Source organism: Diabrotica virgifera, chromosome 7, assembly GCF_917563875.1.
Source record: "Diabrotica virgifera virgifera chromosome 7, PGI_DIABVI_V3a".
Classification (NCBI taxonomy): Eukaryota; Metazoa; Arthropoda; class Insecta; order Coleoptera; family Chrysomelidae; genus Diabrotica; species Diabrotica virgifera.
Window position 1 is genome coordinate 159,540,985 of NC_065449.1, and position 72,089 is coordinate 159,613,073.

At 32.0% G+C, this 72,089-nt stretch overlaps 1 protein-coding gene across 1 annotated transcript; it reads right to left on the bottom strand.

Moving 5' to 3' along the window:
- Positions 1-3,927: 3,927 nt before the first annotated feature.
- Positions 3,928-59,343, bottom strand: LOC114336808 (phenoloxidase-activating enzyme-like). Its single transcript, XM_050656272.1, has 7 exons — positions 59,196-59,343; positions 34,550-34,579; positions 34,383-34,492; positions 18,275-18,384; positions 11,607-11,809; positions 9,788-9,972; positions 3,928-4,246 (listed from the first exon to the last, which is right to left on the bottom strand). The coding sequence occupies exons 1-7, from the start codon at positions 59,263-59,265 to the stop codon at positions 4,025-4,027; spliced, it is 930 nt and encodes a 309-aa protein (XP_050512229.1). The 5' UTR covers positions 59,266-59,343; the 3' UTR covers positions 3,928-4,024.
- Positions 59,344-72,089: the final 12,746 nt, after the last annotated feature.

Sequence of the window (72,089 nt, forward strand, 5' to 3'; positions counted from 1 at the left end):
TGTCAGGGTTTAGCTTTAAATTATGATCCAAAGAAAGTTTATAAATCGTCTGAAGATCCTGATTAAGGCACTCCTGAAATTCTTTATAGTGCTCTAATTCAAAACATACATAAATCTGGGTATCGTCAGCAAACGCTTGCAGTTTGCAATATTTTATAGATTTCAATATATCAGACGTGTAAATAAGAAATAGCAAAGGACCCAATATCGAACCCTGAGGAACGCCAGCAAGTATTTCTGCTCTATTAGAATACTTATTATTAGAGAAAATTGACTGAAATCTATTACTTAAATAAGATGCAATGAGCAAAAATGATTCTTCGCAAAATCCATAGTATTTAAGTTTAGCTACCAGCAACTCATGGTTAATAGTATCAAACGCTTTAGAAAAATCCAAAAGTACCAAAGCAGAACACATTTTATTGTCATATGCTCTAAAGATATCATCCAAAACATTCGTTAGTGCTACTGATGTTCCAAAACCTTTACGAAAACCACATTGTGAGTTTGGAATTATGTTGTTCATAGTAAAATAGTCATACATTTGTTCATAAAGTACCTTCTCAAATATTTTTGACAGAGCAGGGAGAATACTTATAACTCTAATTTCATTATAACTTGTTGGGTTAGATGACTTTGGGAGTGGCCTTCCTACAGAAATTTTCCATTGGTCTGGAAAATAGCTTATCTCGATGCAACAGTTTATAATATGTGTTATGTATTTATCAATGAACGGACTACAGTATTTTAACATAAGAGGTGAAATTTCATCCATACCGGTTGCATTGCTTTGTATTTAATTAAGAACTTTATTAACTTTATGTACAGTCACCATTTTAAATGAAAATTTTAAATTTTCTTCATAAGTATTATTGTCATAAAAGTTAATTTTTTCAGTACAGTTGGATTTTTGTTGTAAGAACGTCGCAAAAAACTGGTTGATGTCATTAGGTTCAGATAAACTAGAGGGTATTTCATTATTTTTATTGGGACATACGCTAAGATTTTTTAAAGCTTTCCACTGCTGCTTTGTATTACACGTAAAAGAGTCTATGTACTTCTTCTTTTCTCGTCTGACTGCGGCAACCGCCAAATTTCTCAAACGCTTGTACTCTATCCAGTCCAATTGAAGTTTGGAGTTTTTAAATTTTTGCAGTGCTCGTTCTTTTTGTTTTAAAATCATTTTTATGTTTTCCGTTAGCCATAGAGCTTTGGGTTTGGTTACTAATGAGTCTTTAAAAGGTGCATGAACATCAAATAAACTTATAATTAAATTGTTAAAAATGTCAACTTTCTTTTCAATATTATTTTCATAAATTATATCATCCCATGGCAATTGTTGTCAATCGAGTAAAAAGTTGTCCAGTCTAAAGTGCTTAAAAGAACGATGTTTTATAATTTTGGGTGTTTTAGTTATTTTATGCAAGCTTAGGTCACAATAGGTTAGTTTATGATCAGAAATAGTATCTGCCGAAAATACTCCAGATTTAACGACTAACGATTTATTGGTTAAGAAAATTGGATCTAACAGTGTGCTCACTGTTCCAGAGATGCGTGTAGGTTCATCAATGATCTGCTCAAAATTATAATTTTCAAAAAGAGGTATCAATGGATTTTGAAGATTGAAGAGATTAATATTGAAATCACCTAAACAAAAAATGTCGTCAACAACTGGATAAAGATATGAAAAAATGTTGTCAAAATCAGGAATTAAACTATTAAAATTAAGCTTAGGTGGCTTGTAAAACACACATATTCCATAAGTTTTATTCAATATTTTTAATTTAAATACCAAAAACACAAGTTGCGCATTAATAGAAAAATCGAAATTTAGAATTTCCACGGAATACTGTGTTTTAATGTAAGCCGCCACACCTCCGCCCCTACCTAGACGATCTTTTCTAATAAAGTGATAGTTAGGAATATTAAAAACAGCTGTATTATCCATAGTATTTAACCAAGTCTCCGATAACAATATAATATCAAAATCTTTCTCTTCAATTAAGTTTTTAAATTCATTAAAATTGGAAAATAAAGAGCGAACATTCAGATGACCAATTCTGAAATTATTTATTGCCATTATATACTAATTACTATTACTATGATGTTATTTATTTTATAAGTGACAAAAATAGCTTAAAACCTACGTTTAACTATATTGGCTCTAAATATGCTTTTTATTAGCTAATATGAAACACATGTGTCACATTGCTAGAACAGCTTATAATGAAAATTAAATAAGATTATAAACAACCAAAAAGATAAATAACTGGATGTTAAACCACATTAGTAGTAATTATCAAAATATGGTCTATATAAAAAGGAAAATCCATTAGGTATTACTTACAGTTTTGACCAGTAAACAAGATTGATATATATATCACCAGAACTATTTTTTTAATCGATTAATATCGGATTCATCCGAAATTCTATGAACGACATTTTCACAATTAACATAAACATTTCCATTAATCACCCACGCACTTTTAAATGAAAAAGCCTTAATGGCTTGATTAAGTAGTAACAACCTCAATTTTGTCAAATCTTCTTTAATAGATATGCCCGAGTTTTTCAGATGTTTTTTGTTCTTTAACACAGATAGACGAGCTGTGTCCGAAGCAAACCTCACCAACACTGCAGCCGGTTTATTACCTGGATTCTTATCATTAACACGATAGCACTTTTTTAGATCGCTATTTTGAATGTTTATTTTTAATTTACTATTAAATAAGTTAATTACTTTAGAACGAAGATCTTCACCATTTTCAGCTTTTATTCCCAATATGCGCACGTTCATATTGCGCAGTGACTGTTCCTGTGAGTCTAATATTTTGCGCAAAACTAGGTTATCCTTCTGCAGTTCCTGAGATATGCAACGAAGTGATTCAATTTCATTTCTTTGAGCAGAAAGCCGTTCTTCAAATTTTGCTTCGACCGCTGCGGCTACATTTTCGACGATTTCCTGAAGAAATTTTTCATTGAAAATATTGATGATTGTTGTTTTAATTTCGCGCAAGTCAGTTGATGACAGGCCCATTGCAAATGGCTACAAATCACAACCAAATCACTTTACTTTTCTACAACAGGAAAACACAGAGGTGGATGGAACTAACCAATACGTCAATCCACAGTGGGCACCACAAGGCACTTTTTAGCACAAAAAATTTAATTTTCCGTAATCTGGCTTGTTTATAATTCTGGAAAACTTTCCTAGCAACCTCGACACGTGTTTTGCTATTAGAACGCCATCTAGTGAAATTAAGCCACTAAATTCACAACGCATCATAGGTATGCATTTTGCTGTGTCAATAATGATATTTGTAAGTAATGGCGGGGTTTTAAATGCGATATTTAACTTAATAGTTACTGGTAATGCATTTTCCCTTGTACATTTATGCTTAATAAAGAATCAACTGGGTGTGATAAAGCAAGGGAGTCGCCAACTTGTTTTTTCGTCAAAAGGGGTCTCCGACCTAAGAAAGTTTGAAACAAACTGGCCTATGCTATGTGCATTTTCCACGAGCCGTACTACTTAGAGTCTTTACTTTGAGATTTATACACCATGAATTCCCTGGAGGTCCTTATCAGCCAATAAGCAGTTTAAGACTAGTTAAAAATGAATCATATATTTATATACACCGGTATTTAGACGTCAACTTCCTTTTGGTAGGGATCTATGGAGGAGTATTACTGAGCAGCAAGCCCTTATCCCCTGTCGTACTGCTTCCTATCACACACCAGCGTATTCCATTATAAACATCAGATTCATATATGAGAATGTTAAACTGCTGTGTTAGCCTTTTTGTTTTCGATTTACTGAGCCAGGATTTGAACTCACATTATATCACAGCGAAGAGATTTGTGGCCGATCCTCCGTCTGGCTTGGCTATCCGATCGACGAATAAAATAAATAGTACAACATTAAAATACAATTATCATGCTTTATTCGAACCTTTACATAGTTAATACTATTCAAAAATATAACAAATGTGTGTACATTTATTGTATTTAACTGCTGGTAAAACTATACTATGTAGTCTTCTTGTCTCACGCCTAAGAAACGGCTTATTATATCTACTCGAGGCCAGACAGTATCCTCAATCCATTTGTAATAATAATAAAATTTGGTAAAAGCAATTGGTAGTTCTTTCTTGCCGCAAACTCTTGATCCGAAAGAAGAGACTCCTACTGCATAATACATGTTATCATCTTCGCTGTATACCTGCAGAAGACCCCCAGAGTCAATCTAAAAAAGATAAGTTGCAAAATGTGATAAATACACACAACACACATATTGTTGTAAAAAAATAATATTGTTAATATTTCGCCTTCTGAATAGAAAAACGAAGTTTTCAAAGGATGTTTTGAAAAGACATTTCAACAATGTTTTCTAAAAGATTTAACACGAGTTCTAATAATAGTCCTCGGAAATGAATTTTCTCAGGACTCTGAATTGTCATTGTCTTTACCCTAACCCTATGCGGTGTCGGCTTCCCTAATTGCATTTCTCCACACAATTCTATCTTGTGTCATATCAATATTAATCCCCTTTACCAACATGTCCTGCCTTATCGTCTCCCTACAGGTCTTTTTTGATGTTCCTCTCCTACTCCTTCCAGGAATCTGCACTTCAGCAACTCTTCGTATTGGGTTATTAACGTCTCAACGTTGAACATGACCAAACCATCGTTACATATGCTCTCTCATTTTTGCATCAATTGGTGACACATCTAGACTTGCCCTCATCTCATTTTTAATTTTATCCTTTTTTGTCACTCCACTCATCCATCTAAGCATTCTCATTTGCGCTACATGCATTCGGTGTTCCTTTTTCTTTTTCGCTACCCAACATTCAGTACCGAACATCATAGCCGGTCGTATTCTTAGAATTCTTAGAATGCTTAGTTTTCCCTTCAGCTTCATTGAAATTATTCTGCCTTACAACACACCACTCGCTTCCTTCGACTTCTTCCATCCGGCCCAAATTCTACTGCATGCATCTCCATCTATTTCTCCATTACTATGTAATACCGATCCTAGGTACTTAAAACTATTAATTTCCACGATCAGTTCACCATCCAAAAATACCTTTTTTTTGTATTAACTCAATTTTTAAATGAACATTCCAAATACTCTGTTTTTGCCCTACTAAGTTTTAAACCTTTTTCCTCCAGAGCTTGTCTCTATTGTTCCAATTTTTGTTTTAAGATTTTAGGAACCTGGAACCTAGAAACCTGGATTTCAGAGAAAAATGATCAAACAACATAAATAAGGACCAGGATAGAAATAACAAGAAATGCGTTTGTAAAAATGAAAACAGTTCTCTGCAACAAAGACCTTAGCTTAGAACTGAGAGTAAGAGCTTTGAGATGCTACGTGTTCTCGATACTACAATATGGAGTTAAAAGCTGGACATTAAAGCAAGAACACATAAATAAGCTACAGTCATTTGAAATGTGGTGTTACAGAAGAATGCTTAGAATAACATGGACACAGAGGAAAACGAACACGGAAGTACTGCGAGAAATGGGTAAAGAATGCGAAATAATAAACACAATAAAAACAAGAAAGTTACAATATCTGGGACACGTAATGAGGGGACCGCGATATGAAATGCTAAGACTGAAAATACAGGGAAAGATAAGAGGCGGAAGGAGAATAGGCAGAAGGAGAGTGTCATGGTTAAAGAATTTAAGGGGCTGGTTTAGATGCAGTTCTATAGAACTCTTTAGAGCAGCGGTGGATAGAGTAAAGATAGTGATGATGATATCCAACCTCCGATTAGGAGACGGCACTTGAAGAAGAAGAAGCTCGTTTCTTTATTCCTGTATTTTTTACATCAATTGCCTTCTAATCAAAATCTCATCTGTTGTTGATGCGCCCTGCATAAAGCCACATTGATTAATTATTGGATATTTTGGTTTCTTCACGTATCCGTCAGTCAATTACTCTCTCCCATATTTTCATGGTGGGACTAGTTTTATAGCCCTGTATTTTGTACATGGTTGTATATCTTCCTTGTTTTTGTAAACAGGTACTAGTATACTGCTTCTCCATTCGCCTGGCATTTGTCCAACCTCCATAATTCTATTAAATAAACCTGCTAGCCAATTTGTTTATGTCTCTTCCAATGCTATCCATACTTCCCCAGGAATATCCTCTGGTTCGACTGCTCTTCCTTTCATTTATTTTTAAAGCGCTTGAACCACTTCCTCGTTTGTTATTTTGGTGACCATTGCTGTTATTGTCTCCACAGGCTGTCTCTCAAATTATTTATTTACTAAACTGCCAAAGTACTTTTTCCATCTCTTTTTGACATCCTTTTCGTGAATTAATATTTTATTATTTTCATTCTTGGGAATCCGAATACTTCAGATATTTACCTGACAATTTTTTAATTAATGTTGACCTACAAAAGGAAATCCTACGTATCTTCTGTCTAGAGTTCCGAGCCGTTTTTTAATTATTAACAATTTATGGCAAAAAACGCGATTTTTTCGATTTTTTGCACTCCATTAAAAAGCTAAATAGTTGATATATAGGTAGGGTTACCATATGTCCGGATTTCGTCCGGACAGTCCGGATTTGAAAGACATATCCGGATTGGCTCCGGATATGAGAAATGTCCGGATTTTTTTCTTAACTAAAAAAAATGGAAGGCACTTGGCCCAACGGTGGGAAATTTCATTCTGCGCATCACCTAGTTAAGTTGGTCGCACTGATTGTCAACAGCGCACGAGCAGACCAAAATCGGTTGACAGTTAGTTGAGTTAGTGTAATGACTATATCTTTCTGTAATATTATTTTCTATTTTCTGTAACTTTTAATTGTGCCATATGCATTTCGAATATACATATATGTACAATGTAGAGGAAGCAACACAGTCAAATTCACATTTTATATTTTCTACAACACCTTGGACCACCCCTGTCCGAATTTGGTCTTAATAAATTATGGTAACCCTACATATAGGGGAGTCAATAAGGTTTTTGCTTACGGAAAGAATAAAAAAAGATAGAACTTTTTGTAGTTTCATTATACGCCAGTCAATGGGAGCAAGAATAGGATATTACCTCCGAATTCTATCCTACTGCATGGATTTTAGTGAAATTTTGGGAATAGCCTCTACTTATCTCTTAATTCAAAGTATACCCTATGCCGATGTGTGCTTTTATTTTGGGGGTGGTTCCCACCCCTTCTAAGGGGTGGAAAATTTTTTGTTTAAAATTATCACGAAATCCACTAGAGAACCTAATTATAAGCAAAAAATGTTCTATAATTTTTTTTGAGAACTCATTACTTTTTGAGTTATTCGTGGTTGAATATGGTCCATTTTCATTGAAACATAATACCTTTTCGAAGGGTTTGTTGCGAATACCTTAAAAACTATGAATCTAACGAAAAAAACTATATTCAACATTTTTGTAAGTAATAAACTCCCTCCATAACTCTTCTAGTTATAATACAAAAATGGACATGGTGGGTGAAAAAGTTTGTTTTTTGGTACATTCTCAAATTGGTGTATTAAACTTCAAATAAAAGACAAACGGTCACTTTTAGGTGTATAATGCTACAAATACCTTTTGTAGTGATTGAAAAGACCTTTAAAATGAGCTATGTTAAAGGTCCCGTACATTAATAGTAAGCGAGATATGCTAAAAACAAAATTGATAACTAACGTATTTTAAGAAAAAATGAGAAGTAATTTTAACCCTCATCCACCAAAATGTAAATGCATTGTTTTCCTTCTACAATACCTTTTACGACAGTGTTAGTTCTATGTTCAGAAAGTTAAACAGGTTTGAAATGAATGGTTTTTGAAAACAAAAAGATCAAGTTATAGAGAGCATTTTTAAAATTTCTTAAAAATCTTCCTTTTTCTCCATGTAACTTTAAAAATGATAAGAGATACAGTAATGAAAAATAAAAAAGAAATTTTTATCTAAAAAAACCCTACATTTTTGTGTGGTATCTTTTTTCGTATCTCTTAGCATTTTCGAGTTACATGGAGAAAATGGAAGATTTTTAAGAAAATTTAAAAATGCGCTCTATAATTTGATCTTATTTTTTTTTAAATCATACAATTTAAACCAGTCCAACTTTTTTAACATACAAATAACACTATAATAAAAAGTATTGTAGAAGGAAAATGATGTATTTAAATTCTGATGGATGAGGGGTTAAATATACTTCTCATCTCTTCTTAAAATACATTAGGTATCAATTTTTTGCAGAATATCTCGATCAGTTTGAATGTAATTGACATTTAGTAATGCTCATTTTAAAGGTCTTTTCAAGCACTATAATAGTTGTAGATATCATTATTATACATCCAAAATCAACCGTTTATCTGTTATTTCAAGTTAAATACACCGATTTGAGCATGCAACAAAAAAACAAACTATTCTTATCTACCATATCCCTCTTTTTATTTTAACTAGAAGATTTATGAAGAAATGAATCTCTTTGTTTTTTTTAACCTATAGAAATATTTTGTATAGTTTTTTTGTTAGATGCATATTTTTTAAGGTATTCACAAAAATCCGTCCGAAAAGGTGTCATTTTTCAATGAAAATGGCCAATCTTCAACCACGAATAACTCAAAAAATATTGAGTTTTCAAAAAATAATTATAGAACAGTTTTTGCTTAAATTAGGTTCTCTAGCCTCTTCCCTAGCTATTTTAACCAAAACATTTTTCACTTCTTAGAGGGGGTGGGAACCACCCCCAAGTTAAAAGCGTACATCAGCATAGGGTAGACTTTGTTTCATGAGCTATTCCCTACTTACTGCGAAAATATCAAGTAAATCGATGTAGTACGATGGAATTCGGAGCCAAATACCCTCATTGACTACCCTACTAAGAAATATTTAATAAACAATATATGAAAAAGTTCTACTCCAGAAGTGGGTGCTTCATTTTTTATTAAACAAATGAACTGCAAGATTAGTTGTTTTTTTAAATACCTACGAAACTATAAATCTTGGAAAAAACTGGGTAAACCTTTGCTTAAGTGTGTAAATAAGAAAAGGGAAATATAAAATAATAAAAGAAAATTAGCAGACATTAGTCTGTTCATGAAGAAATCAACAATAAAATGAGCATAATTTTAGGTGAGGCATAACTTTTGAATTTATGTTTATTATATCTAGGAATTAAATACTTCACACACTTTTAATAGTTATTTATGATATAAGTGTTAAAAGTACACGTTTAAGGCACGCATGTAAAAGTTTGCAGAATGAGCGATAGCGAGTTCTGCAATTCACATTAGTGCCTTAAAAATGTACTTTTTAACACGCATATCATACAATATTTTTTCTACAAACGTAATTACAGGACAATATCTACAAAAACTTTTACTTGAACTTGACTGACATTCCGTTTTTATATGTTTTTGACATCACATCAAAATTGCCTATACGGTCAATACGAATTGCAGTGCCATAAAAATTTTAAAGCAATAGTGCCTTAGCCTACGGCTCCACGGGCGAGAAATTGACGCTAGCAGTAGCAGCAAAATGGACTTAAGGTTCCGCGGAACGGAATGGGAACAGCCGAACTGAACCGACTACGCACAAGTCCTGTAGTCGGTACAGTTCGGCCATTCCCATTCCGTTCCGCGGAACCTCAAGTTCACTTCACTGCTACTGCCAGCGTCAATTTCTCGCCCGTGGAGCCGTTCGCTTAATGTAGCATTTTTAACGCTCATATGGAGTGCTAAAAATTGCATTTTTAACACGGTTGTAGAAAAAGTACTTTTAAATTGATTTACGAAATACATCACCTGACATCCATCAATAATTGTCTTTCCTCCAGCACACACTATCTTATTTTTTACTAAGATATCTGATAATTCATATTTTTCTGTAGGAGCCAAAGTGTTATTGCAACTTTCATTACTGTCAATGTTTAAGGTAAGTTTAGTCATGTGCCTTTGTTTTTCGTCTACAATATCAGCTGGACTCCATCCTACAATATCATAAATATTAGAGGCAAAATTAACCGGCTAAATTACCGTACAACACGTTTCATTGATAGGAGAAAATGCAAAATAGGTCTGGATCCCGCGTATGAAAAAAACGTTGATTACTAGCAAGCTGAAAATTTGTTAATAGCTTAAGGGTGTCTAGGATACTTTGATATATGGGAATACTGGAACAGGGGCAGTTTTAATTGTGGAACAGGTTAAAAATTTGGAACGGTCAGACCACGAAAACGGCACATTTTTTCTGTCCGACAGAATAGACTTAAACTCTCCGAACAGAGATTAAACTCTCATGCAAAAATCAGACTGCTATTTATCACCTGTCATAATTCCTGTCATTTGACATATTCTACATGTTCCACTCATTAAAACGCCCATTTGGTGATAAATAGCAGTCTGATTTTTGCATGAGAGTTTAATCTCTGTTCGGAGAATTTAAGTCTGTTCTGTCGGATAAAATACATGTGTCGTTTTCGTGGTCTGACCGTTCCAAAATTTTAACCTGTTCCACAATTAAAACTTCCCCTGTTCCAGTTTTCCCATATACCAAAGAGTGTCCGACTAGACACCCTTAAGCTATTAACAAATTTTCAGCTTGCTATTAATAAACTTTTTTTTTCATACGCGGGATCCAGACCTATTTAATGGCAACCAGTTTCCTAGTTTTGACAAATGTCACATCTAAGAACATATCCATAATATACGTAATAAAAAAAATCTTACGAATATCACACGATAGTAAGAATAAATAAGAAAATAATGCTTCATTTTTACTCAAATTTGTTGTCATTGGGCAATAGCCACTCGAGCACTGTGGGCTCTCGTGTCTATTGCCAGACAACAAATTTTCGAAAAACTGCCGCATTATTTTCACTTTATTCTCAGTCTCTTGTGATGTTATACCCGATTATTTCATTCATAGAAGATTCTGACCAATAGAAATCTACAGAAATAAAAATTAAACTGATAATTTCCGATCAATTCCGTTGCTACGAAAAAATACATTCAGTTACATTAATGACAAATGTTTTAAAAATTATAAAAGTGATGACTTTCAACCGTCAAATACATATTTCTAACAACTGTGTGTTTAATTGTACTAATTTGTACTTACATAAATAAATTACAATGAAATTTTGGTTTTGAACAGTTTTATTCATGTAATAATCGCAACAAATTGCACTCGATCTCTAAAATTAATATAGAATTTTAGAGCTCTTGTGCAATTACTACTGATAATTTTTGATAATTTCCCGTCGTCAAGTATATTACGTCAGATGCCCTTCGTTTCTCCGAAAAAATACATTTAGTGACATTAATGACAATTAATGTTTTAAAAATTATAAAAGTAATGACTTTCAACCGTCAAATATTTATATCAACTGTTTGTTTAGTTGTACTAATTTGTACTTACATAAATAAATTACAATAAAATTTTGGTTTTGAACAGTTTTATTCATGAAATAATCGCAACAAATTGCACTTGATCTCTAAAATTAACATAGAATTTTTGCCCTCGTGACACTTTGACATAAATTAAAACTGTCAAAGTGTCACTCTGGAAAATTCAATAATTTTAGAGCTCTTGTGCAATTACTACTGATAATTTTTGACTTACCTGTGAAAATACCTGGTCCATCTGGGTCCTTATCTCTAGTGTATATACATACTGGACTTACAAACTTATTAAAATTAAAATCTTCTTCGACCCTAATAAGCGTTATATACGAAAGCGCTAAAATATTGTGTATTGATCGTATCTGCTCATTTGACACATCGTGTTCATCTGTTACTCCAGCTCTTACAAATTGTGGCTGATCTCTAAAAAAATATAATGCGAGTCAATAGTAAAACCATTGTACAACAAGACAAGTTCTAAGTGTCTAGTTAAACAATGGTAAAATAAAACTAAAGTAAAATGTACCGGCACATTTTGCATCACGGAAAAAACAGATATAAAGATTGAATTTAAACATTAAGAGGCTACAGTAGCGCGTCATCAAACCGGAAAACGCGTTCCAAGATTGGGGCTTTAATTTTGGATATTTTGTCGAGATAGTTGGTACACATATTCGTAATAGAGTAAAGAAGGTCGGTACAGAGCCCAATTTGAGAAATATGTTACTATGTGGAAATTACTCTATAACTAAATAAATATATAGATATATACGGATTTCTACCGCTGACGCCGCCTCTCCATTCCCAGCTTCCAATTTTTTCTATCGTAACATATATCTTCATCTAATTGTCTCGAAACCATTTCCTCCTGAAGATTGTCCCTCCAGCTTCTCCGTGGTCGTTCTCTTCTTTTTCTCTTCGGTGTGACCCACTCTAATATTTTTCTCGGCCAGCGGGTCTCATTTATTCTTTTAACGTGACCGAACCATGTCAGCTGTCTCTTTTCAATATCGTCTATTATAATTTTTTCCACCTTCATACGTTCTCTAAATTGTTTCATTTCTTACATGTTCTAATCTAGAAACCTGACAACTTCTACTCAAAAAGTCCATTTCTGTACTAAGTAGCTTCCTTTTATTTCTTGCACTTATGTTCCAAACTTCTGCACCGTAGATTGTAGCGCTCTTCATTATACCTTCATATTATTATATTCTTCTCTTTGTTTCCTTCCTGATATCTTTGTCCCAAAAAAATGAATTGAGGGATCTAGTGATGCTTCTACCTTTATTAATCGTGTGTTGTATTTCATCTTCACTATTTCCTCGATTGTTAAATATAGCTCCAAAATAACTAAATACAATCTTAAAAAAACGAGCCTCTACCACCATTAAGAAGAACAAAAAAATACACTTTTTTCAAATAAACTTTTTGATCCCATGTCTAGATTTTTTGCCATGTTGGAACTAATAAAATTATTTTTCACTAACAGAAAATCTAACATATTATAACTAAACAACTGATTAGTCAACATACAGAAATAGTCACCGTCATTTTGACAAACCTGCGTCAGATTTCCAAGTAATAGCACGATTTTCTTCGTGCACGTAATAGCACGTAGTGTATTATGTTAGGATTTCGTTAGTGTTGATCCATTGGGAGTAGTGTTTATTTTATAATTAATTTATTATATTATATTTGTGTGTAATAGAATTAAGTTGTTTGACTATGTGAAAAAATAGATTATTGTTAATTGTGAGTTTTACGACTAATAGGTTAGTATATTTACGTAAAAATATTTCGAATTTTAAAGCGAGTATATAAAATTTTAGGAGTATTTTTTATTCTAAAAGGATTATAAATACTTTACAATAATGGGAAAAGTTCATATAAAGTTCTATTTAAAAAAAATGGTTTAAACTGGTTAGAGTGCTTTTGGCGCTCTATGAACTAAATAAAATAAGACGGCTCTTGTTTCGATTCACAACGAAATTACTATTTATTATTATTTTAATATTATTTCGTGCAAATACCTATGTTGACATAAAATTGTTTACCCCTTTTGGTTTATTTTTTATAAATATTTATTTACTAATTATAAAATTGTTTTCTTCCATTTAGGCCGCCTATGAATATTATGTCAAAATTTTGTCTTAGATAATGTAAAATATAGTCACTGTTTACAAAGTTTCGCAGAAAAAGGGTATAATACTATCTCCCGAAGTTATATTGATGACGCGCTATTGTAGACTCTTACTTAAGGTGATACAGTAGCGATCAACAGGTAGCAAAAACGCATTCCAAGATTGCGGCTGTGATTTTGAATATTTTTTCGAGATATTTGGCACACGTATTCGTAATATGGATGATACCATATCCGTGAATACGGATGATCAAGTAGAGAGATGGAAAGAGCACTTTCAGGAGATGCTAGGCACGCCCAGGGATAACGCGGATGAAATTGTCGAAAACCCGCAGAATGTAGACTTGCATATATCTTGCGAGTCCCCTTCCAAAATGGAGATAATAACAGCTATCAAATCTCTGAGAAATAACAGGTCCCCGGGAATCGATAACATTGGTGCCGAACTACTTAAAACTGACCCGCATCTAACCGCTGAACTTTTGCTCCCCATAATCCGAGAGGTGTGGGAAACAATCCGCATTCCAGCGGGCTGGAAAAAAGGTAATATTATTAAGCTTCCAAAAAAGGGCAACCTCACACTGTGCAAAAATTGGAGAGGAATAACCTTGCTTACCGTCATAAATAAAATTTTTACGATCATCATACATAAAGGATTAACAAACAAGGTTGAATTTCGAGCGAATCAAGCAGGTTTTAGACCAGAATCTTCCTGCATAGATCACATTAATACAGTGAGGGTAATAATGCAACAATCGGTTGAATGGAACACACCTCTATACATGGTCTTTGTCGATTTTGAACGTGCCTTTGACAGCCTGTCTCATGCTGCTATATGGAAAATTTTAGAGCTAAGAAACATTCCTCATAAAATAATTTCCATTATAAAGTCACTGTACACTGAGGCGACGTGCAGCGTGACACACAATAAGGTCAACAGTGACGAATTTGACGTACTTACTGGAGTCAGACAGGGATGTGTGCTTTCTCCGTTTCTGTTTAACATAGTTCTGGACTATGTTCTCTCCAAACTAGACTTCGACACAAAAGGGATATAATGGACGTTAACCACACGCCTAAGTGATCTGGAATACGCCGACGATATCTGCCTGTTAGGACAAAGGTTCCAGGATGTGGCCGACCAATTGGAAACATTATCCACTGAGGCCAATAAAATAGGTTTAAAAATCAATATTGGTAAAACCAAGTCGATGAGAATAAATGCAAGGAACAACACGCTATTTAATATCGACAACAAGCAGATTGAAAATGTGGAGAACTTCACGTACCTTGGAGGTGTCATAACAGAAAGCGGAGGTACAGAAGACGATATTCGTATGAGAATACGAAAAGCTCAACAAGCTTTCAGTATGCTTAACCCTGTTTGGAGGTCTGGAGAATATACTACAAGGACAAAGATCCGAATATTCCAGTCAAATGTTATGTCTGTTCTACTCTATGGATGTGAAACCTGGAAAGTGACAAAATACCTTACAGACAAATTGCAGGTCTTTGCTAACAAATGTCTACGAAGAATTGTTCGTATTTTCTGGCCAAACACCATCAGAAACGAAGATCTGCTACACCTGACCCAACAAAAGAGGGTAGAAAATGAAATAAAATACAGAAAGTGGGGGTGGATAGGTCACACACTCCGAAAAGATAGTTCCAGTATTGCAAAAAATGCCCTAGAGTGGAATCCCCAAGGAAAGAGAAAAAGAGGTCGCCCAGCACAAACTTGGAGAAGATCCATCATGGACGAGATAAGAAGTCAAGGAAAGTCTTGGAATGAGGTGAAGGCCCTAGCGCAAAATAGAACCCGATGGAGCATTTTCACTGAAGCTCTATGCTCCACTTAGGAGTTCAAGAACATTATATATATATATATATATATATATATATATATATATATATATATATATATATATATATATATATATATATATATATATACGTAACATAATAAAGAATGGCGGTACAGAGTCCAAATTGAAAAATATATTAATATGTGGAAATTACTCTGTAAATAAATACAATAGTAAAAAAATGAGCCTCTACCGCCATTAATAAGAGCAAAAAAATACACTTTCTTCAAATAAACTTTTTTATCCGATGCCTAGATTTTGTGTCATTTTGGAACTACTAATGAAATTAAAAATTTTAGTGTCATGACGTCACAAGTATGATGTGATATGTCAACAAATCATAATTTAAAAATATAAGTTGACCTGTTTTTTAGGATTTTTTCTTAAAGTCGCTGGCTTACGAAATAACGAATTGATTCCAAATATTTGCACCATACTGTATATACATTTCTTATAGAGCAGTATTACAAACGGAAAGTTTTTAATGAAAATATTGGTTATTCCCATCATTTGTGATCATTCTACGTTTTTTCAATGAAAGAATTCTTAAACTGGAAGTATATTGCATAGTTTAATAGTGAGAAATAAAATTTTTTGTGTTGCAAGTTTTCGGCAAGGAATCTGTCAAAATATGCCCAAGCTAAGTAAATGAACAACTTTTTTTTAAATTTAAATAAAGAAGCAAACCGACCGAATTACTTACAGTAGGAAAAATGAAAGAATACCCATGAACAAACATATAAAACACGCTGTATTTTCCTGTCACCGTGTCACACAAAAAATTGGCCAGCTCAAGTACATGTAATAATTATTGTTGCATGTACTTGCACTGGACAATTTTCTTTGTGACACAGTGACAGGAAAATACAGCGTGTTTTATATGTTCGTTCATGGGTATTCTTTCATTTTTCAGACTGTATTTAATTACGTACATAAATATTATTGGTGAATTATGGATTCGTATGAAAAAATGCATCTTAATTTAAATAATCTTGTTCTTCTTGTTCTTGAGGTTGGCAATAATCATGGCTATTCTGATCTTAGATGCTGCTGCTCTGAATATTTCGGTTGATGTGCATCCGTACCATTCCCTCAAGTTACGCAACCATGAGATTCTTCTTCTTCCTACACTTCTCTTGCCCTGGATTTTGCCCTGTATAATTAATTGGAGTATGTTGTACCTCTCATTACGCATACCATTCCCCAGGTAATGCAGCGCTTTCGTGTCTTGATGGTTTTCAATATTTCCAGTCTCTTGTTGACTCTTGACTTCGTTGTTTGTTACATGCTCGGTCCATAATATCTTCAGGTTTCTTCTATACACCCACAGTTCAAATGCTTCCAACTTATTAGTAGTCGACGCGTTAAGTGTATATACTTCTATCCCGTAAAGCAGAGTCGAGAAAATATAACACCTTGCCAGCCTAACTCTCAAGTCTAATTTCAGTTCTCTTGCACAAAGTACCATTCTCATTTTTTTGAAGTTTGTTCTTGCTTTCTCCGTTCGAACTTTGATTTATTTGGAGTAATCGTGTGATTAGCTATTGTGCCAAGATAGTTGTAGTTTTCAAGTTGTCCTAAAGTTTTACCTTTAATTGTCAGGCTTTCATTAATATTTTGGGTTTTTGAAATCCTCATAAATTTAGTTTTCTTGATGTTTATTGATAATCCATATTCTTTTCCATACTCAACTACCTTGTCATTAGTTTTTGGAGGTCTTGAAGGTCGTCTGCTATTATGATAATATCGTCCGCTTTTCTAATGTTGTTGGCGTTCCATTTACCTTTATTCCTACTGTTTCTGCCTCAAGAGTTCTTTTCATAATTTCTTCAGAGTATGCATTGAATAGTAGTGGTGACAATAATTACCCCTGTCGCACTTAATTTCGAACTCTTCTGATGTGTGTACGTTAATGCGTATGTGTGCCTGCTGTTTATAATATAGATTTGTCATAATTGAAGGGTCATTGTATTGTAAATGTTTTGCTTTGAGGACGTCCATTATCTGCTTGTGACACGTACATATCCTGGTTCACATCCAAGGATCTCTGGAATAGTACGTTAAATGCAAAGAGAGCTTCACGGATACCTACGCCTCTACAGAATCCAAATTAGATTTCTTCAATATCCATATTATCAAATGTTTGGTAAATGCGTTTATGAATGATCTTTAAAAACATTTTAAGTGTGTAAGACATCAGTCTTATGGTGCGGTGGTCGGTGCATTCTCTAGCATTTTTCTTTTTTGGGAGACAAATAAATGTTGAGGTCAACCATTCAGACAAATAAATGTTGAGGTCAACCATTCATTGGTTATGTCACTTTACTGATAAATTTTATTATAGAGGTTTAAGAGGACATCCATGTACTCATTTTTTTATTAGTTTAAGGATATCAATAGGCAGTTGATCTGACCGCGGGCTTTTTCCGTTGCTGGTGTTCTTTAGTGCATACAATATTTCTTCATTTGTAATTTCTACACTTGGTTCTCTGTTTTCGAAAAATATGTCTTGTAGGTTTTGTCTTTCGTCGTCGAAGAGCTCTTCCATATATTTTTTCCATCGTTTTATCGTTTCGTCAGTCGTTAGATTAGTATTTCCATTTTTATCCAAAAGAGTTGTGTTGTGGATTCTTTTTTGCAGATCTGCCATTTATTTAACCATTTTATGCAGGTTGAAATAATACATATAAACTAAATGATTCAATGCCTCACTTTAAAAAAAAAAGTGCGAAGCGAGAGTGCGCACGCGAGCTCTGTAGGGATAAAGTCCAAGCAAAATTTATGTTTATATGAGAAAAAGTCATTGAAATTTTGGATGTGTTAATTAGCGATTTTTGATTTGGCTGAAATAATCATTTTGTAGATATATGTTCATGTACTTACGTATTTTCTCCATTAACACAATTAGCTGCGGTAATAATGTACTTTTTACTAATAATGAAACCACTACAAAGATACTTAGTTTTATTACTTTTGATATAACCAAGTTGCACCTAAAACATATAAATAGGGATTAGATCAAGATCCAGGTAGAAAAAAAAAATAAAAAGAATGTGTGTGTACTTTGTACGCACGTAAGAAGTTATACTTCTATTATATAATTTCAACGAAATAAATATACTTAAGAGTTACAATAAAAAAAATTAACAATAATTACCAAAAATTAACCAAAACGCCAAATATTAAAAAAAAAAGAAAAAAGTATGAATCGTCCGGGATTTGAACCCGCAATCTCGCGATTTCTCGATCTCTGGTCCAATGTTCTACCAACTAGGCCATCAAGGCGCATGTTACTGACGTTTCAGATATACATAATTACACATCACGGCGACAAGTGAAATATAAAAATAGATGTTTTATTATTTTACGCCCAAGGAAGACAAATCCAAAGACAGAGAATTATAATACATTTACTAAAAAACACTAATATATTATTTTAATGGCTTATTTGCGCTGATACATAATTTGAAACATTAGGAACTAAACGTCATACTGTCTGTGTGCGCATGCGCGCAGTATTATGACTTTTACTCTCAATCGAGCCTAAAGAAGTATAACTTCAAAAAAAACTCTAAATTATAATATACAGTAAATTCTAGGAAACCGCATAAGCTAGTTTTATTTAGCAGTGCCACACATTCTTAGCTATTTTTCTTTTATGTGATTCATCAACACATAATATCTTTTCCAATCGCAATTTTTACAAAGTGTAAATAAGTCTTCCCCAGATTAAATTAAAAATGTAGTAGACGATCTACGAAATGATAAACTAAGTTCCGGGATATATAAAATTTGCTAATAATTTTAGACACCATAAGAGTCTACAACTTAAGTAGTAGACCCTAAAAGAAAACTTATGCCGTCAATTTTCTGTGGCACGTGCGTCGCTAGTGGAAAATCAAACTTTCTCGTTATGGACCGAATAAATAAAATAACATAGTACGCTCCGTGAAGGGAGGCAAAATGCATATTCACACTAGGAATTATTTTATCTCATTCTATGTGATTTGAAAATAAAACCCAGCGCAATTTTAACCCACCACACCCTTCCCCCGCCCCAATCCGTCAAAAGCGTCGTTTTGCGTTTTTAGTTTTCTTTTAGGTGGGATGGAATAAATTTTAAAATTTCAAAAAATACACGCGCATATTTGAGGCTTTTACAAAACAAGTATATTTTTATAGAGTAGTAGGTTAAGTGTACATAACCTCAATTTTTTTTGGAAAAACGCATATAATTTTTTTGAGATGATCTTGCGTCTATTTTTTTATTTTGCGTATGTTCTCTAACACTATATTTCAAATTTTTTCAGATTTTTCCGTAAGGTGCCTCACATTCAGAAATTCCACAAATTGTTTTTATTTGGGGGGTTCTTAGGAATTTGAACGTGTTTCTTCAATTTTTGAATGTTCTAATGGACTTAGTTGCTTTAATTTATATATAACCTATAGAAAACATTGATTGATTCATTTTGAAACCTATAAAATGGAAAAATCCCCAAAACCCCACAAAAAAAACTATTTTTCGGACTTTTGAAGCTTACGAAAAAAATCTGAAAAAAAAATAAAGAGCGTTTGATAAATTACATAAATTAAAAAAATAGACCTAAGCCATAAAAAAATTTATACGCTTTTTTCAAATGCTCCACTGAAGTGGAACGTTTTCACGTTTTCTTTTAGGTTCTACTATGTACGTTATAGGCTCCTGCGGTGTCTAAAATGATTAGAAAATTTTACATATCTCGACTATTAATTTATGAATAACCTCTACATGAATTAGCATTTTTAAGTTGAAGAAAATTAGCTATTCTTCTCCACGATGGGCTAGGTAGGTACGTTAGTTCAAAAATAAATTTTGTAATATCTCTTCTTCAATACATAGTACATTCATTCACGGTTTTTGCTCTAGATTTTAAAGAACCGCTTGGATTGACATTAAATTTGGCATACGCATAACTTACATGTCAAAGAAAAAATTGATATTGTGCCGATGTGTGGTTTTGCCCTGGGGTGATTTTAATCCCCTCTTGGCGGTGAAAAAAGTTATTACCAAAATATATGACCGGAAATGGATAAACTGACTAATTTTAAGTAACTTTTGTTCTATAGAGCTTTTTCGCTAAGTCAACACTTTTCGAGTTATTCGCGAGTGAATATGATCATTTTTCAACAAAATAACTATATTTTTAGAAAGTTTTTCGCAAATAACTCAAAAAGTAAGTATTTTGTCGAAAAAAAAATTTATTAGCAAAAATATAGCCTGTAAAAAAGTAAAAAAAAATAGTGTACGCGATAGGTCTCTGGACCTCGTAGAACCAGAGTTCTAGCAAATGAACAATAGATTCATATTCACCAAATTTCAAATAGAATATTTCGAAGTGAACTATCCAAAAAATTAAGCACTTTTTGGGAAAACCCATTATAACTTTTTTAAAGTGTTTAAAAAAGCTTTATTTCTGTTCTTATAAAAAGTGTGTAGTGTTAGTCTAAGCAAGTTACGCTCCAAATAAATTTGGTCCCTTTTGTTTTGGCAAAAAAAAATCGGGAAGAACACCCCCTAATTAGCAACTTACATGAAATTAATCGTTACTACTCCACAAATTATTTTAGTTATATTGTGTTTATATGATCTGTAAGTTTCATCGATTCAAAGTGCTTATTTTTGAAAAAATTTGGTTTTAAAATAAAATTTTTAAAAATTTTAATTTTGACAAATATGCTTTTTTTTCAAAATGACTCAAAAACTGTAAGAGACACCAAAAATCTCGTAAAACAAAAAAAGTCAGCATTTATTTTCTGAATATCATGTATTTTTTTGTTTTTCTGTTAGACATTGATTAAGATTTGGTGTTTCTAAATTTGCATACATTCGTGATCAGTGACTCATTCAACCCCTTTTAACTACAGCCCTTTCAAAAATAAGGACTTGGAACCGATGAAACTTACAGATCATATAAACAATATATACAAGAGTCAAGAAACTTGTGAAGTCGTAACGATTAAGTTCATTTGAGATACTAATTATGGGGTGATTTTCCCGATTTTTTTACCAAAAAAAAAGAGACCAATTTTATATTGAGCGTAACTTCTTTACTTTTGATGCTACAATTTTTTTATATGAAACAAAAATAAAGCTTTTCTAAACCCCTTTAAATAAGTTGTAATTAGTTTTCCCCGAAATGTGCTTAATTTTTGGTTATTTCACTTTAAAGTATTCCATTTGGAATTTGACGAATATGAAGATTTTTAGTTAGCTATAACTCTGCTTCTACTAGGTATAGAGACGTGATATTGTATACACCATTTTTTTTAAATTTTCTACAGGCTATATTTTTGCTAAGAATTTTTTTCGACAAAATATTTACGATTTGAGTTATTTGCGTAAAACCGTCTAAAAGCGTGCTTATTTTATTGAAAAAATGAACATATTCACTGGCAAATAACTCGAAAACTATTGACTCAGAGAAAAAACTCTATAGAAAAAAAGTTACTTAAAATTAGTCAGTTTATCCATTTCCGGTCTTATTTTGGACGAATATTTTTTCACTCCCACGAGGGAGTGAAAACCAACCCCGGGGTAAAGGCACATATCGGCACAATATCACTTTTTTTTTACTTGTTAGCTATGTGTATGCCAAATTTCATGTCAATCCAAGCGGTTCTTTAACCTTCCGATGACCAACCTTTTTTTGTTACACGGATGACCAAGGAGGGGAAAAATGACCCCAGGTCAAAAATGTCAAAAATGACAATTAACAAAAAAATAAAGTTTTTTTTTTTAATTTTTAATTTTTTGGCATGGACTTTATGTCATGCAGCCAGTCAGAACATGAGTATTAGTGTCATGTGTAGTGTGTATGTTGAGTAGGTGTCTTGTTACTTTGCAAAGTCGACGTCATTAGCGTAAAACTACTTGTAATTACACATAATAGACGCTATTTTACTAAACATCAACTTCAGAATATATTTTTTATTCGTAAAATATAGGGAATTTTTTTTATTTCAAAATATTAAAATAAAGTTTAAAATTAAAAATACTTTTGAATTTATTAAAGAAAAACATACTCTGGGGTCACAATTTCCCCCGCTTGGTCATCCGAAGGTTAAAATTGAGAGGTTTTGCAATATTTTACCGTTAAAGAACGTACTAACAACAAAAATCTTAGCTATTAAATAATAAACTTCATCCGATACATTATTTTATATAAAAGCACCCTATTAGTAATTCTGTACTGACTGTACATTTTGTAATTAGTTTAAAATGTAATGTAATTTGTTTAATAGTTATTTTCCTCACAAGTGCAGAAAGTTATACTTTTCAGCACGCGAATGCAGTTTGCCGAACGACGCGAAGCGGGAGTTCGGCAAGCAGTCGAGTGCGGAAAAGAGACTTTCTGCAAGAGTTAGGAACAATATTTTTTCTACGAGTCTTTAAAAAATTACCAAATCTTAATCAATTAATTTAATTAATATGAAAATACATACACAAATTAATTCTTTGACAAGGTTGTCAAAACGAATCTTTCAATATAATTAGTTAGCATGACGATGATCTTGGTTCCTTGACGATGATTCAAAACGACTGTTATTGTCTACCGATTTGACTTTCGAATATTATGTCAAAATAATTTTATTTCATCGAATTGTCGCGTTAATTTCATTTAAACGGGAACAGGATAATATACATTTGAAATAAAATAGTAAATAATATCTATCTATTAGTTTATTGCATGTATTATAATTATTTTAAGGCTATATTAAAATATCTAAACGCGTGCGGAAAAGTAAAACGCGTGCGGAAAAGTAAAACGCGTGTGGAAAATAAAACGTTCTAAACTAAAATGTGTACGTGAAAGTAGACATTTTTGCACGCTCGTAGAAAAAATATTTTTTCTACAACCGTGTTAAAAATGCAATTTTAGCACTCCATAGGAGCGTTAAAAATGTTACCTTAAAGCACTACTGCTTTAAAAATTTTAAGGCACTGCAGTTAAAAGTGAATTGCCAAATTGTGAAACGTCAAAATATTTATATTTCATTTATTAACATTAATATTAATAGTACAACTTGCGCAATTTGAAAAAGGTGGTTTAAAAGGTTTTTTAAAATTTAATTTAATCTGTATTATTGCATTTTAAACACGTTGGTAGAAAAGAACTATTAAAATTTCTTAGAATATTCAACAGTAAAAGGAGATGTTATTTTATAGTTGTTAGGATTTACGTATTGACAGTATAGGCAGTTTGGATGTAATGTCAAGAAAAAAAAAAATAAAAAAATGGAATGTCAGTCAAGCTCAAGTAAAAGTTTTTGTAGGTATTGTCCTGTAATTGAGAATGAATAAGTTCTAATTGTTGATATATAAGACGTTTGTAGAAAAAATATTGTATGATATACGTGTTAAAAAGTACATTTTTAAGGCATTCATGTAATTTGCAGAATTCGCTTCGCTCATTCTGTAAACTTTCACATGCGTGTTAAAAATGCAATTTTTAGCACTCCATAGGAGCGTTAAAAATGCTACTTTAAAGCACTAGTGCTTTAAAAATTTTAGGGCACTGCAGTTAAAAGTGAATTGTCAAATTGTGAAACGTCAAAATATTTATATATCCTTTATTAACATTAATATTAATAGTATAACTTGCGCAATTTGAAAAAGGTGGTTTAAAAGGTTTTTTAAAATTTAATTTAAACTGTATTATTGCATTTTTAACACGCTTGTAGAAATAACAAGTGTATGTAACGGTATAATAATTTCGCTAAGAATTTTTAGACATTCCCTTCGAGTGTAGACAACCAGATCTACCTTTTACGAGTCATAGGTTTTATGGTTTCAGCAATTAACAAAAATATTGTATTTTATAAACTTATAACGTTTGTAGAAAAAATATTGTATGATATACGTGTTAAAAAGTACATTTTTAAGGTACTCATGTGAATTGCAGAACTTTCACATGCGTGCCTTAAAATTGTACTTTTAACACTTATATCATTAATAACTATTAAAATATCCACGTTATTATTAGATTATAACAAACTTTTTGTTGTGCCAATTCCAAAATTAAGGCTATAATATCACGTCCGAAAGGTAACTGCATATTATTTTTATCTTCCATTTTATGAATAATGAATACCCGCTTTTTACTACATACTTTAATTTACTGCGGAGTTACAGAACATTCGGAATCATAAATTTTTTGACTTTATACAGGATGTTTCAAAAAAAGGTAACCCCGTCTCTAGGGTCGGTAAAAAACTGAAAAATAATTGGGGTTTGCTTAATAAAAAATTTTTGTAACGCCATCCGTTTTCAAGGTACAGGGCGTTGAAGAAAAAAAATTTTGCGCATTTTTTACGATTTTGCCGAAACTACTAGCAACATTTTATACGAATATGTTTTGGAAGCTGATACATCCCATGAATTTGTTTTTATATCTGATTCTCATAGAGGGCGCTACTTACACGGATCGTACTAAGTATTAGTCAATATAACTTTTTTAAGAGTATAATTATTAATCAAAATTTCAAGTAAACTTAAACATCATTCAATTTTACACGAAAAAGGTACTCTTGGTAAAACTCGATACTGTGTACCGTTTTCGGAATATTTTGATTTGAAAATTATGAAGTAATAATTGATGCTGGTAGTAATGATAAAGTTCTAATGGGTATACCTCTATTTTCTCCAAGTGTGCCATGGAAATCTGACATTTATTGATTGTTATGACGATAAATCAACAATAATTAGAGTTTTGAAACCTTGTTCCAATTTTTCAATTTTCAAAAATGTGTAAAAATTTTTTTTTCAACGCCCTGTATCTTGAAAACGGATGGCGTTACAAACATTTTTTACTAAGCAAACCCCAATTATTATTCAGTTTCTTACCTACCCTAGAGACGGGGTTACCTTTTTTTGAAACACCCTGTATTATTCAACGTAACTACTAATCAAACACTAAACTCGCAATTTTTAAATCAAATTCTGTTAATACACATAATCATAATCATTTTATCCTATTTTCAGCAATATTGCGAAGCATTTCATAAAAGTGTGGACGAACTTATTACGCAGCCATGACAACTATGAATGAGTGTCCTGTTCTTCCATGTACCAGTTTCTAAAAAGTATATCCTTCTCATCGTAATGTGTGCCCTAAATATGTAGTCTTTTTACTATTTACATATTCAAAAAGATTACTATCCTGAAGGCTCCTCATCTGTATACTCCCTCATTTATGACTCTGCCCTTTTATGAAAATCTAAGCATTCGGCCCAGGCACCACATTTAAAAAAATTTATATTTGTTATTAACTATTTAGATGGGACATAAGCCACAATTAAATTGAAAAAAAATTTATTAAATAAAATTTTAATCAATTTTAACTCATAAATATTGGCAATATCATTTTAAAGTCCTCTACTTTAAAATGTATAATATATGTATGAATTGCCGATATAAATGAGTCAGACTAAATAAATTATTAGAAGAATTATCTACCTAGCAACAAAATTTTTGTTTAATTTAGTAGTATTTTGTATTTTGACAACGACACCCCATTTTGGTGTCGAAGCGTTAATGAAATTATTTTTTTCAGTTTAATTGTGGCTTATTTCCCATCTAAATAGTTATTTATAAAAATGCCAAAACGAAATAGCTTCAGAACAACATTTATATTTGTTATTGGATCTGGGCTTTAACGTCAGATAAAGCAGAACTTGCGATCAACATAAATTTACGAAGTTTTAAAAAAGCGTTTCTGGCTTGTTTTACTATGTTCTTTATTTCGGTCTAATGGTCCCAACTATTGCTTAGCAGACAACACAAATACGTAAACTGTCTGACTTACTCGATTTCTTCTTCCCCAGCAAACAGGTTTGAGCCCAGTTACGTGATGATTACGTTAAATTTACGGCAAATTTCAACGAATACGTAACTCGGTGATTTATGAAAAAACGTATTTCAGTGCCAAATCATTCACCTATATATTAGTGCTTCCTGTATACATGTTTGACATTAGAATAATATAAAATTATAATGACGAATATAGCACTTGTTTTTATCATAGGTGTGAATGTCGGATACATAGCAAAGGAACGTTTATTTCACGTAATAATCACGAAACAGAAATAACTTCCTTTGGTTGAATTTTGAGAAATATTTTGGAAAACAAAATTTTACAACGGTGTTGGTTAAATACGTATCGCTTGAATTTTATGGACGTCGAAAAATTAGATGTATTTTACGTAAAAGTAATGTAAATAATGCCAATATTTAAACAAAAAGTTTATGATTTCGCTTTTAAAATCATTTAGTACAACTATTTCAATCCAACCTTGATATGAAGCTATTTTTTTCCTTAAAAATATCACAGGAGCTAAAATGATTTGAGTCTAATTTTCAAATCGCGCGCGGTTATCGACGTACTACCAAGCCTTTCTCCTCCTTTAAATACTATCACGTGACCACGGTACGTGATTAACATAGTTGGTTCGAAAACTAAATTAATCGAGTTATCGAATAATTGACACGTTTCCATAGGATTATTTTTTATTGTTTGATTTATTATTCTGGTATTGAAATAGATTTTTAGTAAGACCAATTAGTTTGAAGAAATTTAAAAACAAAAAGAAAATACTTACGTAATACTAATTTAAAGTAAGTAGAATAGTTTAACTGTAATTTAAAAATAATCGATTCTTATAATCGATGATCATAACCTCTAATATCAGCTTCTCACATTTCTCAACAAAAAGTGAAAGTGAAACGTGAAGAGCTTTATTTCCCTCGTTTTATTTTAGGCGGGTTTATTTATAATAATGTCTTTCGTATTAACGTTTACCTCACTGCTCGAGGGTTGAAGTGCCGATGATGCAATTAGAAAAAACAAGAAAGTGTCCTCGAAATAAAAAGTGACCTGTGTTGTGTTTTGTGTGGAAAATTGTTTTATGTGTCTGTAGGTCGGTACCATTTTTGGTTCATTATCTTGTATAATAATTATACAAGACAAATGTTTTAAAGTCTCTAAATTATTCTACTAAATAAATACATTATTAATACTTTATATGCTTGATTTATTTATACCATATGAGGATAATAATTACGTGATTCATAAGTTAATTAAGACCGAATTATTTACGTGAACCGAGGACGTATTTTTCACGTGAATACTAATATATACATTCCCTAAAAGATACGTTAATCAACACGTATTTCCAACGTGAATTTCCCGAAACATTTTATTGCTATTTAAGATAAATAACACGTCTATTGAAGAATTGAAGACGAGTTATTCCCGTAATTTAAAGACGTAGTTTCAATGTGACATTCCAACCAAATTTTCACGTGAAATTCAAGTAAGCAATTTACGTATATTGGTGAAAAATGCACCCAAAATTCACGTAATTAACACGTCGGTCTGTTTGCTGGGTCATTTACAATATAATATCTTGTCTTTGCATTGGAGTAATTGTTTCTATCTTTAAATTATTAATCTCTCTTCTGGGGCAAAATAAGCATTACTGACATGCTCAATATTGCTCAATAGGGTGCATCGAAAAAATAAAAGTTGGAAATGTTATATCTAATAGCGTGAAAAAGTTGCTAGTGCTATTTTTCAGCATATTAGTATTTTTTTTAGAGCGAATTTTCTGCCCCCCCCCCCAACGACCTTTGAATTTTATTAAATATCTGATTTTTATGGAAATTTCAATTTATATTATTTGGAACAAAATATGAGCTAAGTCGATCTAAGATCAATTAAAGAAAACTAAAAAGGTTGTCAATTACAAATTTAAACGATATTTAAAGTTTTATTTGTTTTTTAAGTCTCCCCAGCCCCTTTGAAATGTCCCGCTTCGTGAGTCCGTGCGTGTAATTTTCGCTTATGTTTGGTGCGGTGCGTTACTTTGTTATTATTGTTGTTTTTAAATTAAAGATTTTTAAAATAGATAAACCAGGATCATGGGGAATAAAATCAAGATGTGCTGTGGACCGCCCCATTTTTGGGCAACCACCAAATACCTGAAAATGTTTTACCGAAACACAAACAAGCGATAAGTTTTGTGGTTGCAAGAGGATAAAAAACTCAGCAAGAAAGAGTCAGAATTTTCTGGTATTGCCGAACATGTTGCAATTAAATTGGAGGAAATATGGAAAAAGGCTTTAATTCCAATAATTTGACATACGAGAATTATTCAGCTTTTAAAAGCCTATCATGACAAATATAAATATGAAACTTATAAAACCATTTAAGAACAAGCAAAACAATGAATTTTACAAAATTAAAATTCAATCCTTTAAGAACAAAAGTAAAACTACACTTTTCGATCCTGCAGCATGCAAATGTGACACTCTGATTAATTGTCTTTGTAGCAAATCTCAAAAAGTGCCTCTGGATGAGCGCGAATTTCGATTAAATCAAAGACGTCCCAGAAAAATGGTGATAAGCTCGATTGGTAGAGAAAAAAAAAACAAATATAATCAGATAGAACAACGGTAAAAAAAGAAAGTTACCGACGCAAAGACAAAACTTTAGCTCAAGTAAAAAACAGTACCAAGTTTTATGGTCAATCGATCGTGGAAGAACACATAGCATTTGTGCATAAGCCAGGGTGCAAATATTTCGGATATGGGTATTCGCTGTCTGGTATATCAGAAAGTATCAAATCCAGCTATTGCATGTGACGAAACAGTCGTAAATACTGGCGTTAAGGGTGATGTAATAAGGCTGTTAGGAGAACATCTTTAAAAACCGCTTCAGTGGTTTGTATGTCTGCGACATTCAAATGATCTACCCCTTGGACATCAAAAGAAGTTTGCCAGTGACCAAATCAAAAAACGTGAGGACCTTCAAACTCTCTCCTATAAAAATTTTGATTCAAACGACTACTTTGAGTTAATTAAATAACAAGAATATCACCTTACAGAACCACCTATATTCATATTCTCTAGATTTTCGAGTGACAATCTGCGAGATTTTATTAAGAATCCTAACTTAGACCCTTTTAACACTGAGATTGAGAAATATCACTGCCACAAACAACAGAACGACGTGTCAAGCTTGTGACACAAGCTTCTCTATCAGTTTGTGGAGCGTATTCGAGGGATGGATTTGTAAAAATTCGAATTGATTCCAGAAAAACTATGCCTCACTTTAATGCTAAATCGGAAAACATCTTCGAATAGAATGCTTTTACCATATTTTTTTGTAATATTTATATACCTAATTTTGTACTTTGCTTTATATTTATTTTAGTATTAAAAAACTTGGGTGACGTCAGGGAGACGGATAAGTTAGGCTATTTTGTTATAAAAAGAATGTTTTAGTATACTTTTCTTAAGTAAAATTTTTAATTGCCTTGTGAAACCAGAAAATAATTTCCAATTTAAACCGAATTTATTTATTCAAGTTCTATAAGGTATTCCATTTCCCTTACAAAAGAAATTCGCGTACTAATGTATTTTTTCTAATTTTTAGTTGCCGTGGGGGGGCAAAAAATTTTTTTTATTTCAACGCAATTTTACTAAAATACTAAATAGTGTGTTTTGTGGCAACTTTTGTGAGCTATTACATTTTCGTTCATTTTTTTAAAATTTCTAACTGTCTTGGGGGGGGGGAGCAGAAGATATTTTCCAATTTCGAAAAAATTTCACCAAAATACGTCGATTGGGCAACTTTTGTAAGGTATTACTTTTCCATCGCAAAAAAATTTTTTTCGTCTGTTAACATTTTTTCAAAATTTTTAACTCTCTTGGGGGGGGGGGGGAGAATATATTTTCCAATTTCGAAAAAATTTTACCAAAATACTTAACAGTCGAAACTTTTGTAAGGTATTACTTTTCCATCGCAAAAAAAAATATTTTTTTGGCCTTTTTCGATGCACCCTAATGCTCAAGCCTCGGATATGCATGTGTTATGCGCCGAAACGTACTGAGTGGTTTCCGAACGTCGCGCCGTTACGTGTCCGAACGCATGTGAATATCGTGTTAATGTTTGGCGCTTCGGGATGGTTCTCGGCGAAAACGGCCCAAGCTTACAGTCAACAATCATTTCAGCTGGACAGAGCAACCTGTCATACGGCCAGGTAGTCCAGTCGGGTTAGACGAATAACAGACCTAACCTTGCATTAGGAGCTGCCCCAAATTTTATTTTTCTAATCTTTAGGGAGGATCAATATTAGTATAAATTTAAAATCTCGACTGAATTCCACCGTTGCGTTAGCCGCCATCTTGATTTTAAACGAGAACCGTTTTTGCTCAATATCTCCGCCATTTTCAATTTTTTGACAAAAAGTGTAGAAACTGAAATTGTTGAAAATGCGATTTTCTATAATTTCATTTATTATAATTTTTTTCGTGCGGTCGATATTTTACGAGTTATGAGGGGAAAATTGTGAGAGTTGTAGCATAATTATTGAATTATTGAATTATCTCGTTTATTATTAGTTTTACAACAAATATGTGCCTATACAAAAATGAACAGAATTAAATTCTACACAATTTTGATCTCTTTTATTTTTTTGCTTAAATTAATATTTAAGGTAGTACGTATGCGGTAATTGCGCCAGCGTAAGACCGGATCGATTTTATAGCAATTGTTTTTGTTCACTATCTACGCCATTTTCAACTAAAATTGTTCAAAATAAAATTTCCTACAATTTCTTTTTAACAATTTTTTTCATGCGGTTGATATTTTCCGAGTTATATGGGAAAATAGTAAAAAGTGTTGGGGAAGCATAATTATTGAATTGAACTTTGTTTCTGAGCTGCCTCAAATTTTATAATTCTATCCATTAGGAGATATCAATAGTAGTGTAAATTTAAGATCTCGACTGAATTCCGCGGTTGCATTAGCCGCCATATTGATTTTAAATGAGAACTGTTGGAAAATTGTTGGAAATGCAATTTCCTACAATTTCTTTGGCACAATTTTTTTATACGATCAATATTCTCCGAGTTAAGGGGGAAAATAATGGAAGCGGACGGGAAGCATAATTATTGAATTATCTCATTTATTATTAATTTTACGACATAATTGTACATAAAAAAAATAAAGAGAACTATATTTCATACAATTTTTGAAACTTCCAATGAAACATCAACCAAACTAAGTATATAAAAGACATAAAAATACATTATATGCATTAAGTTGACTTAATTTTATTGACTAGCGGGTTTGATTGGTTGAATTTGTCTGTCGATATTTTAAGTTTTGTCAGCTAATATATCGTGATGTTTCAACAATTTTTTTTTTTTTAATTTTGGACCATTCTTCTTCTTCTTCCTCTTTATAAGCAATTCTGCTTGTTCATTGGCGGATTGATACCTCTATGGAAGGTTGTCGCTCCATCTTTTGCGCGATCGGCCGATACTTCTTCTGCCGATTGGTGATTTATCTCGTGCTATTTTGACCACACGTGTCTCCCCCATTCTGGTTATATGGTTGTTCCATTCTTTTTTTCTATTTAGTGTCCATTCGTTTATACACTGTACGTTACATTGTCTTGTAATATCTTCGTTCCTCTTTCGATCTCTCAGTGTATTTCCTGTAATTCTTCTCAGTACTCTCATCTCTGCCGTTTCCAGTAGTCTTTGTGTTGTGGCTGTATCGGGTCTTGTTTCTGATGCATATGTCATTATTGGTCTTACACTGGCTTTATAAATTCTTGACTTCATCTCAGTGTTAATATGTCGGTTTCGACATATAGTGTTATTAAGGCATCCTGCCAATCTATTTGCTTTTTGTACTTGATTTCTCACTTCTTTGTCTAGGTCTCCGTAACTTGACAATGTAATTCCAAGGTATTTTACTTCCATTTCTTGTTCAATACTGATACCATCAATTTCTATTTTACATCTGATTGGTTCTTTACTGATTACTAAAGTTTTAGTTTTTTGAGATGAAATTGTCATATTGAATTCTTTTGCTCTTATGTTAAATCTGTGGACTAATCTTTGCAGACTATCTTCATATTGGGCTATCAATATTGCGTCGTCTGCGTAGCAGAGTATTTTTACTTCTTTGTTTCCCATTCTATATCCTCTTCCTTTGTTGACGTTTTTGATGATTTCATCCATGATTAAATTGAAAAGCAGAGGACTCAATGAGGTCTCCCTGTCTTATTCCGCTGCCTATATCTACAGGTTCTGTAAGTTGTCCATCTATTCTGACTTCCATCTTGTTATTTTGGTAGATGTTCTCAATAGTTTTTATGATATCTAGAGGGATTTCTCTATTATACAGAAGGTGGATTACATCCCTGAGTCTTACTCTGTCAAATGCTTTCTTTAAGTCAATCAGACATAGAAATGCTGGTCTATTATACTCTAGTGATTTCTCAGTAATTTGCTTTATGACGAATATTGCATCTGTACACGATCTTCCAGTACGAAAACCCTGTTGTTCATCTGCTAAACTTATCTAAATCTGCTAAATTTTGGACCCTGTTGGGGGAAATTTTTCCATTTCCCCCCTTGTAAACCCGCCACTGGTTCTCTCGAAAAAATTGTAGTAAATCGTAATTGCAACAATTTCAGTTCCTACACTTTTTGTCGAAAAGTTGAAAATGGCGGAGATGTTGAACAAAAACAATTACTACAAAATGAATCAGGTCTTACGCTCGCACCTTTACCACATACGTACTACCTTAAATATTGATTTTATCAAAAAAAAAGTACGACATCAAAATTGTACAAAATTTAATTCTCTTCATTTTTGTATAGGTATATGTTTGTTGTAAAACTAATAAAAAACGAGATAATTCAATAATTCAATAATTATGCTACAGCTAAAAAAGATCAAGGCAGGTTTTGTTTATATTTGATTCAGAGTTGGACCACCATCTCCATATAGCTATTTCAGCATCCTTATGCCTCATCGGTGAAGCTCAGAAGTCTCAGCTCTGAAGGAAATACAAACAATTCTGCCAATTTAAGGCAAACCATCGCAATGCAATGAACCCACCTCTGATTATGCTACAACTGTCACTATTTTCCCCTCATAACTCGGAAAATATCGACCGCACGAAAAAAATTATAATAAATGACACTATAGAAAATCGCATTTTCAACAATTTCAGTTTCTACACTTTTTGTCAAAAAATTGAAAATGGCGTAGATATTGAGCAAAAACCGTTCTCGTTTAAAATCAAGATGGCGGCTAAAGCAACGGCGGAATTCAGTCGAGATTTTAAATTTATACTAATATTGACCCTCCCTAAAGATTAGAAAAATAAAATTTGGGGCAACTTCTAATGCAAGGTCAAATGCTATCCCGACTGGGCTAAGGGAGTATTTTCAAATTCTGGGGAATGGCCAAAGAGGCAGACTGATCCACCGTCTGACATTCCAGAATTGCGGACTATAGTTTATTCGCTTTCAAGTTGAGCTAAGACGCCAGCTTCAGACACCTGATTCGTGAGTATTTTGTGTCGTCGCAGCTTGTCGTTGGTAATAAATTAATTTATTCTATATTATAAATTAATTTCTAACCAATGGCCAGCTGCGACGACAAGAAAAACTCACAAATCAGGCGTCTGAAACTGGAGTCTTAGCTCATCTAGAAAGCGAATGAACTTTCGAATTAAAGTGTTTTTTTTTTCTTGTCAGATGGCATCTTTGACATCTGTTTTATCGGGAACCTCGTCGTGAATAATATTTGCAAGGCTATATTATATTTACTAAATATATAAATAATCATAAACATTTCAATCAACAATTTGAATATTCATTACAGAACTGTTTATTTTGTAGCATATAATTATTGTACTTTCAAAGCCAAAGCTTCACTTGCAAGAGTTAGATAATTTAAAAGATATTGAAGATCTTTGTTATTATCTTTGAATAAGTTAACATAATTTGAGAAAGAATACAACCTTGCAGCAGGTATTAAATTGTATCTCTCGGTTTTTTTATTTTCCTCGACAATACAAACTGGACCTAAATTTTATTACGTTTTCCCTTTTATAATAAATTTAATAAATAACTAGGTATTACCATATGAGGAAATTCTCCTTTTTTTGCTAATTTTTCTCCAGTTATGCGGGTATCAAGCGGGTCAGGCGAAATGTGATTAATTATGGAGTCGTCTTTATATCTTCGACACACTGAAATATAAAAATATATTATTATCGATAAATTTATTATAAATACTGCAAACTTACCTTCATTGGCAATAGCACCTGGACCCCAGTCTAAAATTATTAAGAAATATTATTACAGGTCCGGTCCTGAACATGGTAACACAAACTGTGTTTATATTTCAGTCCCAAAAAATCATCTTTTTCATAGTAGTTTATATCCAAATAAACTTGAAAATAAGCAAAAAGTAATAGTTTGTAGTGCAGTTACCTTACGGAATAAACCAGTGAGTTTTTATTATTTATTTATTCAAAACATTACAAAGCATACCGTTTGTAAGGTTAAGTGACGGCCGACAGGCCAGTTCTCGGAACTAGTTCTGGTTCTGAAACTGGTTCATAATTACTAATAAGTTTACCAAATGAGACCAGATCCGACCTAACTAATTTATCAACAATCATGACTGAAGATCATCAACAACCTCAAAACAAAACCTCATATTTAGCTGTGCTTAACAATGCTTCTTCAATTCAGTTTCCTTCAAAGCTTCAAGCAATTTTATTTAATTCGCTACCTGATACTAAAATAGAAGAGTATTTAATAGCACTTGGTGAAGTTGTTCATCCACGGAATATTTTATTTTCATCAAGGCTATCAAATAACAGAATATGTATTTATCTCTTCAGCGAGTCCCTGGTGGAAAAATTTATGTCCGGTCCAGCAGAAATAACAATTAAAGGCAAAAATCTAAAAGCACGAAAATTGATAACTCCGAACGAAAGACTGTTACTATCGGGTGTTTGCCATTCTATTCCACATATTCTAATAGATAATGAGTTAACCAAATTCGGTCTTAAATTAATGTCACCTTTAACCTTCCTTAGAATCGGTAGTCAACTTCCAGAATTTCAACACGTCCTCAGTTTTAGAAGACAAACTTATATTCAACCACTTTTAGATATATACCTTCCTTCTTCTTTCTTAATGTCATATGATCAAACTTCGTATCGCATATATTTAAGTTTAGATAAACCTTCATGTTTTATCTGTAAGAACACAGGTCACATTGCAGCAAATTGTCCAAATCATAATCAACAAAATGCTTCCTCTCATATCCAACACCAACCGCAACAACCAATACAACAACAACCAATACAACAACAAACAATACAACAACAACAACCAGTACAACAACAACCAATAAAACAACAACCACAAGATTCCCCACAGTCTATTCCATCACCCCTAGAAATGGAACCAAATCATCTAGTCAGTAATTCTAGTGCCGAACCTTCACTTAACCAACAAACAGATACTAATTTAATGCCCCCCGTATTAATTATGGAAACTAATTGTACATCTAAGGATCAGTCATCTACCAGTAAGAGAACAATTTCGGAAATTAATTCTACTCCATCTCCCACTGAAGAATTAGATAAAGAATTTAAAATACCAACACAAACCAAAAAGAAACAAAAAAAGCAAACTGAATCTATCACATCAATTCAGGAAATAATGATGCCAACAAAAACAGTATTTGACGATACGTCAAATAATTTTAACTTAAGATATTATGAACAAACTGTTGACTTTTTTGAAAATTGTACTAGCTCGACTAACCCCCTGAGTTTACTACAAACATACACAACGGATATATATAACTTTGTAAGCATGAAACAATAATTAAGCCATACTTTACAGAAAAAAGCATGAAAACCAAATGCACTAAATTATTATAAAAATTCCAAAAACTGCTAGACGATCCCACTTATCAAGGTAGTGATTGTTCGACAAATTCAGCTCCAGAAATAAACTAAAATCTTCGATCCGATATTACAATGGAATGTTAACGGGTTTTATCCCCGTTTAGAAATGTTTAAACATTTATGTTCAATAATCTCACCATCAATAATATGTTTACAAGAAACAAACTTTAAAGGATATCATAGTTATGACATGAAGAATTATTCTTGTTTCCATAAAAAACCGAGACAACGCAAATATCGCTAGTGGAGGAGTTGTTACGTATGTTAACAAAAAATATGAATCAGAAGCATTAGTAATCAATAGTAATTTAGAAGTAGTAGGAGTATCAGTGTCCTTTCAACAAAAAATGAATGTCTGTAATATTTATATTCCACCTGACTTACCTATCACAGAAGCAGATATTTCAGATGTATTAGATCAGATTCCCACTCCCAGAATAATCGTTGGTGATTCTAACAGCCATAATCCAATATGGGGATCTCTTGGAATAAATTCCAAGGGCAAAATTTTAGAAAACATAATTAACTCAAAAAACCTAAACGTACTGAATGATGGACAATCAACAAGATATAATATTCATACCTATCGACCTGTCACTATGTGATCCTGTACTGTCAGCAAAATTTTCATGGAATGTAATTCCGTTTTTATTTGGAAGTGATCATTATCCTATTAAAGTCTCTTTTAACACTAATTATGAAGATACTAATACAACCCCAATTCCAAAATAGAATCTAAAGAAAGCCGATTGGTATTTATTCAAAAAGTATATTCAACAGAACTGCCATAGCTTAAAAGAAGTCACCGAAAATCATCATATAGATGAAATTTTGAATTCGTTTATATCATTAATTATTAAAATCTCCTTTAACAGTAATTATGAAGATACTAATACAACCCCAATTCCAAAATGGAATATAAAGAAAGCCGATTGGTATTTATTCAAAAAGTATATTCAACAGAACTGCCATAGCTTAAAAGAAGTCACCGAAAATCATCATATAGATGAAATTTTGAATTCGTTTATATCATTAATTAGGCTATTGATTATGTACTATAGAAAGGAACTACAACGTTAACGGGGTTTTATTACTTCATATGGTCAATGAATCTCTATATATGAAAAAACAGCGGAGTGCTACCATTTAAAGGGGTGCGTTTTTGAGAAATGGGTGAATTAGTCCCTGGGCACAGGTTACATTAGGGTGAGTTCTATGCACATTTGGTACAAACACGTCTACATATAAATTGTACCTGGTTAAATTTCCTATCTAAATATAACTTTTTAAAGTCAAAGATACTTTTTTTTACAAAAATATATTCAAAAGAAAAAGCCCAAAGAAACCCAAAAGAAAGAAATTTTGTTTTTTATCCCATAACTTTTGTCCATGGGGATACAGGTATAGACATAGCTTCACAGAAAAAAAACTTACAAATTTTCTCTTTAAAATGATGCTTAGTAGAGGTCGTTAGGATTTACAATTTTCGCAATATGATTTTTCAAAGTTCGCCACTCACAGCAATTTTGGGCAATTTTCCTTGTTATTTCGCAAATATTTTTCTGTAACTTTTTTCTACGCAACTTTAGGCATATGCAATGGTACATGTAAGAGGAACAGAAATCAATTACCTTTAAAATGTTCTACTGTATAATGTTGTACGACTTCTTTTAAAGAGGTTATCTTTTTCAAGATTTTATACTTTTAACAAGTTTTTATATTTTTTACGATTATTTTTTAAATTTCCCATTATAACTTTTTTTCTTCTAAATTTAGGTATATATTATATAATAAAAAAGAAAGCTTATTCTGTTTACTTTAAAATGGTGTATTATAAAAAATTCTAGGATTATTTTTGAATAAGATATGCTTTTTCAAAATGGAATAAGTACTTGCAACGATTTTTGATTTTAGGATTATTTTTTAAATTTCTCCTTATAACTTTTTTATGTGATTGTGTGTTACGATTGAATCTTATTTTTTATAGGTAATACTTTGGATCCACTTGACTCGGCCGGGCAAACTTCAAAATATGGATTAATTCCAATATTTACTCTCAAAGTTCCTGCACCACAAGCTTTGCCTGAAAAAGTAGCATGTAAATGTACCAAAGGATGTACAAAAAACTGCGGTTGTAGGAAGATAGGAATTAGTTTTTCAAGATTCTGCAAAGGGTGCATGTGCATGGGTACTAATTATGGGACTCTAAGATAACTGAGGTGTCAGAGGAAGATATTGAAGCTAATGCTAACGAAGAGATGGACTTTGATTTTGAAATTTTTTAAATGTCAACGTTTAAATAATTTTAACTAAAGTGATGTTCTCTAAGACTAATGTTTATGTAATTTTTGTAAAAGAAATAATTTTAAATAATACAGGTAAAAAAATATTAAAGAATCACTCGGTTTCCATTATTTAAATATAGATGATACACCATTTTAAAGAACAGAAAGTAAGCCCTCTTTATTTAGCAATATATAGTATATTCATGTACAAGAAAAAAAAAGTTATATTGAGAAATTTAAAAAATAATCCTAAAATCAAAAAGCGTTGCAAGTACTTATTACATTTTGAAAAATAATATCTTATTCAAAAATAATCCTCGAATTTTTTGTAATACAAAATTTTAAAGTAAACAAAATAAGCTTTTTTATTATATAATATAATATATACCTAAATGTAGAAGAAAAAAAGTAATAATGAGAAATTTCAAAAATAATCGTAAAAAATGTAAAAAATAATATTTTTTTATATTAGGTATTATATATAATATAATATAATATTATATTATATATACTATATATAATATAATATTATATAATATACAATATATCATATAATAATATAATTTTATTTTTATATTATATTATAAAAAATCGTTAAAAGTATAAAACTTTTAAAAACCATAATCTCTTTAAAAAAAAAGTCGTATAACGTTAGACAGTAGACCATTTTAAAGCTAATTGATTTCTATTTCTATTACGTGTACCATTTCATATACCTAAAGTTACGTGGAAAAAAGTTACAGAACAATATTTGCGAAATTATAAGGAAAATTGCCCAAAATTGCTGTGAGTGGCGAACTTTGAAAAATCATATTTCTAAAACTGTAAATCCTAATGACCTCTACTACACAACATTTTAAAGAAGAAATATGTAGGTTTTTTTTCTGTAAAGTAATGTCTATACCTATATCCTCGTGGACAAAAGTTATGGGACAAAAAACAAAATTTCTTTCTTTTGGGTTTCTTTGTGCTCTTTCTTTTGAATACATTTTTGTAAAAAAAAGTATCATTGACTTTAAAAAGCCATATTTAGATAGGAAATTTAACCAGGAACAATTTTTATGTAGGTATGTTTATACCAAAAGTGAATAGAACTCACCCTAATGTAACCTGTGCCCAAGGACTAATACACCTATTTCTCAAAAACGCACCCCTTTAAATGGTAGCACTCCGCGGTTTTTTCATATATAGATGTCCATTCACCATATGAAATAATAAAACCCCGTTAAGGTTGTAGTTCCTTTTAGCTATCGTATTTTGAATATTATCAATAGCCTAAATCCATCTTGCCGGTGAAAATCATATAGGTAAAACGCAAACTCTACATAAAAGAAATTCATTACCATGGTGGAACGCAGAGTGTACTGACATAATAAAGAAATATAAAAAATCCTTTAACAAATTGAAACGTCACAAAACACTTGAAAATACTATATAATATAAGAAGTTACGGGCTCAAGCTAGATATATAACTAAAAAGAATAGAAAAAATCTTGGCAAGAATTTATGTCTTCTATTAATTCCACTATGCCTATAAGCACCGTATGGGAAAAAGTTAGAAAAATATCTGGAAGTAGTACCTATAAAAAGATTCCATTTCTATGCACTAACAAACAGATAGTAACATCTAATAATGAAATAGCAGATTTATTAGCAAAACAATTTGAAATGAACTCCAGCAATAACAACTTTTCTAAAGAATTTATCAATACCAAGATGATTTCGGAAAATAAATTAATAGATTTTAATTGCATTGAAGATAATCCTCTTAATATAACATTTACCATGGAAGAGCTTAATCACTCTTTAAGTACCAGCAAAAAATCGGTGCCAGGACCAGATGATATTCCTGTTAGTTTCTTACAAAATCTACCAGATAATGGAAAACAATATCTTCTTAACCTATACAACAGAATTTGGACTAATAATGAGTTTCCCACAAAATGGACGCAGGCGATAATAGTTCCATTACTAAAACCAAATAAACCACGAACTGATCCCGAATCTTATAGGCCAATTTCGCTTACCAACACAATGTGTAAAATCTTGGAAAAAATGGTGAATAATAGACTAAGGTGGTTTTTGGAAAATAACAAATTAATAATCAATGAACAAAGCGGCTTTCGCAGGACCAGGTCCACTATAGATAATTTAATTGACCTAGAATCCGAGATAAATGAATCGTTTGCAATTGGACAGGAATGTCTTGCGGTTTTTTTCGATATAACAAAAGCGTTTGACATGGCTTGGAGATACGACATTCTTAACACATTAAGTCATTGGGGCGTCAAAGGCAACATGCTATATTTCATTCAAAATTTTATTAGTAAGAGACAATTTAAGGTTAAGATAAATGGTACACTATCCAGCACTAAAGACCAAATAAATGGAACACCTCAAGGATCTGTTATTAGTTCAACACTATTCTTAGTAGCAATAAACAAAATCTTAGAAAACTTTCCAAAACTTGTTAAAGCGAGATTATACGCTGACGATTTAGTTATATATTCAAGAGGAAAAAATATTCTTTCTATACAGAAAAATTTACAATGTGCATTAAATCACCTTGAAAACTGGTCGAAAGCTGTAGGATTGAAATTCTCTACAACCAAAATTAATGTATTTTAGTTTCAAAAAAACGGCAGTCTACAACTCCAGATCTTCAGTTATATGGAAACAACTTAACTTATGTGGAACACTTAAAATTTCTAGGAATGATCTTTGATAAAAAACTATCTTGGAAGTACCACATTATGCACATTAAACAATCCTGTCAATCGGGTTTCAATTTAATGCGTACACTGTGCAATCGTAATTGGGGCTCAGATTGTAAAAGTTTGATTGTTATTTAGAAATCTCTAGTACGATCCAAACTCGATTATGGATCAATTTTATACTCATCTGCAAAGAAGACACTTCTTGCTCAACTAGAAGTCATACAAAATACAGCATTAAGAATAGCCACAGGAGCATTCTGTACTAGCCCAATTAATAGTTTACAATGTTTAACCGGAAAACCATCTTTAAATTTCCGAAGAATGTACTTGTCATTAACCTACGCTTCATCCATATATGCAATAAAATCGCATCCCACTTTCCACCACACTATTGCAGAACGTTTCAAAGAAACTTATGTAAATAAAAAAAGAACAAACCCCACCTTTTACGAGAAAATCAGAAGATGTCTCTCTCTCCATAATATTCAATTCCCAAAATTTTTTAATCAGACAAATACAGTTACTTCTCCCCTCTGGACCTTTCCTCCTGCAATATGTGATCTAACTCTTTCTAAATACAGTAAGTTTGATACCCCCCATGCAACAATTATTCAATCTTTTCTCAACATACTTGCTTCTTTCCCAGATCATTGTTATATTTATACAGATTAATCTAAACTGCTGATGGTGTGGGATCGGCTCTTCTAGATTCAAACAAACACTATATTACAATTTAAATTATCTTCCACTTGCAGTATTTACTCTGGAGAACTATATTTAATTCTGCAAGCCCTCATTCACATTCGTACTCAAAAAATTCCAAAATCTGTCATAATTACCGACTCTCTCAGTGCATTACATACGATAGAACAGTTATATAAAAGTATTTTAATAAAAGAACAATTGCATTTACTGAAGAACACGATGCAGCAAGTAAGCTTTATATGGGTTCCATTACACATTGGACTTCGAGGAAACGAAAAAGCAGATTTCTATGCCAGAGAAGCAATACACAGTGCGTCTTCAGTGTTAGTGAACTTAGTGCCTGTTTCCGATTACAAACCATTCCTTAACCCATTAGCGCCCAGCGTTACCATATGGTAACGTAAAACACATGATTTTTAAAAATTCTGCAGTATGCCCATGGAATTAGTCAGCCACATATTTTGAGAACTATCGTTTCTAGGAATACTTCAGGCACCTATAAAACGTAACGGATTCGTATTTTAGCCTTTTCTCAACCGTCGAGAGATAATCGTATGACAGTGTGGTTTAAATTTATAGAAAAAGATTGACGTCCGTTTTGCGTAAGCAATTTTTGATAGTCTTCAAGTAACTATATTTGCATATTTAAAAAAAAAAACTCAGTTTATTATACCCCAACTTATTATAAATTGTTGTATTTAATCCACAATTAAATGTAGCGAATTCGGTAGGAATATTCAAAGTACGCCGTTACCATATGGTTGCGGTGGGCGCTTACGGAGTCACAATCTTATTTTTTTCAGTCGTGGATTTTTGTTAGCAGAAGCAATAGTGTTACTGGTCCGATGAAAAGATAACTCTGTTGTTACAATAGCATCTACGAGTTGTGATGGTTCTGCATTGGGCACGGTAAGAAGATTCATGAAGGCAGATCTCATGAAGAAAAAGGCCACATTCAAGTAAGTCGGCCTCACTATATTGCTGAATACAACAAAATATGGTGGGTACGGACTGGATGGGTCAAGGTGTTTCAACCTACCGAGTAGCAATTTGCAGTAAAAATGGTACTGGCAAATTATAACATGGTTGTTGGATGTTGCAGTCCATAATTCATGGCATTTATATAAAAAAAATATATCCTTGCTATCGTTTAGGAGAGAATTGCCACAAGTTCTTCTCGCAAGATATGGAAGTCGTCCCTTATATACAGGAAGACCTAGTCTACATAGACAGAACTTGCTAGATCTTCGTTTGGATCGTTTCGACCATTTGTTACATCAAGCAGTAGAAGGCGATGTGCTGGAGACAGATGTACAAGATCTGGACGAACAATGTGTAAAAAATGCAAGGTTGGTTTGTGTGTTAATTGTTTTATAGGATACCAGACCAGACGATGAAAATATTCTCAAATAAATATTTAAAAAATTTAAAATGTTGGTTCCAACGATCCTAAAAATTCCTTAAGCGCCCATCGTTACCATATGGTAACACCATATAATTTTTTTAAAAAAACACAGGAAACCGAAAAACTTGTTTTTTGGATTAAATTATTAACACTTTCATCGAATTAACCCTAAAAGTAAAGATTTTTAAATAAAAAAAAACCTGGGCGTTAATGGGATAAAGAAAAAATGTTAAACAAATGGGAAAACGCATGGAATCTTTCACAATAATCTCTACACACAATAAAGCCCTCAACTGAACCTTGGTGTGAGATAGACCTAAATCGCCAGCTGTTTGTGAAGCTAAATCGTTTACGCATAGGGCATAGCAGACTTACTCACAGCTACCTAATCTCTAAATCAAATCGCCCTATTTGTGACCTGTGTAATGTGTGTAATTGCGACATCAATGTAACACATATATTAATAGAGTGTCCTAAATATATTAATGAAAGACAAAAACACTCCATGCCTCTCAATATAAAAGCAGTCTTAGGATCAGACTGTAAGCTTACAAATTTGTTTAATTATTTGAAAGACATTAATGTTTTAAACAAACTATAACCACTGTTAACATTTTGTAAACCTCTTTCTTAATTTGTAAATTATAATATTGTTACCTAAATGTGAACTTATGTAATAATCAAAATGCTATTAGATTTAAGTAACCATGTATCAATGACAGTACAGCTAATAACCCAAAGTGGTTGATGCTGATAACAATAAAAAAAAAATATTATTACATATTTAGTAAACTCCAAAGATACTCTAATAACATAAACACCACGCAAAATATGATAATGACTTGCTTCGCAACTTGTTTCCCGAACGCAAGTTCTCCGCTCTACGACAAGCAACGTGGAGCAGAACTACAACACAGAGCGGAGCAAAGGGTACCCTCCGTTAAGATAGGCAAAATGCCCTCACTCTCAGAATTCAATTTTTTTAAATTTTTTTACGTTCTGTGCAATTAAAAAATGAGATAACGCGGATTTTTAGCTCGCCACCCACCTTACCCCTCCCCCCATAGCCAAAGACGTAGATTTTTAGATTTAATTTTTTTTAGTTGGGATGCAATTGATTTAAAAATTTCAAAAAATTCACGCGTGTAGCTGAGGCTTTTACATAACATGTCCATTTTTTATGGATCCTTAGGTCGAGTGTACATAACCTCAATTTTTTTTTTTAACTTTTTTAAAACCTATAACTTTTTTTTGGAGGGGGCTGCAGGTCCAATTTTTTTTGAATTATGTGTATTTTATCAAAAGCTATCTCCCTGATTTTTTTCAGATATTTTCGTCAGGTGCGCCATCTTGAAAAATCCGGAAAACTGTTTTTTTAGGGGGTTTTTGGGGATTTTCTCAATTTTATAGACTGCAACATAGATCAACTCAAGGTTTTGTTAATAGATTATGTATAATTTGAAATAACTGAGTATATTAGTATATTCAAAAATTGGGCGAAACACTTTTAAACCCCCCAAAACCATGTTGGTTTAAAGTTTTGTAAGGATTTTTGCGGGTCTAATTATTTTTTTTTGAGGTCGATACAGCCTGAATATATTTTTTTATTTTTTTACGTTCTATGTGATTTTAAAAGATTAGGACTCAACGCAATTTTAGCCCACTTCCCCTATTCCCCCTCCCCCACAGCCAAAAATGTCAATTTTTCGATTTTATTTTTTTTTAAGTTGGTTTGCAATTAAATTATAAATGTTGTTCTGAAGCTATTTCTTTGTGGCATTTTTGTAATGAACTATTCTAAATGGGAAATAAGCCACAATTTAACAAAAAAATGATTTTATTTTCCATCTGTAATGCGATAGAGAGAATTCGATAATCACTGACGCACTGAAAAAATGGTTTGGGACGATCTATATAAATAAGTCAGATTATATTAAATTATTAGAAGATTTTTTACCAAGCAACATTTTTGTTTAATTTATTAATATTTTGTATTGTGACAAGGACGTCCGTGGCGGACATAGAAACGTTAATAAAATAATTTTTAGTTAAATTGTGATTTATTTCGCATTTAGAGTAGGTAGTAATGATTAAATTATAAATTATAAAAAATTCACACGCACAGCTGAGGCTTTTAGAGAACATCTATTTTTATGGACCCGAAGGTCGAGATATTATAACCTCATTTTTTTTGTTTTTTAATAGGTACGTATAACTTTTTTGGCGATGGATGCTAATTTTTTTTGTGTTTTGTGTATTTTACAAACCATCTACGTTTGGCTCATAATGCAAATAGTCCCCGCTGTATGCTTGTCCCGTTAGGTAAATTATTCCGATAAATTTTTTTGCACAAACTTACTCAAAAACAGGTCCTTATAACAAATCCACAAGGTGCCAGGCAGTACCGCGGTAGGAAAATTGTTTAAATATTATTTAAACGAATTCAAAAAATCAATTTTTTCACTTCGGACAAATTTGTTTTAGATTCTCTGGATCAAGATGAGCAAAAAAAGTATCTTGTGATTTTTCTATAAAATTGACTTGTCGAGTTACATGCAATTTCAAATTTGAAAAACGCGAAAATGGCTATTTTCACGGCTTAATAACTCGATTAAAAATTATTATTCGCTCTGAGCGTTAACAAAGTGTCAAAGCAAAATCGACCGACCTGCTCATGGTGGCGGTTTTTTGAAATTTTATCAGGACGCTTTATGTATGTTTAAATGAGACATAAAAAAAATGCCGTGTCACGCTAGTGATATTATGTATTAATATAAACAGAAAATAAAAACGCACTTAATCTGATATAAATTCTTCTATTTCCAATATTGAATATCAGTTTGATTTTGTATACATAACCTCACTATCGCAGTTTATGTCAATAAATCTTTATTAACGGAAAAGAAAATATTTTTGTTGCACTATAAATTACAGTATAAATTAATAACTAATGAATTCTAACAATTGTATTCGGTTATTATCACTACAAAATAAAATATTCAAGTTTAACAAAATAATCCCATAAGACTCAATGTTAAAACGTCCTGACAAAATCTGACAGCGTGTCACGTGACTGTAAGTAGAGGGGAGACGCACGGAGCCAATTATGAAAGTCATAAAGTGACCAACTCAAAGCTTAAAGCCCCCCCTGCAATATCCTAACGAAATTGTTGTCATTATTTTATTACTATTATTTTTAATAATTAAAAATGAGCGCTAAGCATGTATTGAAGCGGCCGTCCGCGAGAGAGAGAGAGAGAGATGTACAATATTCATTGGACGTTTTAAAAAAATATCGATTAGAAGTCAAAAATACGTTTTAAAAATTAAAAAAGGAATTTTGAGGTAATATGTATTGTACACTCGACCTACACGGGTATATAAAAATAGATAAGTTTTGTAGAAGCCTCATAACATTTGTAAATTAATTGCAACTTTAAACAAAAAAAATAGAAAAATTGACGTTTTTTGTGGGGACAGGGGGAGGGGGTGGTGGGCTAAAAATGCGATTAGTCTTATTTTTTAATCCCATATAACGTAAAAAAATGAAAAAAAAAATTCAGGCTGTATCGATCTCAAAAAATATCATTAAGCCCGCAAAAACCCTTACATAACTTAAAAAAAAAATGGTTTTTGGGGGGTTTAAAGGTGTTATGCCCAATTTTCGATAATCCTTAAATACTCATTTATTTCAAATTATACATAATCTATTAACAAAACCTTGAGTTGATCTATGTTGCAGTCTATAAAATGGAGAAAATCCCTAAAAACCCCTTAAAAAAGAGTTTTCGGGATTTTTCAAGATGGCGCACCTGACGGAAAAATCTGAAAAAAATGAGAGAGATAGATTTTGATAAAATACACAAAATGCAAAAAAAATTGTACCTGCAGCCCTCTCCAAAAAAAGTTATAGGTTTTAAAAAAGTAAAAAAAAAATTTTGAGGTTATGTACACTCGACCTAAGGGTCCATAAAAAATGGACATGTTTTGTAAAAGCCTCAGCTACACGCGTGAATTTTTTGAAATTTTTAAATCAATTGCAACCCAACTAAAAAAAAATTAAATCTAAAAATCTACATTTTTGGCTGTGGGGGAGGAGTAAGGGGGGTGGCGAGCTAAAAATCCGCGTTATCTCATTTTTTAATCGCACAGAACGTAAAAAAATTTAAAAAATTGAATTCTGAGGGTGAGGGCATTTTGCCTATCTTAACGGGGGGTACCCTTTGCTTTAGTCGAGGAAATGAAACTGAAAAAATGACAAAACCTCGCAATTTTTTCATCCAGCATCGATTTGTACATAAATTTGGGATTAGGCTCATTTCACCCTCTAGTTCGTTTTCTATATTAAACCGTTGTACGCTTTTGGTATTTTAAGGGTGAAAACAACCCCTAATTGTAAAAAATTATAAAATAACATTTTAAACTTTAATATTGTCAATAGTTCATTCTTATTAGTTACATAATTATTGTTTTATATTTTAAGATATAATATCATAATATTGCAACCCTTACAACCACCCTTGTTGGAGCTATATACAGGGTGTTAGTAAATAAGTATGAAAAATTTTAAGGGCTAACTCTAAATAAAAAAATAATGCCGGTTTGCTCGATAAATATATATCCGCAAATGCTTCGTTTGCGAGATTCGGGGTGTTGAAAATTTTATTTCAAACTACCAATTTATTTATTTCTCTAAAACCAGTTGAGGTATGAAAATAAATTTTGGTGTGTTTTAGGAGGTAGCTATTGCGCATTTTTTGACATACAAGCAAGAATTTTTTATTCATCATTGGCGCGCATACGGGTAATACTCTGAGTTTTTTTAAAGAAAAAAGTAGTACGCCACTGGGATATTTTAAATAAAAAAATCTTTTTAAATTCCACGTTTAATTTTTCATAAAAAACTTTTCTTGCCTTTTTTTCACATAATGCACCGTTTCTATGCAAAAAAAATAAAACATCTTGGCGCGTATTTTTAATTTCTTAATACATCATCAAGACTTATCCAATATAATAATACTAAACTACAACAATAACAGAAAATATTACCAACAAGATTTCAACTAGATGCAAAGCTGCAAAAAATGTTTAAAATGATCTCCTTTACAGGTAACAGAAGAATTTTATATTCATCATTGGCGCGTACGGGTAATGGTCTGAATTTTTTGAAGAAAAAAATAGTATGCCACTGAGATATGTCAAACTAAAAATCATTTTTGAATTCCTCGTTCAATTTACGACAAAAAATCTTTATTACCTTTTTTTCATACGAGGCGCCGTTTTTATTCAAAAAAAAATATAACCTCTTAACGCTTACAAAGTATTTGAGGTAGTTTCCATAGAAACTTAATTCAAATACTTTGTAAACGTTAAGATGTTTTATTTTTTTACATAAAAACGGCGCCGCACATGAAAAAAAGGCAAGAAAGATTTTTTGTCGTAAATTGGACCAGCAATTCAAAAATGATTTTTAATTTGACATATATCAGTGGCGTACCATTTTTCTCTTAAAAAATTCAGACGATTACCCGTATGCGCGCCAATGATGAATATAAAATTCTTCTATAACCTCTAAAGGAGGTCTTTTTTAACATTTGTTTTAGCTCACCACCTATTTAAAATCTTATTATTAATATTTTCTGTTATTGTTCCAGTTTAGTATTATCATTGGATATTAAAATTTCTTGATAATGTATTCAAAAAATGAAAAATACGCGTCAAGATGTTTTATTTTTCTGCATAAAACCGGTGCACCGTATGCAAAAAGGCAAGAAAGGCTTTTAATCATAAATTAGGCGTGGAATTTAAAAATAATTTTTAATTTGAAATATCTCAGTGGCTTACTATTTTTTTCTTTAAAAATTTCAGACCATTACCCGTAGGTGCGCCAATGATGAATACAAAATACTTAATTGTATGTCCAAAAATGCGTAATAACTACCTCCTAAAACTCACCAATTTTCATTTTCATGGTCTTAGCAACTGGAGCAATAAATAAATTGGCAGTTGGAAATAAAAATTTCCATACCCCGTATCTCGGAAACTAAGCATTTGCGGACATATTATGTTTATAAAGCAAACCGACATTAATTTTGCATGTAGAATTAGCCCTTAAAATTTTTCATACTTATTTACTAACACCCTGTATAAAAAATTTACTTAACCTAAAATAATAATTTCGGCTTGCATCGATTTACACAAAAATTTGAGATTAGGATCATCTCACCCTGTACTTCATATTCTGTGTCATGCTCAAGGGCGTAGATTATTTTTAGGTGTGTAAACTACACCTTATTGTCAAAAAATTATATAATATCATTGTAAATTTTAATATGGGTAAAATTTGGTTTTGATTGGTTAAATAATGATTGTTTTATGCTAAAGGATATAATACCATATTTCAACCCTTAAAAACCACCCTTAATAACATTGCAATTTTTCTAAGTAGATAATTCAATAGATCTGTACAGAACAAAAAGTAGAATAACAAAAACATTTATTTACACAAAAATACGAATTTACAAATATCGTCGGTATATTGCGAAAACCAGGTAAATGACAAATTTTAAAATATTGAGTTAAGTATACCAAAATTCTCAGCTTTTTACGCTCTACATACAGGTAAAACCCAGTAAATGATACGAATTACCATTCAGCAGATAATTTCTGCGATAAACAAATAAGTTACACATAACCAACTTTTCATTTTCAAGTAAAACAATATATCGCTACTTACTTCCACAAAATTAAAGTTCTGTTGCATGTAAAACCAAATAAGCGCACATACATTATTTTGCCGGACAACAATATATTTTTACTGCTGTAAATCATATTCAGTAAAAAGGTGATAAATGTCTTTAATACATTTTACATGTACATTTTATTAAAATTTCTCATTCATATCGACTGTTAAAATCGATAGTATCGACTACGTTTCTTTGAATGGTCAAGAGGTGCAGGTATGTGAGAAGTTTTTTTGTAAGACACTTTGTATATTAGCGTCGTTAATGCAAGATGTTGTAAGAAAAGTTGATATTCTATGTTGTTATGCAGATACGGGCAAAAGAGACAAGCATATACTGCCAAATAAAACAAGCAATGAAAACCGAAAAATTGTGAAGGCTCATATTGAGTCTTTTCCAACCATGGTCCCACATTATATTCGCCAAAGTTCGAACCGTAGATATTTGGGCAAAAATTTGAGTATAAGGAAAATGTATCAACTTTTTATAAATGATTGTCAGCTGAAGAAACCGGAAGGTATTAATGAAATTACATACCGAAGAATATTTTCCAACGACTATAATTTAAGCTTTTTTTCTTAAATAAGATCAATGTTTAGTTTGTAATAACTAATACTTATTAGCCCTATCATATTATGATATGTCTAATCCAACTTAGAAACCGGATTTAGAAAACAGTTGCAGACAACGTCAGAAAAAAGTAGTATGGAACCTCGAAAAAAGAAATGATAAGAAAAGCTCTAATCAACAAAGGAATTTTGTTTCAATCACTTTCGATCTAGAGGCTATACTACAGATTTCAGATTAACTGGACAATTCATATATTCTTCCCGAAAATTATGGGTCTACAATTTGTGTGTAAATGAAGTCGCATTACCAAATGTAGCTTACCGTTTTGCCTGGTCAGAAACTAACGGTAGACAAGGAAGTTCTGAAATAGAAAGCATTATACTCAACTACTTATCAAAATGTGTCCTATAATATGTAAGCAAGTGTAAAAAGTGTATTTTCTTACACCTGCGGAGGACCTCTCCTAAGATAAATTTTTAGAGTCGGGACATTCTTGTATGGAAGTTGACTCTATACATAGCAGCATCTAAACCGCTAGAAATCAGGTCTCTCTATGGTATGCCAGATTACTTGTCTGCAAGGAAACTAAAAATGTAATTGTCAGTGATAAAAAACAATGTATAGACGATACAACTGTAAAGATTTTAAATAGGTACTACGACTTTTATGATTTAAAAAAATTGTCACACACTCTAATTAAAAACCGAACAAAAGAACAAAACGGCGAAAAAATAAAGTGGTTAAAGAAAAAAAGATGAGATTCGTGAAAGAAGAGACAAACAGAATCCATTTCAATTATGATGCGTCACCAAGCTTCATTTCCTTATTGATACTGCACGGCAGTCAACAAGAAAAAGCAAGCTGAGTAATCAACTAACATAAGCATGCTTATGTTGGTCGATAAAAACTTAAGAAACTTTATTTAACTAAGCAAAAAACAGAGATTTGTTACAACTATCTGATAAGGGAGTGATACCGGAGGAATATAACAGGTGGTATAGTGTTTTACGATGCCAATGGCATCTTATCAGATCCTGCTTTCAGTAAATAATCTGACGAGTAATACGCATAGTAATATTATTTTCTTGTATCTACAACACGTTCAAAATAAATTTGTTTTTTCTATAAAACTGCCTATCATTTATGTAAATAATATCTTATAATTATCGACTAATCACTTAAAAACATTGCTATTAACTAGTTAAAGCCTCATATTCCGATCACAAAACTACAAAATATTATATTTGGTTTATTATATTTGTTATAAATGTGTTATTTTAAGGGTAACTGATTAATTTAGATTTACAGGTAAAACCACGTAAGTGACCGCATCTCCATCTTAAATTTAGGTTAATTCAGCTAGGTGTCTTAACTTTTTCAAACTAATGATATAATATCATTTCTAATATATGCATCTTTCACTAGAATACCGAATATCAAACACAAATTGTCCTTTTAATTCAAAATAAAACACTAAACTTTAAAAACGTTTTTTCTCGGTTTCGGTATTTCGGCATTTACCTGGTTTTCGCAGTATACCGACGATATGTGCAAATACAAATACAAGTAGTTTTTTAGTCGCCTTTCAGTGTAGGAACTACATATACTCCAGGCTGTGGGTGAAAAATAGGTCGATTTCAGGATATAATTTAGGAATTTTTGAAACCTATCAGGTTTTGTAAAGGACGATGCCAGGAATAACTTCTACTAAAATGTAACCAAAAATATTGTTAGCTTTTTTTTATTGCGATTTTCATTTGTTAAATTTGCAATTTTTAAATATTTTTAATTTTGCAGCTTAGGATATTGATTCTAGAAAAAAACTTTTTAATAGAAAGTTGTAGTGAATTAAAAAACCTACAATTTGAGCTATGGTAAGTTTAATTTCGTTTATTGGTTATTGCAAAACAGCCTGCGAAAGGTACAAAATGGCCGTTTTTATAATTGCGTTATTTATTGAACAATTTTTTTTTATTTTTTAAAGCTTTAAAATGAAGATCTTTCAATTACAAACATAAAAAAAATTGTAAGGCCGGATTAACGAATTTGTTGCTTAGATATTATAAATTGTTTATCCCAAGGGGTCAAATTTCGAAGGCTATAACTTTTTGAAAAAAAATCGTAGAGAGTTGGTGAAACATCCAATCTCCTTCTAAAGAGTTATGTTTTTATATTCTGATGTAAATAATTGCGTAAAATATTTTTAAAGCTCTAATTTTTTGGTTTAAAAATAAGGGGGCAAATTTCGTTATAAACATTTAGAGCTGAAGCGGCCCTGTCATTCCTATGAGATTTTAACTTACAGATTATTTTTGCTAATGACGAAACGAAGATTTATATAAAAATAAAAAATTCTTACGACAAACTGAAGCCGAGCTAAATGTTGGGTTTGAAAATAAGGGGGCAAATTTCGTTAAAAACATTTAGAGCTGAAGCGGCCCTGTACATCCTATGAGTTTCTAACTTACTTCTATTACAGATTATTGTTGCCGAAGACAAAACAAACATTTATAAAAAAAAATAAAAAATTTCTACAACCAACTGAAGCCGAGTTAATTGTTTCTTTTCTTTTTTCTTAAATCGTAGTGCCTTTATTTATAACAATTAAGAAATTATTTTACAGTCATTGACTAAAAAAAGACTTATATTATCTTAAAATAAAAATTATTATAAAATATAGTTACATTTAATTATTAAAAATTATTTTTAAAATCGGTGCTTTTGCGAGCGGCCGAATTTTGCAAATCGCCCGGCTCGCTTCAAATCCGCGCGCTCGGAAAATTTTTACGTAACTTGTATTAAATTTTGACCGAAAACAATTTTATAATGTTACCATTATAATATACAGTCTATTTACCACTGTATTTGTTTTTCTTAACAAACCTTTATATGTGAAATCTCATTTATAATAACGTTACTTCTTATTATACAATATAAAACTTTTCCTTCTTGTAGTGACTATCCGTTTTGGATGTTGGCGACCATCATGGCAATCTGTACTTGCAAACTAAATCGGTACTGCTGCTCTAAAAAGATTTGTAGTTGTTGTGTTGAACGACGTACGTAAATTTTCTAGCAAGGTAATCCTTCGTTTTCCTGGTTCTCAGTTTTCAAATGGAGTTTGCCAAATTGCCATGATGGTCGCCAACATCCAAAACAAAGGGTCGCTACAAGAAGAAAAAGTTTTGTATTGTATAATAAGAAGTAACATTATTATTATTATATTTATATAACAATGAAAAAATTAAAAATATAGTTATATATTTCATATATATGTATCATTTTTGTAATATTATTTCTTCAGAAATGAGATTTCACATATAAAAGTTTATCAAGAAAAACAAATACAGTGGTAAATAGACTGTATATTATAATAGTAATATTATTAAATTGTTTTCGGTCAAAATTTAATACAAGTTACGTAAAAATTTTCCGAGCGCGCGAATTTGAAGCGAGCCGGGCGATTTGCAAAATTCGGCCGATCGCAAAAGCACCGATTTTAAAAATAATTTTTAATAATTAAATGTAACTATATTTTAGAATATTTTATTTTAAGATAATATAAGTCTTTCTTTAGTCAATGACTGTAAAATAATTTATTAGTTGTTATAAATTAAGGCACTACGATTTAAGAAAACAATTATCTCGGCTTCAGTTGGTTGTAAAATTTTTTTATTTTTTTATAAATCTTCGTTTCTTCTTCAGCAACAATAATCTGTAAGTTAAAAACTCATAGGATGTACAGCCACCTTATTTGAAATTTGCCACCTTATTTTCTATTTTCAAACCCAAAAATTAGAGGTTTTAAAATGTTTTGCGCATTTATTTACATCAGAATATGAAAATATAACTCTTTAGAAGGAGATTGGATATTTCACCAACTCACTACGATTTTTTTTTCAAAAAGTTATAGCCTTCGACATTTGACCTCTTGGGATAAACAATTTATAATATCTAAGCAACAAATTCGTTAATCCGGCCTTACAATTTTTTTTAAGTTTGGAATTGAAAGATCTTCATTTTAAAGCTTTAAAAAATAAAAAAAAATTATTTGTACAATAAATAACGCAATTGTAAAAAACGGCCATTTTGGACCTATCACAGGCTGTTTTGCAATAACCAATAAACGAAATTAAACTTACAATAGCTCAAATTGTAGGTTTTTTTTAAATTACTACAACTTTCTATTAAAAAGTTTTTCTCTAGAATCAGTATCCTAAGCTGCAAAATTAAAAATCTTTAAAAATTGCAAATTTAACAAATGAAAATCGCAATAAAAAATGCTCACAATATTTTTGGTCACATTTTAGTAGAAGCTATTCCTGGCATCGTCCTTTACAACACCTGATAGGTTTAAAAAATTCCTGAATTATATCACGTTTTTTCACCCACAGCCTGGGGTACTAGTTCTGTGGTATTATATACATTGAAAATGCTCTATAAGCGGACTATTCGAATTTTTCGAAAAAAAAAATCGATTTATAATCATAGCTCCTTTATTTCTGGCGGTAAAAAGTTTTTTCAAAAATGATTTTGTAGAATTTTTGACGGGCTATAAGGCTATATAAATTAAATTCCGCAAGATCCCTTAGTTTTTAATTGGGGTGAGTTTAAAAGTCTCGATAAGGGGGCGTTTTCTCGTAAACAGAGATTTTAAACAGCTATATCTCGTTATCAATTCACTATAAGGGAAATCTATGAACAAGTAAATTTTAGCTTTGAAAAAATCTACAATTTATTAGTCTATTATTTTTTTTCGTATCTCTAGTATTTTCGGAGATATTTTGAAGAAAATGGTGAAAAATACGAAATTGCTAACAATAAATTTTCTTTTAAACTCCAATTTTTCTAAAATTGGGCCTTTTAGATGGGTCAAACTTCTTGGGTGTATTGATAATATAAATATAAAAGGAATTACAGATAGGTAAAGACAAATTTTTAATTAGGAGGGTAGTTAGGGGGTTGTTTTCACTGATTTTTTCATAAAGAAAAGCAGGTACCGATCTCTTTTGATCATAAGTCACTCAATTTTTATGCTAGAAACTTTTTTTTACTTGAAAGGTCTAAATTGTATCCTAAAATGCAAAGTTTTCCCCTTATTTGGCTTTGAATATTTCAACTTATACATTTGACGAAAAAAGCTAACTTTTAACATGCTGTATCTCGGTTTGTATTTGTCGGAAAAATATTATAGAAAAATAATTTGGTTTGTGTTACTAAAAGACACAATTTCGATAGCTAAAGCTTTTTAGATTAAATGCATATTTTTCGAGTTTTTCTCAAAAAATTTTCTAAAAAAGTGGATTTTCTCGTCGAAAAACTGTTACTTTCAACCGCGAATAATTCGAAACCTATTAGTTTTACGAAAAAAATGTAAAACACATTTTTTGCTTACAATTACGTTTTACACCGATTTACATGGTTAATATTTAATAAAAAATTCCCAACCCGAGATGGGGTGGCAACCACCCCCAAGGTTTTAGCGTACAGCGGCATGATATAGAAAATGATCCTTGGACTATTTATTCCCTAGCTTCTGTGAAAATTTCAAGTAAATCCATGCTGGACGAAAAAATTGCGAGCCAAAATGCTTCATTTCCTCGACTACTTGTGTGGTTCGTCAGGGAGCAAATAAGTTCCAGCCCTTATAGTCCAGTCGGGATAGCATTTGTCCTTGGATGCCGAGCTGCCATAAATTTTATTTTTCTAATCTTTAGGGGAGGTAAATAGTAGTGTAAATTTAAAATTTCGACTGAATTCCTCCGTTGCGTTAGCCGTCATTTTGATTTTAAACAAGAACCATGTTTGCTCAATATCTCCGCAATTTTCAAATTTCTTTAAAAAGTATGAGAACGAAAATTGTTGAAAAGTGTTTTCTATAATTTATTTTAATATAATTTTTTCGTGCGGTCGATATTATTCGATTTATGAGAAAAAATGGTGACAGTTAGAGAATAATAATTATTCTCTATAATTCTCTCTAAGGTATGTATCATTGCCAAAGAAAGTCAGAATGCAGAGAAATTCGATATTTCTGAAGAAATAGGAAGTTAAAAATTCTAAAATTATAAAATATATAATCTTACGCTCGCGCCATTACCACATTCGTACTACCTTAAGGGGAACGGAGCAAAATGCAAAATTTGGACGCATGTCATAATTTTCAATGTGTTTTAAATGTATTAGTTTTTTTTTTTCGAATCCTGAGAAAACTAATAAATACCTTTTTTTTGAAAAATTTAAACGCAGAATGAAAGATTACATTATTACCAAGGGCCGAAAATCCCAGAAAACTTCTATAATGTTTATTTTAATCAGTTACAGAGGTGAGAATAATAGACAAAATTAGTTAGTGTGATTTTTAATTGCAAATATTGAATTCAAAAGAAACTTTTTATTTATTCTAAGGGACTTTCGGCCCTCAGTAATAAAGCAGTCTTTCATTCGGCGTTTAAATTTTTCAACAATAGTTATTAGTTATCTCAGGATTCGAAAAACATGAATACATTTAAAACACATTGAAAATTTTGACATGCGTCAAAATTACAAGTTTTCCCTAAATATAAGTATAATTCCCTAAGTATAATTTGTTAGTTATTTTAGGTTGAAATATTCGGTTTGAAATTTGACGAATACGAACCTATTTTTCATTAGCTACAACATTGCCTTCTACTGGATCTCTAGAGGGTTCATGCATACAATATTTTTTTCACTTATTTATAGGATATATTTTTGCTAAAAACTTTTTTTCGATAAAATATTTACTTTTTGAGTTATTTGAAAAATGCGTCTAAAAACCTGTTTTTTTTTTTAAATGAACATATTATTCACTCGCAAATAACTCGAAAAGTATTAACTTAGTGAAAAACCTCTATAGAAAAAAGGTTGTTTATAATTAGTCAGTTTATCCATTTTCGGACTTATTTTGTACGTATATTTTTTCATCCCCGAGAAGGGATCCAGGGTTTTCACCCCCAGGTTAAAGCACACATCGGCAAAATATCACTTTTCTTCTGTGACATGTTACCTATGTGTATGCCAAATTTTATGTCAATACAAGCGGTTCTTTAAAATTTGAAGCAAAAATCGTGAAACAATGAACTGATAGGTAAACTGATAAATAAAAAAATGCATGTTTATACACACAATTTTTACTACAAAAACACTCAAATCACAAATAATATTTTTTGCACGATTGATCATTTTTGACTGTTTACCGTGACAGATTTTACGTCAGTAGGTGACATTTACTAGCAACTCGACGGTAAGTAAACCAACTCGACGGTAAGTACTCCAACTCGACGGTAAGTAATTCACTTACCGTCGAGTTAAAAAATCTCTTAATTTTACTTTATTTTTTGAAAGAATAAAGAAAACTAACGAATTATTTATTAATATTGAAATTTATGGTACAATTTGTTAAATTATTTAATGAAATCCCACTTGTTTGGGCTGTGGTTTCACTTCTAACAGAAACTCCTGCAGAATCGCATACATTAGTAGTATCCAACATTTTTTCTCTTCAAATACGCGATCAAAGTTGAAAACTTGGAAATATCAATGCCATCATAAAGAAAAACGGTGGATTTAATCATTGAATATTCTGCCTAGAGCCTTCCAGGAGCTTTCAACTGCATATGTCTTTGAACGAAATATGCCAATAGAGTCTTTTCTTCGATTCATAAATTATTGCCTTCGCATCATTTTTTAAAACTTTGGTAGGTATTTTGATAACGGATTTTGGATTTTTCGGGAATAATTGCTGAACACCCTTCTTCCCAAGCCCGTTCAATTTCTTCAGATTCACTTTCGCTCATATTTTAATTTATAATAATCAAAATTGTACTTAAAATTATTGACAACTAAATAAAAACTCAATTCTCCATTGTTGTTATGCACCCTAGTTACTACCTAACAACCAAAGTATCTATCTTGATAAAATGAATGAAACTATTTTAACTATTTATAATGGGAAATAAGCCACAATATTATTAAAAAATGATTTTTATTAACGTTTCGACGCCCAGATCGGGTGCCGTTGTCAAAATACAAAATACTATTAACATAAACAAAAATGTTGTTGCTTAGTAAAAAAATTTTTCTAATAGAGATTAGATCTAATATTAGAAGAATTTTTTTACTAAGCAACAACATTTTTGTTTATGGTAATAGTATTTTGTATTTTGACAACGGCACCCGATTTGGGCGTCGAAAGGTTAATAAAAATCATTTTTTAATAATATTGTGGCTTATTTCCCATTATAAATAGTTAAAATTGTAAAAATGCCACAAGAAAATGGCTTCAGAACAACATGAATGAAACTAGTCAATATGACGAAAATGTTTAATTTTATAATTTATAATGGTATCAATCGTGCCAAAAACGTTATAAGCATGTCGAACGTTAAGGGTAACCGATCTCAGACAATAATTGGAGTCGTCGCTCCGCTCCTCTTCCAAACAATTGTCTTCGATCGGTATAAAACCCTTACCGTTCTCCATACTTAATATACTATTTCATAGTTGAACCTTACTTACATTGGGAATTTCCATTTACGATGTTTAAATAAAACCATAATACACCGATCAAGACATTCACACCCTTCATTATCACTCTGCTCTTTTTACTTATTAGAAGTCGATCAATTTCTTGAATGTCGCAGTTGCTGCAGTTATTTAAAGATACTCCTTGCTACTTGGGAAACACTGTGACCACGTAATGTTATGTTAATTATTGGGAATTTGAAAATTCTGCATAAACCAGTCATGATTATAGTATTAGCATTGTTTATTAGTCTAGAAAACGAAGGTTTTCACCTTGCAATTCTCTCGAAATAGATTTGCTTGAAAAGAGAATAAATAGTGGATAGTCCAAGGATCAAAATCTGTATGATGCCGAAAGGCGCTTTTATCATGGGAGTAGCTGCCATCCCATCTCAGGGGTGGACATTTTCTTTGATAATATTTTGACCGCAAAAATTGATAAAACAATTAATTATAAGCAAAAAATGTTGTATATATTCTTTGATAAAGTTATTCGTTTCCGGTTTATTCGCTATCGAAAGTTAATTTTATATCGAAATAATCAATGGGTTTAATTAGTTTTCTGCTAATATGTAACTCAAAAAATCTAATTTTATCATAAAAACTGTAATCTATAAAAATAATTTTAAAAGAAAATGGAAATTAAACGCTAGTATAGAAATGCATAAATACTTATAGATAGGGGAGTGCATATAGATTTTCACTTCGAAAAATCAAACAATATTGAACTTTTTGTAATTTCAATAATAAATGTTTAATAAAAAACATATCAAAAAGTTCTACCCGAGAAGTGGGTGCTTCATTTTTTATTAAACAAATGAACTACGAAATTAGATGTTTTTTTAAATAACTCCGAAAATATAGTTTTTAGAAAAAAACTGACTTGACCATTAAAAAATTCAGAAAAGTTTACAAAAAAACCTTGTATAAATAATTTTCCAAAATTAAATCTGTATCTTCTATAATTTTTTATTTATAACGCTAAAGTCACCCTTTTCACAAACATTGGTGCACTGTAAACTAGCGTACGGCGAAGTGCACGGTTGAGTTATTTTAATGTAATTCTTTAACTAATGGATCAATGGAAATTTTACAAATTGAACATGAAAGAATAATAATTAAGCTATCTTATGGTTATAATAAAAAGAAATAAAATATATGATCATAGGTACGGTGGGGGCGGAAAATGAGCCTTACATAAATTTTATTTAAAAATTATTTAAAAATGTGTAAATAATAGAATTTTTCTTAATAAACCCTAAATTTTGCACAACTTACCTTTCAAGTATATTACTAAACAGTTTCGTTCAAAAAAATCTCAAAATTTAATTCAAATGATATGACGTCTTAAAAAATATAATTTTTGAAATCTTCGTAGTTTTATAGAATTACCACAATTTTAAGACGGTATTACTCAAGGTTGCACAGATCTATTACAGTTTTATAAGTGCTTCTTTAAAGCATAGGATGTCATCTTTAAAATGCACTAAATATTTTACTTTATAAATGAAATGGACTATTTCTTTTTGAGAAAATTAAGAAAGATAACAAAAATGTAATACAAACACCGAAAATTACCAGCTAAAAAATGTTTATACAAAGTGATCAAAACCTTTTTTTGTAAAACTTACCTAAAATACATTAATTAATAAACTTCAACAATAATAAGTATTCAGCAAAATTTTTTTTACCCACAGAGAACGGCAGTTCTCACCAGTGGCGCACAACACCCCTACATGCGATACTATATATACACGAAATTTTCGATTTTAGAAACCTGACTGAATTGAAAATTGGGCCAAATCCCATCTTAAAGTTTAGGAAAAGACTCGTTCATCCATATCTTACCTCTCCATTTTGGTCCAAGGGTGTGGATTTTACGGCCCTTCCCATTAAGAGCCTGTTTTTCGTTCTCGTAGCCAAACTCCCAAAAATTTCAACAATTTAAGCACGACCTTTGTGGCATCTGATAGCACTTTCCAACGCATGTTTAGTTTTGAAAATCGGTTTTACCATTCAAAAGTTATCAAGCTCAGAAATATGGCTCAATTTTTATTTAAAAAATGGAAAATGTTTGTGGATATGTATGTATGTACAAGAATAAAAAACCGCTACACGCCGTAAAAATGAGTGGCACATAAAATATTCCAGCTACCAAAGATCTGATATGAATATTACGTGGCGCGAAAATAGATTTTCATTTGATGCAAAACAAAATTCTAGTTATATTTTAAAAGATTTTTCCATAATATTTGCTAAATTTGAAGTAAACGCGCCACAAAAGAGTAACTTTGATACAGTTTGATTTTTGAAACTCTTTTGTGGCGCGTTTACTTCAAATTTAGCAAATATTATGGAAAAATCTTTTAAAACAAAACTAGAATTTTGTTTTGAATCAAATGAAAATCCATTTTTGCGCCACGTAATATTCATATCAGATCTTTTGCAACTGGAATATTTTATGCGCCACTCATTTTTACGGCATTTAGCGGATTTTTATTCTTGTATCAGGAGTTTTCAAAGTTATTTATAAATTAAATGTACGAAGTTGAATGCAATGTTCCCCTATTACACGTCAAGCTTTATAAATGGTCACCTTTGTTGCATTATATCCCAAATGATCTAGTGTCCATCGAATGTACACTAGATTTTTTTCTATTAGAAATAAATTGAAACAAAAATATTGAGATGGCCAGTAAATGAAGTCGGATTGCCCGTCGGCAGATCAAATTTAGCGTCGTAACCACTACAACTACATAAACTATTTCGGGAATAATCGTTAATTGGATTATACTTTTGTAGCTTAATAACTTCTAAACTGCTTAACCGATTTTGATCAGTAAACATGAGTTTGAAACGTATTGACCAGTAGTATCTGATGGATCTAAGGTCAAGTATGATAACTGAAGCTATTACAGGAATTATTGAGCTTGAGAAACCGTTTTTCCCACAGGAAATAAATTTTATCATAATTATGAAGCCTATAACCTAAAAAATCGAATTTTTCCGGATATAAGGTATACACCGTTAGATTCGTCTTGAGTCCTTCTACAAACGCTAAGTTATTGGTGCAATTCGTAGGTTGAAATGTTGAGTAATTGTCGAAAAACCAAAATTTTCAAAGTTTAGTTTTTCAGTTTTTCGGGTATACTGAGCCGTCTATATGTCTGATCCTGACTCCTTAGACACCATTTGAAAGCTTCAGTCAACACTATTGATTTGATGTATTTGCGGTTCTCCTACCTCTTCTTGATCCGAATATATATACCCCCAAAAAATATGCCGTTTTGTACCTACCAAGTCCTATAGCTGGCTTATTGGTGGTCAAAAGTCACAAACTACACCGGTTCTAAATCGGCCCTGACCCCCTCTTCACACAGAGAAAAAATATTAAATCGGTTTAACTTTCAAACACACATATATACATATCCACAAACATTTTCCCTTTTTTAAATAAAAATTGAGTCACATTTCTAAGCTCTATAACTTTTGAAAGGTATAACCGATTTTCAAAATTAGACATGCTTTGGAAAGGTAATGATCAGTTCTATTAGAAGCCGCAAAGGCTGGACTTAATTTTTAAAGTATTTGGGAGTTTTGGGGACGAGAACGAAAAACAGACCCTAAATAGGAAGGGCCGTAACATCTACACCCTTGGACTAAAATCGATGTTTGACATATAAATCGGTGAATCTTTTTCTGAACTTTAAGATGGAAGTTGGCCCAATTTTCAATTCAGTCAGATTTAGAAAATCGAAAATTTCGTGTATATATAGTGTCGCGTGTAGGGGGGTGTAAGTGTGCGCCACTGGCGAGAACTGCCGTTATCTGGTAATGTTCAAAATTAGACATGCGTTGGAAAGGTAATGATCAGTACTGATGGAAGCCGCAAAGGTCGGACTTAAATTTTCGAAGTTTTTGGGAGTTTTGGGGACCAGAACGAAAAACAGACCCTAAATAGGAAGGGCCGTAAAATCGACACCCTTGGACCAAAATGGATGGTTGACGTATGAGTGGTTGAGTCTTTTTCTGAACTTGAAGGTGGGAGTTGGCACAATTTTCAATTCAGTTAGATTTAGGAAATTGAAAATTTCGTGTATATAATAGTGTCGCGTGTAGGGGGGTGTATTTCTGCGCCACTGGCGAGAACTGCCGTTCTCTGGTAATTTTTTCGATATAAAACTAACAGTTTCGATAACCACTAAATCGAAAACTATTAATTTTATCAAAAAAAAATGTATAATGAACATTTTTTGCTTATAATTAATATTTTTACCAGCATTTGCGGTCAAAATATAATAAAAAGTTTCCACCCTCGAGATGCGGTGGCAACCACCCCATGGTAACAGCGTCTTTCTGCATCATATAGATTTTGATCCTTGGACTATCCACAACTTATTGTCAAATTTTCAAGCAAATCTATCCATTCTGTAAAAATTGCGAAGTGAAAAATTTCAGTTCCTGGACTAATTATACATTTGGAGCTCTATAACTTCTGAACGGCTTACCTGATGTTGATCAATAAAAATGAATTTGAAACGTATTTACAAGTAGTATCTGATGCATTCAAGATCGAGTATGATAACTGAAGGTATTACAGGAATTATTGAGCTTGAAAAACCGTCTTTCCCAGATAAGAAATAGATTTGATCATATTTATGAAGCCTATAACTTAAAAATTTGAATTTTCCCAGATATGAGGTATACACATCTAGACGAGTCCTTCTACAAACGCTCAGTTATTAGCGGAATTCATATGTTGAAATTTTGAGTAATTGTCGAAAAACCAAAATTTTCAAAGTTTAATTTTTCAGTTTTTTGGCTATGGTGAGCAGTGTGTATGTCTCAGCTTGACTGCTCAGGCGCCATTTGAAAGCTCAACTCCACCCTATTGATCTGGTGTATTTGCGGTTTTCCTGTCTTTCCTTGAACCTAAGATATATACGCCCAAAAAATATGCTTTTTTGTATCTACCTAGCCCTCTAGCTGGCTTAAGGGTAGTCAGAAATCAAAAATTAGACCGGGTCTGAATCGGCCCTCACATACTCTTGAAACACAGAAAAAAAATTCAGATCGGTGTAACTTTTCCACACACATACATACATACATACTTACATATACAAGGTGTCCCAAAAGTAGAGGAACGGTCGAATATTTCCCGAACTAAACATCGAATCGAAAAACTGAAAAATACGTGTTCAATCATTTTCAAAAATCTATCCAATGACACCAAACACCAACCCCCACTACACCCCCTGGAGGTGGGGTGGGGGGTAACTTTAGAATCCCAAATAGAAACCCCCAGTTTTTCTTGCAGATTTTAATTCGTTACGTAAAAGTAAGCAAATTTTATTCCAGACATTTTTTCGAAATGTGGATAGATGGCGCTATAATTGGGAAAAACGATTTATCCTGACACCATAGGTAAATTATAGAAACGGTCTAATATCTCACGAAACACACTTCCAAATGAAAAACTAAAAACAAATTTTTAATCTTTTTCGAAAAGCTATCGAATAACACCAAACGTGACCCTCCAACTCACCCCATGGAGGTGGGGTGGAGGGGTTACTTTAAAATCTTAAATAGCTACCCCCACTTTTTATTATAGATTCGGATCCGTCACGAAAAATTAAGCAACATTTATTCGAAACATTTTTTAGAATTTTTAATAGATGGCGCTTTAATTGGAAAAATACGATTTATTAGCGCCATCTATCAGCAATTTTAAAAAATGATTCGAATAAATGTTGCTTAATTTTTTATGACGAATCCGAATCTGCAATAAAAAGTGGGGATTGCCATTTAATATTTTAAAGTTACCCCCCACCCCACCTCCAAGGGGTGGATTGGAGGGTCATGTTTGGTGTTATTCGATAGGTTTTCGAAAAAGATTAAAAGTCTGTTTTTTGGTGTCTCATTTATAAGTGTATTTCGTGAGATATTAGACCGTTTCTATAATTTACCTATGGTATCAGGATAAATTGTTTTTCCCAATTATAGCGCCATCTGTCCACAGTTCGAAAAAATGTCTTGAATAAAAGTTGCCTACTTTTATGTAACGAATCCAAATTTGCAAGAAAAACTGGGGGTTTCCATTTGAGATTTTAAAGTTACCCTCCACCCCACCTCCAGGGGGTGTAGTGGGGATTGGTGTTTGGTGTCATTCGATAGATTTTTGAAAATGATTGAAAATGTATTTTTCAGTTTTCCGATCCGATCTTTAGTTCGCGAAATATTCGATCGTTCCGCTACTTTTGGGACACCCTATAATATCCACAAACATTTTCCATTTTTTAAATAAAAATTGAGTCATAATTCTGAGTTCGATAACTGTTGAATGGTATAACCGATTTTTAAAGTTAAACATGCGTTGGAAAGGTAATTATCTGTGATATCAGAGGCCGTAAAGGTTGGGCTTAAATTTTTGAAATATTTGGGAGTTTTGGGGACGAGAACGAAAAACAGGCTTTAAATGGGAAGATCCGTAAAATCCACACCCTTGGACCAAAATTGATGGTTGACATATGAATGGACGAGTCTTTTCCTAAACTTTAAGATGGGGTTTGGCCCAATTTTCAATTCAGTCAGGTTTAGAAAATCGAAAATTTCGTGTATATATAGTGTCGTATATAGGGTGTTGTGCGCCACTGGTGAGAACTGCCGTTCTCTGTGGATGTGTGTATGTATGTATTTGTGTGGAAAAGTTACACCGATCTGAATGTTTTTTTCTGTGTTTAAAGAGGGTTTGAGGGCAGATTCAGAACCGGTCTAATTTTTTACTTCTGACTACCAGTAAGGCAGCTAGAGGGCTAGGTAGATACAAAATAGCATATTTTTGGGCGTATATATCTTAGGTTCAAGGAAAGACAGGAAAACCGCAGATACACCAAATCAATAGGGTTGAGTTAAGCTTTCAAATGGCGCCTAAGCGATCAAGCTGAGACATACACACTGCTCACCATAGCCAAAAAACTGAAAAATTAAAATTTAAAAATTTTGGTTTTTCGACAATTACTCAAAATTTCAACCTACGAATTCCGTCAACAACTGAGCATTTGTAGAAAAACTCAGGATGCTTCTAACGGTGTATACCTCACATCTGGGAAAATTCGATATTTTAAGTTATAGGCTTCATAAATATGATCAAATCTATTTCTTATGGGAAAAACGGTTTTCAAGCTCAATAATTCCTGTAATACGTTCAGTTATCATCCTCGATCTTGGATGCATCGGATACTACTTGTAAATACGTTTCAAATTCATTTTTAGTGATCAACATCAGGTAAGCTGTTCAGAAGTTATAGAGCTCCAAATGTATAATTAGTCCAGGAACTGAAATTTTTCACTTCGCAATTTTTACAGAATGGATAGTATTGCTTGAAAATTTGACAATAAGTAGTGGATAGTCCAAGGATCAAAATCTATATGATGCCGAAAGACGCTTTTACCATGGGGTGGTTGCCATCTCATGTCGAGAGTGGAAATTTTTTATTATATTTGGACCGCAAATACTGGTAAAAATATTAATTATAAATAAGCAAAAAATGTTCAATGTACATTTTTTTGATAAAATTAACAGTTTTCGATTTATTGTTTATCGAAGCTGTTAGTTTTATATCGAAAAATTTACCGAAAAATGACAGTTCTCGCCAGTGGCGCAGAAATACTCCCCCCTACACACGACACTATTATATACACGAAATTTTCAATTTTCTAAATCTGACTGAATTCAAAATTGTGCCAACTCCCATCTTCAAGTTCAGAAAAAGGCTCACCCATTCATATGTCAACCATCCATTTTGGTCTAAGAGTGTCGGCTTTACGGCCCTTCCTATTTGGCGTCTGTTTTTCGTTCTGGTCCCCAAAACTCCCCAAAACTTCGAAAATTTAAGTCTGACCCTTGCGGCTTCTAACAGTGCTGATCATTACCTTTCCAACGCATGTCTAATTTTGAACATTACCGGAGAACGGCGGTTCTCGCCAGTGGCGCACACCCACAACCCCCTACACGCGACATTATATACAAGAAATTTTCGAATTTCTAAATCTGACTGAATTGAAAATTGGGCCAACTTCCATCTTAAAGTTCAGAAAAAGACCCACCCATTTGTATGTCAACCATCGATTTTGGTCCAAGGGTGTAGATTTTACGGCCCTTCCTATTTAGGGTTTGTTTTTCGTTCTCGTCCCCAATACTCCCAAAAACTTTAAAAATTTAAGTCCAAACTTTACAGCTTCTAATAGAACTGATCATTACCTTTACAACGCATGTCTAATTTTGAAAATCGGTTATACCATTCAAAAGTTATAGAGCTTAGAAATGTGACTTAATTTTTATTAAAAAAAAGGAAAATGTTTGTGGATATGTATGTATGTGTGTTTGAAAGTTAAACCGATTTGATATTTTTTCTCTGTGTTTGAAGAGGGGCTCAGGGCCGATTTAGGACCGGTGTAGTTTGTGACTGTTGACCACCCTTAAGCCAACTATACGACTTAGTAAGTACAAAACGGCATATATTTTGGGGGTATATATATTCGGATCAAGAAGAGGCAGGAGAACCGCAAATACATCAAATCAATAGTGTTGACTTAAACTTTCAAATGGTGCCCAAGCCGTCAGGATCAGATATACACACGGCTCAGTATTATAGCCGAAAAACTGAAAAACTAAACTTTGAAAATTTTGGTTTTTCGACAATTACTCAACATTTCAACCTACGAATTGCACCAATAACTTAGCGTTTGTAGAAGGACTCAAGACGAACCTAACGTGTATACCTCATATCCGGGAAAATTCGAATTTTTAGGTTATAGGCTTCATAAATATGGTAAAATCTATTTCCTGTGGGAAAAACCGTTTCTCAAGCTCAATAATTCCTGTAATAGCTTCAGTTATCATACTTGACCTTAGATCCATCAGATACTACTAATCAATACGTTTCAAACTCATGTTTACTGATCAAAATCGGTTAAGCCGTTTAAGTTATTAAGCTACAAAAGTATAATCCAATTAACGATTATTCCCGAAATGGTTTATGTAGTTGTAGCGGTTACGACGCTAAATTTAATCTGGGAGCGGGCAATCCGATTTCATTTACCGGCCATCTCAATATTTTTGTTTCAATCTGTTTCGAATAGAAAAAATCTAGTGTACATTCGATGGACACTAGATAATTTGGGAGATAATGCAACAAAGGTGACCATTTATAAAGCTTGACGTGTAATAGAGGAACATTGCATTCAACTTCATACATTTAATTTATAAACAACTTTGAAAAACTCCTGATACAAAAATAAAAAACAGCTAAACGCCGTAAAAATGAGTGGCGCATAAAATATTCCAGCTACAAAGATCTGATATGAATATTACGTGGCGCGAAAATGGCTTTTCATTTGATACAAAACAAAATTCTAGTTTTATTTTAAAAGAGTTTTCGATAATATTTGCTAAATTTAAAGTAAACGCGCCACAAAAGAGTTTCAAAATATAAACTGTATCAAAGTTACTCTTTTGTGGCGCGTTTACTTCAAATTTAGCAAATATTATGGAAAAGTCTTTTAAAATAAAACTAGAATTTTGTTTTCCATCAAATGAAAATCCATTTTCGCGCCACTTAGTATTCATATCAGATATTTTGTAGCTGGAATATTTTATGCGCCACTCATTTTTACGGCGTTTAGCGGTTTTTTATTCTTGCCTCTTATAGAGTATGTCTGCGTAACTTGGAACCTATTGATAACTTTTTGATTATTAGTTTTACGAAAAAAGTTATTCTTTATAAAATACTCTGTATCGTATAGAAGCTAAGATGCAATCATCAAATATCAAATTGAATTAATTTTCTACGAGGTATGTAAAAAAATATGAATTCCAATCAAGAGTAAAGTACCGTTACATTTAACAATATCGAAAATTGTTATTAAGAAAAGTTGTTTGGAATTAAAAAATTTGTTTTAGTGTTCAATTACAGCCTTCTAATTAAAATATTAGATTTGTTCTAGCATCAGTTTAAAACGGTTTGAAATCACCAGCGAATAATAGTGGACCAGCGCGAGTAGAGGGGATAGCACTGATATTATGTTCTCTCACTGACCAATTGTTTGCTGACGGTTTCTGACTAGTTTGACTGTTTGCTAGAACAAACCTATTGTGAATAATAAAGGCACTTAACTCTTAAGAAAATTCATATTTTTTACATACCTCGTATAAAATTAAAAAAGTTTGATATGAGATGGTTGTACCTTAGATTTTAGATCAGGGAGAGTATTTTATGAAGAATAACTTTTTTTCGTAAAAGTGATAATGAAATAGTTATCATAATTGTAATAAAATGATGATGAGTATCCGTAATTTGAGAAAAAATTGAATTTTTTGTTTCGGTTAGAATGGTGTAATTGTGTATTTAAACATAGTTTTTAATTTTAAACAACTTTTTATAATAGCATTTTTTGATATCCTCAGAGAACGGCAGTTCTCACCAGTGGCGCACAACACCCCTACAAGCGACACTATATACACGAAATTTTCGATTTTCTAAACCTGACTGAATTGAAAATTGGGCCAAATCCTATCTTAAAGTATAGGAAAAGACTCGTCCATCCGTATTTTACATCTCCATTTTGGTCAAACGGTGTGGATTTTACGGCCCTTCCCATTAAGAGTCTGTTTTTCGTTCTCGTCCCCAAAACTCCCAAAAATTTCAAAAACTTAAGCCCGACCTTTGCTGCTTCTGATAGCACAGATCATTACCTTTCCAACGCATATCTAATTTTGAAAATCGGTTATACCATTCAAAAGTTATCGAGCTCAGAATTATGACTCAATTTTTATTTAAAAAGGGGAAAATGTTTGTGGATATGTTTTTACGTATGTATATATGTTTGTATGTGTGTGGAAAAGTTACACCGATCTGAATTATTTTTCTGTGTTTCAAGAGGGTGTTAGGGCCGATTCAGAAACGGTCTAATTTTTGACTTCTGACTACCCGTAAGCCAGCTAGAGGACTAGTTAGATACAAAATAGCATATTTTTTGGGCGTATATATCTTAGGTTCAAGAAGAGACAGGAAAACTGAAAATACACGAAATCAATAGGGTTGAGTTAAGCTTTCAAATGATGCTTAAGGGATGAACCTGAGACATACATGCTGCTCACGATAGCCGAAAAACTGAAAAATTAAACTTTGAAAATTTTGGTTTTTCGACAATTACTCAAAATTTCAACCTACGAATTGCGCCAATAACTGAGTGTTTGTAGGAGGACTCAGAACGCGTCTAACGGTGTATATCTCATACCTGGGAAAATTCGAATTTTTTAGTTATAGGCTTCATAAATATGATCAAATCTATTTCTTATGGGAAAAACCGTTTTTCAAGCTCAATAATTCCTGTAATACGTTCAGTTATCATACTTGATCTTAGATACATCAAATACTACTTGTCAATACGTTTTAAACTCATGTTTAGTGATCAACATCAGTTCAGCCGTTCAGAAGTTATAGAGCTCCAAATGTATAAGTCCAGGAACTGAAACTTTTCACTTCGCAATTTTTACATAATGGATCGATTTGCTTGAAAATTTGAAAATAAGTAGTGGATAGTCCAAGGATCAAAATCTATATTTTAGAAAGACGCCAAAAGACGCTTTTATCATGGGGTGGTTGCCACCCCATCTCGAGGGTGGAAAATTTTTATTATATTTTGACCGCAAATGTTGGTAAAAACTTTAATAATTGTAAGCAAAAAAAGGTTTTATATATATATATATTTTTTTTTTTTGATAAAATTAATAGTTTTCGATTTCTTGTTTATCGAAACTTAGTTTATTTAAAAAAAATTATTTGTTATTAATCAATCATGGTTTATGTACTTGTAGTGGTTACGACGCTAAGTTTGATTGAGCAATCCGAGTTCATTTGCCGGCCATAATTACATAATTATTAGGATGGCTGGGATATGAACGCGGATTGTCTTATCATTGGTATCGTAAGTACTAAATCATTTGGGAGAGAATGCGACCAAGGCGACCCCAGAAAACGGGAATTTTCGCTAGTGGCGCACAACCCTTCTACATGCGACACTATATTGTTATATTTCTATTTGATCTGAAAATTAAATTTTGATAATTATAAGCAGAATTCAATTTAATATAAAATTTTAACTAGTTAGAATGGGAAATAAGCCACAATATTATTAAAAAATGATTTTTATTAACGTTTCGACGCCCAAATCGGGTGCCGTTGTCAAAATACAAAATACTATTGAATTTAAAATACTAAAATCATTTTTTAATAATATTGTGGCTTATTTCCCATTCTAACTAGTTAAAATTGTAAAAATGCCACAAGAAAATAGCTTCAGAACAACATTAATATAAAATATTTTCAATTTTCTCAACCACGGGCATATAAATTTAGAACAACCTGTATACAACAAATTGTTATATTTAATTTTAAGAAGTGATTAGAAGAAGCATACGAAACTCGGGACAATGCGCTTAGAATAAACAAAGTGAATGGCGCGTACCATTATCGTTGTTCGCGGAAGGTTCGATCATTAGCCTATGCTAAATAAGACTCAGTTGAAATAGATAATAGGTCATTATCGTTGTTCGCGGAAGGTTCGATCATTAGCCTATGCTAAATAAGACTCAGTTGAAGTAGATAATAGGTCATTAAATTTTGTAAATAGTAGAAAGTAATTTTAGAATGGGAATTAATTATTTTTTTTGGAAATCCATTAAGGATATTTAGAAAGTAGGGGAATGAATGGAAAAGATAGATCAGAATGTTTTGAGTTGTCGAGAAGTGAAGTCCAGTAGTAGACGGTAGTGTACGGAGAGTGAGAAAGCCGGTGTAGTTCCGTGAGTGTGGAGTATCTATCGTG

Bases quoted from the DNA above. Each gene is read 5' to 3' on its own strand.
- LOC114336808 (XM_050656272.1), bottom strand. From the start codon at position 59,265: ATGAAGGGTGTGAATGTCTTGATCGGTGTATTATGGTTTTATTTAAAC. The intron at 11,810-18,274 runs GTAAGTACATGA...ATATTTTTTTAG, and splicing joins TGTGTTAATGGAGAAAATAC to AGATCAGCCACAATTTGTAA. The intron at 4,247-9,787 runs GTGATGTATTTC...TATCTTTTTTAG, and splicing joins CAATTATTGATGGATGTCAG to ATTGACTCTGGGGGTCTTCT.